The sequence below is a fragment of the Phocoena phocoena genome, chromosome 20 (assembly GCF_963924675.1).
Source record: "Phocoena phocoena chromosome 20, mPhoPho1.1, whole genome shotgun sequence".
Taxonomy (NCBI): domain Eukaryota; kingdom Metazoa; phylum Chordata; class Mammalia; order Artiodactyla; family Phocoenidae; genus Phocoena; species Phocoena phocoena.
The window spans coordinates 30,604,169-30,659,100 of NC_089238.1; the positions used below are offsets into that span (position 1 = coordinate 30,604,169).

The window sequence follows — 54,932 nt, forward strand, 5'->3', positions numbered from 1 at the left end:
TCAAGAGGTTTTTTTTTTTTATTTTTTGGTATAACGTATTTCAGAAGATCACTGAAAAGAAAATGGTAAGGAAATCCTGATGCAGGTGACAGCAGAAGTGGCAGGATCCTTCTGTGTCTGTGAGGAGGGCACGGACTGTGTCCCTCACGGCTTTCTCTCTGTAGTGTCAACGGCTCTTTGCGTGAAGGCAGGATAACCCTCTCGGGGGAACTGGTCCCACGCTCACAGGGTTGATGGGGACGGCCCAGAGCACAGAGCTAAACACACCGTCCTTGCTTGCGTGTCTGGAAGGAGAACAATGTCTCCTAGGCTGATGATAGCAAATAAGTAAATAGATAAATAAATGAATGGGCAGTGTGGTAGATTACTCACTGAGTGCCCAGTGTATTCTGACCTTCTTTGCATGTATTCAGTTCTTTAATCCCGAGAGCCAGACACTATTACTTTGCCCTTTAGGGCACAGGAGACTGAGCCACAGACAGGTTATGTCACGTGGCTATATGTGACACAGATGGGACTGGCCCTCCTGCAGGCTGACTGCAGCCCCGCGCCCAACCGGACACCACGTCATCCCATGAAGGGTGAGAACACTGAGCACCTGGCACAGAGGCAGCAGTGGGAAAGCCCTGAGCCGGCACTCAGAACCCTCCGCACAGCTCTGTGACCTCTCTGGGCTCCAGCCGCCCACCTCTGCAGCCAGGAGCACAGCTGGACTGTCTGCGAAGACCCTTGCAGCCCTGAAAAAGGAGAGGCCGGATTCAGCCTCCCGTGATGTCGTAACCGGCACCGTGTGGCCGGGAGGTGAGACAGCTGCAGTGTAGGTTTAGTCCTCTGAGTATAGGCTGTGTGCCCTCGGGTAAGTTGCTTAACCTCTCTGGAGTTGGCACCATCACTCCAGACCACGCAGGTTCACCGAGTCTGTCCAAACGCTGTGGCGGTGACTCGTTGCACGGGGCTTGTTGGAGGACATCCCCACGCCCTCTGGCACTGGATAAGCAAGGTTCCTATCCATCTCTGCCCTCACCGTGAGCTTGCTCGCAAACCAGGGAGCCTTTCTCCAGGAGCTTGTGGGGAGCTCAAGGATTCTCTGTGCACAACTGTCAGTGTGGAGAGAGCGATCGTACAGGACACCGTTCGGGAAGCCCGAGCTAGGAGCCAGGCCACTATCTCGCTTATTGCCCCTCCTTGAAATGAATCTTTTGTATGGAAAGGAGGAAATGAAATCTCAGAGAGTATCAGTGACTTGCCAGGTCAGGAAGTGGCATGGCGGCTGTGAACCTGAGTGCCTGACACCAACGCCCACGCACGCAGCACGGGCCGGCTCCCGAAATGCCCTCTGCACTCGGAGCACCTGTGGCCGATCTTGGTCCTGACTTCTGAGCCACGTGTCTCCTCTTTCTCTCGGAGTGCCCATCAAATAGGAGTTCCCTCCCCAGACCGCCAGGGGGCCCAACACCTGAAATACGCTACCTGTTCCCTCAGCACACACTTGTTGCTAATAAACCCCAGCAGGCACCCCACCCCCCCCCGCCCCGCACTGCAGCACCACCGTCACTCTGCAGAGGAACACATGAAGTCCTTCTTCTGAAACCAAGTCTCAGGGAAACAGCTGGGAAATTCCCACCAAATCCAAATCACTTTCTTTCGGGATGTCAGGTAGCCACGGGCTGGGTTTTGAGGGAAGGGAAGATGTCAGCCTGACCTAGGGAGGAACTTGCGAAGATTCAGAGCCAAGCCCCCGCAGGGAGCTGTCACGGGTGCCCGTAGCCCTGGGCAAGCCAAGACTGATGTTCCCTGTGGGGAGGCAGGGGGCAGAGCTGCTCCAGGCGTGTGTGGTCCACACAGTGGGGCATCTGTGAAGTGTTCCCAGGACTCGGGCGCACTTTCAATGTATGAGCAGCATAGGAGAGCGCCCGGTTTTCAGAATTGCTCCTCCACGTGTGAAGGTGGTTTTACGTGTTGCAGGGAGAACTGGGTGTCACATATCGTGTCCTTTGACACGTTTTCTTGGCGATCCTTTTTACTGACCAGGGTTAAAGCTGTGGCAGAAAATACAGAGAGGTCTTTCCAGCGTGTTTTAGACGCAAGCCCCGTGCAGAAGTCACACAAGAGGGGTGTGGGATTCCATCCCCTCTGGGTACTTTCCAGGCTCTCGTCACGGAGGACTGAGTTTGGCAGGGGCCCCCAGAGAAGGAAAACGAGAAATGGACAACTTTCTCTGCAACCCCTACTCCTAAGGGCAGTAGAGGGAGTGTGTCCCGTGTGTCCAATGCCCTATGTCATCTGGCGAGGGTATCCTCTGGAGCTGAGAAACGGGAGCTCCAATTAACCTAAGCGGCTAAGAGGCTCAGTGTGTGTGTGTGTGTGTGTGTGTGTGTGTGTGTGTGTGTTGGGGGTGTGGGGTGTGCGGGGGTACTCTCTGGTCCAGAGCCGAGGTCTCCGCACGTCCAGCCCAGTTCCCCACGCCAGCCCTGATGGGCACGGAGTCTCTTTGTCCAAGACAGACCAAGGAAGACAGAGCCAGAATAAAGTCAACAGCTTTTATTAGAACTCACATATTTCATAGAAAAAGGAATGTAGCGTCAGGTCCGGTTGTGTGGAAAACGGTCCAATGCAGGTTTGTCCTGCTTGCTCTGTTGACACCCGGGGCAGGCTCTCCGCGACATCAGGCACAGCAGCTGCACTTGTCCGAGGCCCCTTTGCAGACGCAGCCCTGGGCACACTTGGCGCAGCCCACGGGGCAGCAGGAGCAGCGGCCTGGGGAGGCAAGGGCAGCGTGCAGTCGGACCACGCGTTGTCCGGAACCACCCTTCCCAGCAGCAGGCCTGGCCCCAGCCGCCCTCAGGCCCAGACCCTGAGTTTACGATGGTGTCCTCTGTCCTGAGGTAATTGCTCTCACACACTAGGTTCAGGTTGCCCGGCCCATCTGCGCCCAGGACAGGGCACACGGCGCCTTTGGAGAGGCAGTGAGCAGGGCCTCTGGGGACAAGAGAAAGCCAGCCCCCAGCACCACCAGTGATGTGAGCCAAGTCCTCAGGATCAAAGTGGAGGCAAAGCCCTCACAGAGCAGCTCCCGCTCGGGATAGGGAAGCTCTGGGCTGCTTCGACAGGAAGGGGCTGCACCAGGTCCGAGAAGCCACGCACGGCCACTGGTTCATGTCCCTAAAGTGCTTCGGTCCCTGAGAGGATTCAGAAGCGTGACTCAGGAGGCAGGAGGACTAGTTCTAGTGACAGGTCTGAGGTGGTTTGTTGGTGACCCGTCTGGGCCTCAGTCTCCCTGTTCTCTAGTGCGCGCCTGGGTCTCGGTCATGCCGAAGGTGATTCCAGCTCTGATTGTGAATCCCTTCCTGGTGAGGGGGGGTGCCGGGAAGTTTGGTCACTGTCCTGCTCCTGCCTGCCCGCTGAGCTCTGGGCTCCCTCCTCGCACTCAGCCCAGACCCCGCATTCCCAGAGAAGGCCCCGCACACTCACTCTTCTTGCAGGAGGTGCATCTGCAGGCTTTGCAGGTGCAGGAGCCAGCGCAGCCGCAGGAGCCGCCTGCCGGGAAGGGAAAGGCCAGCAGTGAGCGGGGACAGGGATGCAGGAGCTACAGCAGACGGTCAGCGATGCCTCCCTGAGCCCTCCTCCTCTGTCAGGACTCAGCCCTGGGAGCTCGTGTCCACTCAGGCGGATAGAGAAGCCCCAGCTCCTCTCTTCTGGTCCAAGGAGAGTAGGTCCCCTCCTGATGGGACTCCACAGGGAAGGTCCCGGGCTCCAGACCCAGCCCAGGCCGACTGGGGCTGGGGGCTGGAGGCCGGGGCCCATGGCCTGAACCCCAAAGAGGCAGCGTCCGCTCCTCCCATCAAGTCCTGGCAGCTCCGAGGCCTCCTCCAGACACTGGGTCCCGGTCTAGCAATCCCCTGGCCTGCTGGGTGACCTCAAGAAGGACAGCCTGGAGCCTCCGTGCCCTCAGTGTCAACAGAGAGGCAAAGGGAGACTGACGTGCCCTCAGGAGCCTGGCTACCAAGAAAGCCCTGGACCCGTGACAGGAGTCCTCCCGAGCTCAAACTCAAAGCCCTCCCTTCTCGTCCTGTGCCTGGGAAGGGGGCATCCTAAGGCTCCAAGCCAGGGAGGGCTCCCTTACCAGTGGGGCAGGAGCACTTGGGGTCCATCTGGAGGAGCAGTGAGGCCCGAGGTCCAAAGCAAGGGGCGAAGCCGCTTCAGGGGTCCGGTGGGGGCCGTGTGGGAGCGAGGAGCCCAGGGGCTCAGTTATAGGCCGAGGAGGCGGCCCGGGCGCAGAGGCCCCGCCCCCGCCTTGCGCCCGCCCCGCGGATCCGCGCCGGCGCCGCCCTCCGCGCCCTGGGCCGGGCCGTGAGCAACAGGCGGGGCGGAGCGCACGATTCCACCTCGGTGCCGGCCGGAGCGGAGGGACCGGGTGCCGTGCGGTAAGCGGTGTCCCAGCCCCCTGGCCGCCCCTTCCCAATGTGCCCGACGGGAGCAGCCACCGTGTTGGCGGGTTGTGCAGGAATCCGGCTCCCGCGTCCTCCGGCCTTCCCCGCCCCAGGCCCCGCCGCCGCCGGCCTCCGGGTCGCCGTTTCCTGCAGCCTGAGAACAGCCCCCGCCTCCCTCTCGTGTCCCCTGGCTTGGCTGGAGCCGGGGAGCGCTGACAGAGAGCGCAGGCGGATGTGACCCTCACCACCGTTTCGCCGACCCCATGTGTCCCCAGGCGTTGCCACCACGGTCCTTTGGAAGCATTTTTCCGGTACCGCCTCCTGTAACCGCAGCGCGGTGAACATTGGCTTCAGCCGCGAGTCGCCACTTGTGTTTTCCTTTCCTGGAGGGGTCCTGGCTCATTTCTCCGGGGGCTTCTTTGCCTAAACTTTCCAGGGGCGCTCCTCACTGTAGCCGGCCCACCCCCACGCCAGGGTGGAGGTTCCCTAGCCATGGGACGCTTCCCCAGGGGCGGCATCATTGTAGGTGACAGGCAGACCTGGCGTTGAATAACAAAGCGAGACGAGTGCATAGTTCCCTTTGAGTAGTCCTGACAGTTACTCACCGTGGAGTCCATGCCAAGCCTTGTTAGTCACTGTTGCTCTTTGAGTTGTCACACCAACCGGGAAGGGAGACGGCAGTCAGGAGCCCGTTTCCCAAAGGCCAGAGTACCTACGGTACAAGGAGGCTACTGAGGCAGGCACACAGTGCTGGGGAGTGGTGCCCTGCTTCTGTGTTTTTGTCGCTTCGCAGCTGAAAGAGGGAGTCAGTGAGAAAGCTCCCCTTTGGCCCAGAGCTGTGTCCTCAGCCCGTCTCCACCACGTCCAGCTCAATCCTGGGGGCGACCAAGGTGACCCAGTAGGAGCGTATTTATGATTCTGTGGCTACCTTCTGATTCTCTCCTTCAGTAGTGTTCAAGAGGTTTTTTTTTTTTATTTTTTGGTATAACGTATTTCAGAAGATCACTGAAAAGAAAATGGTAAGGAAATCCTGATGCAGGTGACAGCAGAAGTGGCAGGATCCTTCTGTGTCTGTGAGGAGGGCACGGACTGTGTCCCTCACGGCTTTCTCTCTGTAGTGTCAACGGCTCTTTGCGTGAAGGCAGGATAACCCTCTCGGGGGAACTGGTCCCACGCTCACAGGGTTGATGGGGACGGCCCAGAGCACAGAGCTAAACACACCGTCCTTGCTTGCGTGTCTGGAAGGAGAACAATGTCTCCTAGGCTGATGATAGCAAATAAGTAAATAGATAAATAAATGAATGGGCAGTGTGGTAGATTACTCACTGAGTGCCCAGTGTATTCTGACCTTCTTTGCATGTATTCAGTTCTTTAATCCCGAGAGCCAGACACTATTACTTTGCCCTTTAGGGCACAGGAGACTGAGCCACAGACAGGTTATGTCACGTGGCTATATGTGACACAGATGGGACTGGCCCTCCTGCAGGCTGACTGCAGCCCCGCGCCCAACCGGACACCACGTCATCCCATGAAGGGTGAGAACACTGAGCACCTGGCACAGAGGCAGCAGTGGGAAAGCCCTGAGCCGGCACTCAGAACCCTCCGCACAGCTCTGTGACCTCTCTGGGCTCCAGCCGCCCACCTCTGCAGCCAGGAGCACAGCTGGACTGTCTGCGAAGACCCTTGCAGCCCTGAAAAAGGAGAGGCCGGATTCAGCCTCCCGTGATGTCGTAACCGGCACCGTGTGGCCGGGAGGTGAGACAGCTGCAGTGTAGGTTTAGTCCTCTGAGTATAGGCTGTGTGCCCTCGGGTAAGTTGCTTAACCTCTCTGGAGTTGGCACCATCACTCCAGACCACGCAGGTTCACCGAGTCTGTCCAAACGCTGTGGCGGTGACTCGTTGCACGGGGCTTGTTGGAGGACATCCCCACGCCCTCTGGCACTGGATAAGCAAGGTTCCTATCCATCTCTGCCCTCACCGTGAGCTTGCTCGCAAACCAGGGAGCCTTTCTCCAGGAGCTTGTGGGGAGCTCAAGGATTCTCTGTGCACAACTGTCAGTGTGGAGAGAGCGATCGTACAGGACACCGTTCGGGAAGCCCGAGCTAGGAGCCAGGCCACTATCTCGCTTATTGCCCCTCCTTGAAATGAATCTTTTGTATGGAAAGGAGGAAATGAAATCTCAGAGAGTATCAGTGACTTGCCAGGTCAGGAAGTGGCATGGCGGCTGTGAACCTGAGTGCCTGACACCAACGCCCACGCACGCAGCACGGGCCGGCTCCCGAAATGCCCTCTGCACTCGGAGCACCTGTGGCCGATCTTGGTCCTGACTTCTGAGCCACGTGTCTCCTCTTTCTCTCGGAGTGCCCATCAAATAGGAGTTCCCTCCCCAGACCGCCAGGGGGCCCAACACCTGAAATACGCTACCTGTTCCCTCAGCACACACTTGTTGCTAATAAACCCCAGCAGGCACCCCACCCCCCCCCTCCCCGCACTGCAGCACCACCGTCACTCTGCAGAGGAACACATGAAGTCCTTCTTCTGAAACCAAGTCTCAGGGAAACAGCTGGGAAATTCCCACCAAATCCAAATCACTTTCTTTCGGGATGTCAGGTAGCCACGGGCTGGGTTTTGAGGGAAGGGAAGATGTCAGCCTGACCTAGGGAGGAACTTGCGAAGATTCAGAGCCAAGCCCCCGCAGGGAGCTGTCACGGGTGCCCGTAGCCCTGGGCAAGCCAAGACTGATGTTCCCTGTGGGGAGGCAGGGGGCAGAGCTGCTCCAGGCGTGTGTGGTCCACACAGTGGGGCATCTGTGAAGTGTTCCCAGGACTCGGGCGCACTTTCAATGTATGAGCAGCATAGGAGAGCGCCCGGTTTTCAGAATTGCTCCTCCACGTGTGAAGGTGGTTTTACGTGTTGCAGGGAGAACTGGGTGTCACATATCGTGTCCTTTGACACGTTTTCTTGGCGATCCTTTTTACTGACCAGGGTTAAAGCTGTGGCAGAAAATACAGAGAGGTCTTTCCAGCGTGTTTTAGACGCAAGCCCCGTGCAGAAGTCACACAAGAGGGGTGTGGGATTCCATCCCCTCTGGGTACTTTCCAGGCTCTCGTCACCGAGGACTGAGTTTGGCAGGGGCCCCCAGAGAAGGAAAACGAGAAATGGACAACTTTCTCTGCAACCCCTACTCCTAAGGGCAGTAGAGGGAGTGTGTCCCCTGTGTGTCCAATGCCCTATGTCATCTGGCGAGGGTATCCTCTGGAGCTGAGAAACGGGAGCTCCAATTAACCTAAGCGGCTAAGAGGCTCAGTGTGTGTGTGTGTGTGTGTGTGTGTGTGTTGGGGGTGTGGGGTGTGCGGGGGTACTCTCTGGTCCAGAGCCGAGGTCTCCACACGTCCAGCCCAGTTCCCCACGCCAGCCCTGATGGGCACGGAGTCTCTTTGTCCAAGACAGACCAAGGAAGACAGAGCCAGAATAAAGTCAACAGCTTTTATTAGAACTCACATATTTCATAGAAAAAGGAATGTAGCGTCAGGTCCGGTTGTGTGGAAAACGGTCCAATGCAGGTTTGTCCTGCTTGCTCTGTTGACACCCGGGGCAGGCTCTCCGCGACATCAGGCACAGCAGCTGCACTTGTCCGAGGCCCCTTTGCAGACGCAGCCCTGGGCACACTTGGCGCAGCCCACGGGGCAGCAGGAGCAGCGGCCTGGGGAGGCAAGGGCAGCGTGCAGTCGGACCACGCGTTGTCCGGAACCACCCTTCCCAGCAGCAGGCCTGGCCCCAGCCGCCCTCAGGCCCAGACCCTGAGTTTACGATGGTGTCCTCTGTCCTGAGGTAATTGCTCTCACACACTAGGTTCAGGTTGCCCGGCCCATCTGCGCCCAGGACAGGGCACACGGCGCCTTTGGAGAGGCAGTGAGCAGGGCCTCTGGGGACAAGAGAAAGCCAGCCCCCAGCACCACCAGTGATGTGAGCCAAGTCCTCAGGATCAAAGTGGAGGCAAAGCCCTCACAGAGCAGCTCCCGCTCGGGATAGGGAAGCTCTGGGCTGCTTCGACAGGAAGGGGCTGCACCAGGTCCGAGAAGCCACGCACGGCCACTGGTTCATGTCCCTAAAGTGCTTCGGTCCCTGAGAGGATTCAGAAGCGTGACTCAGGAGGCAGGAGGACTAGTTCTAGTGACAGGTCTGAGGTGGTTTGTTGGTGACCCGTCTGGGCCTCAGTCTCCCTGTTCTCTAGTGCGCGCCTGGGTCTCGGTCATGCCGAAGGTGATTCCAGCTCTGATTGTGAATCCCTTCCTGGTGAGGGGGGGTGCCGGGAAGTTTGGTCACTGTCCTGCTCCTGCCTGCCCGCTGAGCTCTGGGCTCCCTCCTCGCACTCAGCCCAGACCCCGCATTCCCAGAGAAGGCCCCGCACACTCACTCTTCTTGCAGGAGGTGCATCTGCAGGCTTTGCAGGTGCAGGAGCCAGCGCAGCCGCAGGAGCCGCCTGCCGGGAAGGGAAAGGCCAGCAGTGAGCGGGGACAGGGATGCAGGAGCTACAGCAGACGGTCAGCGATGCCTCCCTGAGCCCTCCTCCTCTGTCAGGACTCAGCCCTGGGAGCTCGTGTCCACTCAGGCGGATAGAGAAGCCCCAGCTCCTCTCTTCTGGTCCAAGGAGAGTAGGTCCCCTCCTGATGGGACTCCACAGGGAAGGTCCCGGGCTCCAGACCCAGCCCAGGCCGACTGGGGCTGGGGGCTGGAGGCCGGGGCCCATGGCCTGAACCCCAAAGAGGCAGCGTCCGCTCCTCCCATCAAGTCCTGGCAGCTCCGAGGCCTCCTCCAGACACTGGGTCCCGGTCTAGCAATCCCCTGGCCTGCTGGGTGACCTCAAGAAGGACAGCCTGGAGCCTCCGTGCCCTCAGTGTCAACAGAGAGGCAAAGGGAGACTGACGTGCCCTCAGGAGCCTGGCTACCAAGAAAGCCCTGGACCCGTGACAGGAGTCCTCCCGAGCTCAAACTCAAAGCCCTCCCTTCTCGTCCTGTGCCTGGGAAGGGGGCATCCTAAGGCTCCAAGCCAGGGAGGGCTCCCTTACCAGTGGGGCAGGAGCACTTGGGGTCCATCTGGAGGAGCAGTGAGGCCCGAGGTCCAAAGCAAGGGGCGAAGCCGCTTCAGGGGTCCGGTGGGGGCCGTGTGGGAGCGAGGAGCCCGGGGGCTCAGTTGTAGGCCGAGGAGGCGGCCCGGGCGCAGAGGCCCCGCCCCCGCCTTGCGCCCGCCCCGCGGATCCGCGCCGGCGCCGCCCTCCGCGCCCTGGGCCGGGCCGTGAGCAACAGGCGGGGCGGAGCGCACGATTCCACCTCGGTGCCGGCCGGAGCGGAGGGACCGGGTGCCGTGCGGTAAGCGGTGTCCCAGCCCCCTGGCCGCCCCTTCCCAATGTGCCCGACGGGAGCAGCCACCGTGTTGGCGGGTTGTGCAGGAATCCGGCTCCCGCGTCCTCCGGCCTTCCCCGCCCCAGGCCCCGCCGCCGCCGGCCTCCGGGTCGCCGTTTCCTGCAGCCTGAGAACAGCCCCCGCCTCCCTCTCGTGTCCCCTGGCTTGGCTGGAGCCGGGGAGCGCTGTCAGAGAGCGCAGGCGGATGTGACCCTCACCACCGTTTCGCCGACCCCATGTGTCCCCAGGCGTTGCCACCACGGTCCTTTGGAAGCATTTTTCCGGTACCGCCTCCTGTAACCGCAGCGCGGTGAACATTGGCTTCAGCCGCGAGTCGCCACTTGTGTTTTCCTTTCCTGGAGGGGTCCTGGCTCATTTCTCCGGGGGCTTCTTTGCCTAAACTTTCCAGGGGCGCTCCTCACTGTAGCCGGCCCACCCCCACGCCAGGGTGGAGGTTCCCTAGCCATGGGACGCTTCCCCAGGGGCGGCATCATTGTAGGTGACAGGCAGACCTGGCGTTGAATAACAAAGCGAGACGAGTGCATAGTTCCCTTTGAGTAGTCCTGACAGTTACTCACCGTGGAGTCCATGCCAAGCCTTGTTAGTCACTTTTGCTCTTTGAGTTGTCACACCAACCGGGAAGGGAGACGGCAGTCAGGAGCCCGTTTCCCAAAGGCCAGAGTACCTACGGTACAAGGAGGCTACTGAGGCAGGCACACAGTGCTGGGGAGTGGTGCCCTGCTTCTGTGTTTTTGTCGCTTCGCAGCTGAAAGAGGGAGTCAGTGAGAAAGCTCCCCTTTGGCCCAGAGCTGTGTCCTCAGCCCGTCTCCACCACGTCCAGCTCAATCCTGGGGGCGACCAAGGTGACCCAGTAGGAGCGTATTTATGATTCTGTGGCTACCTTCTGATTCTCTCCTTCAGTAGTGTTCAAGAGGTTTTTTTTTTTTATTTTTTGGTATAACGTATTTCAGAAGATCACTGAAAAGAAAATGGTAAGGAAATCCTGATGCAGGTGACAGCAGAAGTGGCAGGATCCTTCTGTGTCTGTGAGGAGGGCACGGACTGTGTCCCTCACGGCTTTCTCTCTGTAGTGTCAACGGCTCTTTGCGTGAAGGCAGGATAACCCTCTCGGGGGAACTGGTCCCACGCTCACAGGGTTGATGGGGACGGCCCAGAGCACAGAGCTAAACACACCGTCCTTGCTTGCGTGTCTGGAAGGAGAACAATGTCTCCTAGGCTGATGATAGCAAATAAGTAAATAGATAAATAAATGAATGGGCAGTGTGGTAGATTACTCACTGAGTGCCCAGTGTATTCTGACCTTCTTTGCATGTATTCAGTTCTTTAATCCCGAGAGCCAGACACTATTACTTTGCCCTTTAGGGCACAGGAGACTGAGCCACAGACAGGTTATGTCACGTGGCTATATGTGACACAGATGGGACTGGCCCTCCTGCAGGCTGACTGCAGCCCCGCGCCCAACCGGACACCACGTCATCCCATGAAGGGTGAGAACACTGAGCACCTGGCACAGAGGCAGCAGTGGGAAAGCCCTGAGCCGGCACTCAGAACCCTCCGCACAGCTCTGTGACCTCTCTGGGCTCCAGCCGCCCACCTCTGCAGCCAGGAGCACAGCTGGACTGTCTGCGAAGACCCTTGCAGCCCTGAAAAAGGAGAGGCCGGATTCAGCCTCCCGTGATGTCGTAACCGGCACCGTGTGGCCGGGAGGTGAGACAGCTGCAGTGTAGGTTTAGTCCTCTGAGTATAGGCTGTGTGCCCTCGGGTAAGTTGCTTAACCTCTCTGGAGTTGGCACCATCACTCCAGACCACGCAGGTTCACCGAGTCTGTCCAAACGCTGTGGCGGTGACTCGTTGCACGGGGCTTGTTGGAGGACATCCCCACGCCCTCTGGCACTGGATAAGCAAGGTTCCTATCCATCTCTGCCCTCACCGTGAGCTTGCTCGCAAACCAGGGAGCCTTTCTCCAGGAGCTTGTGGGGAGCTCAAGGATTCTCTGTGCACAACTGTCAGTGTGGAGAGAGCGATCGTACAGGACACCGTTCGGGAAGCCCGAGCTAGGAGCCAGGCCACTATCTCGCTTATTGCCCCTCCTTGAAATGAATCTTTTGTATGGAAAGGAGGAAATGAAATCTCAGAGAGTATCAGTGACTTGCCAGGTCAGGAAGTGGCATGGCGGCTGTGAACCTGAGTGCCTGACACCAACGCCCACGCACGCAGCACGGGCCGGCTCCCGAAATGCCCTCTGCACTCGGAGCACCTGTGGCCGATCTTGGTCCTGACTTCTGAGCCACGTGTCTCCTCTTTCTCTCGGAGTGCCCATCAAATAGGAGTTCCCTCCCCAGACCGCCAGGGGGCCCAACACCTGAAATACACTACCTGTTCCCTCAGCACACACTTGTTGCTAATAAACCCCAGCAGGCACCCCACCCCCCCCCACCCCGCCCCGCACTGCAGCACCACCGTCACTCTGCAGAGGAACACATGAAGTCCTTCTTCTGAAACCAAGTCTCAGGGAAACAGCTGGGAAATTCCCACCAAATCCAAATCACTTTCTTTCGGGATGTCAGGTAGCCACGGGCTGGGTTTTGAGGGAAGGGAAGATGTCAGCCTGACCTAGGGAGGAACTTGCGAAGATTCAGAGCCAAGCCCCCGCAGGGAGCTGTCACGGGTGCCCGTAGCCCTGGGCAAGCCAAGACTGATGTTCCCTGTGGGGAGGCAGGGGGCAGAGCTGCTCCAGGCGTGTGTGGTCCACACAGTGGGGCATCTGTGAAGTGTTCCCAGGACTCGGGCGCACTTTCAATGTATGAGCAGCATAGGAGAGCGCCCGGTTTTCAGAATTGCTCCTCCACGTGTGAAGGTGGTTTTACGTGTTGCAGGGAGAACTGGGTGTCACATATCGTGTCCTTTGACACGTTTTCTTGGCGATCCTTTTTACTGACCAGGGTTAAAGCTGTGGCAGAAAATACAGAGAGGTCTTTCCAGCGTGTTTTAGACGCAAGCCCCGTGCAGAAGTCACACAAGAGGGGTGTGGGATTCCATCCCCTCTGGGTACTTTCCAGGCTCTCGTCACCGAGGACTGAGTTTGGCAGGGGCCCCCAGAGAAGGAAAACGAGAAATGGACAACTTTCTCTGCAACCCCTACTCCTAAGGGCAGTAGAGGGAGTGTGTCCCCTGTGTGTCCAATGCCCTATGTCATCTGGCGAGGGTATCCTCTGGAGCTGAGAAACGGGAGCTCCAATTAACCTAAGCGGCTAAGAGGCTCAGTGTGTGTGTGTGTGTGTGTGTGTGTGTGTTGGGGGTGTGGGGTGTGCGGGGGTACTCTCTGGTCCAGAGCCGAGGTCTCCACACGTCCAGCCCAGTTCCCCACGCCAGCCCTGATGGGCACGGAGTCTCTTTGTCCAAGACAGACCAAGGAAGACAGAGCCAGAATAAAGTCAACAGCTTTTATTAGAACTCACATATTTCATAGAAAAAGGAATGTAGCGTCAGGTCCGGTTGTGTGGAAAACGGTCCAATGCAGGTTTGTCCTGCTTGCTCTGTTGACACCCGGGGCAGGCTCTCCGCGACATCAGGCACAGCAGCTGCACTTGTCCGAGGCCCCTTTGCAGACGCAGCCCTGGGCACACTTGGCGCAGCCCACGGGGCAGCAGGAGCAGCGGCCTGGGGAGGCAAGGGCAGCGTGCAGTCGGACCACGCGTTGTCCGGAACCACCCTTCCCAGCAGCAGGCCTGGCCCCAGCCGCCCTCAGGCCCAGACCCTGAGTTTACGATGGTGTCCTCTGTCCTGAGGTAATTGCTCTCACACACTAGGTTCAGGTTGCCCGGCCCATCTGCGCCCAGGACAGGGCACACGGCGCCTTTGGAGAGGCAGTGAGCAGGGCCTCTGGGGACAAGAGAAAGCCAGCCCCCAGCACCACCAGTGATGTGAGCCAAGTCCTCAGGATCAAAGTGGAGGCAAAGCCCTCACAGAGCAGCTCCCGCTCGGGATAGGGAAGCTCTGGGCTGCTTCGACAGGAAGGGGCTGCACCAGGTCCGAGAAGCCACGCACGGCCACTGGTTCATGTCCCTAAAGTGCTTCGGTCCCTGAGAGGATTCAGAAGCGTGACTCAGGAGGCAGGAGGACTAGTTCTAGTGACAGGTCTGAGGTGGTTTGTTGGTGACCCGTCTGGGCCTCAGTCTCCCTGTTCTCTAGTGCGCGCCTGGGTCTCGGTCATGCCGAAGGTGATTCCAGCTCTGATTGTGAATCCCTTCCTGGTGAGGGGGGGTGCCGGGAAGTTTGGTCACTGTCCTGCTCCTGCCTGCCCGCTGAGCTCTGGGCTCCCTCCTCGCACTCAGCCCAGACCCCGCATTCCCAGAGAAGGCCCCGCACACTCACTCTTCTTGCAGGAGGTGCATCTGCAGGCTTTGCAGGTGCAGGAGCCAGCGCAGCCGCAGGAGCCGCCTGCCGGGAAGGGAAAGGCCAGCAGTGAGCGGGGACAGGGATGCAGGAGCTACAGCAGACGGTCAGCGATGCCTCCCTGAGCCCTCCTCCTCTGTCAGGACTCAGCCCTGGGAGCTCGTGTCCACTCAGGCGGATAGAGAAGCCCCAGCTCCTCTCTTCTGGTCCAAGGAGAGTAGGTCCCCTCCTGATGGGACTCCACAGGGAAGGTCCCGGGCTCCAGACCCAGCCCAGGCCGACTGGGGCTGGGGGCTGGAGGCCGGGGCCCATGGCCTGAACCCCAAAGAGGCAGCGTCCGCTCCTCCCATCAAGTCCTGGCAGCTCCGAGGCCTCCTCCAGACACTGGGTCCCGGTCTAGCAATCCCCTGGCCTGCTGGGTGACCTCAAGAAGGACAGCCTGGAGCCTCCGTGCCCTCAGTGTCAACAGAGAGGCAAAGGGAGACTGACGTGCCCTCAGGAGCCTGGCTACCAAGAAAGCCCTGGACCCGTGACAGGAGTCCTCCCGAGCTCAAACTCAAAGCCCTCCCTTCTCGTCCTGTGCCTGGGAAGGGGGCATCCTAAGGCTCCAAGCCAGGGAGGGCTCCCTTACCAGTGGGGCAGGAGCACTTGGGGTCCATCTGGAGGAGCAGTGAGGCCCGAGGTCCAAAGCAAGGGGCGAAGCCGCTTCAGGGGTCCGGTGGGGGCCGTGTGGGAGCGAGGAGCCCGGGGGCTCAGTTGTAGGCCGAGGAGGCGGCCCGGGCGCAGAGGCCCCGCCCCCGCCTTGCGCCCGCCCCGCGGATCCGCGCCGGCGCCGCCCTCCGCGCCCTGGGCCGGGCCGTGAGCAACAGGCGGGGCGGAGCGCACGATTCCACCTCGGTGCCGGCCGGAGCGGAGGGACCGGGTGCCGTGCGGTAAGCGGTGTCCCAGCCCCCTGGCCGCCCCTTCCCAATGTGCCCGACGGGAGCAGCCACCGTGTTGGCGGGTTGTGCAGGAATCCGGCTCCCGCGTCCTCCGGCCTTCCCCGCCCCAGGCCCCGCCGCCGCCGGCCTCCGGGTCGCCGTTTCCTGCAGCCTGAGAACAGCCCCCGCCTCCCTCTCGTGTCCCCTGGCTTGGCTGGAGCCGGGGAGCGCTGTCAGAGAGCGCAGGCGGATGTGACCCTCACCACCGTTTCGCCGACCCCATGTGTCCCCAGGCGTTGCCACCACGGTCCTTTGGAAGCATTTTTCCGGTACCGCCTCCTGTAACCGCAGCGCGGTGAACATTGGCTTCAGCCGCGAGTCGCCACTTGTGTTTTCCTTTCCTGGAGGGGTCCTGGCTCATTTCTCCGGGGGCTTCTTTGCCTAAACTTTCCAGGGGCGCTCCTCACTGTAGCCGGCCCACCCCCACGCCAGGGTGGAGGTTCCCTAGCCATGGGACGCTTCCCCAGGGGCGGCATCATTGTAGGTGACAGGCAGACCTGGCGTTGAATAACAAAGCGAGACGAGTGCATAGTTCCCTTTGAGTAGTCCTGACAGTTACTCACCGTGGAGTCCATGCCAAGCCTTGTTAGTCACTTTTGCTCTTTGAGTTGTCACACCAACCGGGAAGGGAGACGGCAGTCAGGAGCCCGTTTCCCAAAGGCCAGAGTACCTACGGTACAAGGAGGCTACTGAGGCAGGCACACAGTGCTGGGGAGTGGTGCCCTGCTTCTGTGTTTTTGTCGCTTCGCAGCTGAAAGAGGGAGTCAGTGAGAAAGCTCCCCTTTGGCCCAGAGCTGTGTCCTCAGCCCGTCTCCACCACGTCCAGCTCAATCCTGGGGGCGACCAAGGTGACCCAGTAGGAGCGTATTTATGATTCTGTGGCTACCTTCTGATTCTCTCCTTCAGTAGTGTTCAAGAGGTTTTTTTTTTTTATTTTTTGGTATAACGTATTTCAGAAGATCACTGAAAAGAAAATGGTAAGGAAATCCTGATGCAGGTGACAGCAGAAGTGGCAGGATCCTTCTGTGTCTGTGAGGAGGGCACGGACTGTGTCCCTCACGGCTTTCTCTCTGTAGTGTCAACGGCTCTTTGCGTGAAGGCAGGATAACCCTCTCGGGGGAACTGGTCCCACGCTCACAGGGTTGATGGGGACGGCCCAGAGCACAGAGCTAAACACACCGTCCTTGCTTGCGTGTCTGGAAGGAGAACAATGTCTCCTAGGCTGATGATAGCAAATAAGTAAATAGATAAATAAATGAATGGGCAGTGTGGTAGATTACTCACTGAGTGCCCAGTGTATTCTGACCTTCTTTGCATGTATTCAGTTCTTTAATCCCGAGAGCCAGACACTATTACTTTGCCCTTTAGGGCACAGGAGACTGAGCCACAGACAGGTTATGTCACGTGGCTATATGTGACACAGATGGGACTGGCCCTCCTGCAGGCTGACTGCAGCCCCGCGCCCAACCGGACACCACGTCATCCCATGAAGGGTGAGAACACTGAGCACCTGGCACAGAGGCAGCAGTGGGAAAGCCCTGAGCCGGCACTCAGAACCCTCCGCACAGCTCTGTGACCTCTCTGGGCTCCAGCCGCCCACCTCTGCAGCCAGGAGCACAGCTGGACTGTCTGCGAAGACCCTTGCAGCCCTGAAAAAGGAGAGGCCGGATTCAGCCTCCCGTGATGTCGTAACCGGCACCGTGTGGCCGGGAGGTGAGACAGCTGCAGTGTAGGTTTAGTCCTCTGAGTATAGGCTGTGTGCCCTCGGGTAAGTTGCTTAACCTCTCTGGAGTTGGCACCATCACTCCAGACCACGCAGGTTCACCGAGTCTGTCCAAACGCTGTGGCGGTGACTCGTTGCACGGGGCTTGTTGGAGGACATCCCCACGCCCTCTGGCACTGGATAAGCAAGGTTCCTATCCATCTCTGCCCTCACCGTGAGCTTGCTCGCAAACCAGGGAGCCTTTCTCCAGGAGCTTGTGGGGAGCTCAAGGATTCTCTGTGCACAACTGTCAGTGTGGAGAGAGCGATCGTACAGGACACCGTTCGGGAAGCCCGAGCTAGGAGCCAGGCCACTATCTCGCTTATTGCCCCTCCTTGAAATGAATCTTTTGTATGGAAAGGAGGAAATGAAATCTCAGAGAGTATCAGTGACTTGCCAGGTCAGGAAGTGGCATGGCGGCTGTGAACCTGAGTGCCTGACACCAACGCCCACGCACGCAGCACGGGCCGGCTCCCGAAATGCCCTCTGCACTCGGAGCACCTGTGGCCGATCTTGGTCCTGACTTCTGAGCCACGTGTCTCCTCTTTCTCTCGGAGTGCCCATCAAATAGGAGTTCCCTCCCCAGACCGCCAGGGGGCCCAACACCTGAAATACACTACCTGTTCCCTCAGCACACACTTGTTGCTAATAAACCCCAGCAGGCACCCCACCCCCCCCCCCCCCCGCCCCGCACTGCAGCACCACCGTCACTCTGCAGAGGAACACATGAAGTCCTTCTTCTGAAACCAAGTCTCAGGGAAACAGCTGGGAAATTCCCACCAAATCCAAATCACTTTCTTTCGGGATGTCAGGTAGCCACGGGCTGGGTTTTGAGGGAAGGGAAGATGTCAGCCTGACCTAGGGAGGAACTTGCGAAGATTCAGAGCCAAGCCCCCGCAGGGAGCTGTCACGGGTGCCCGTAGCCCTGGGCAAGCCAAGACTGATGTTCCCTGTGGGGAGGCAGGGGGCAGAGCTGCTCCAGGCGTGTGTGGTCCCCACAGTGGGGCATCTGTGAAGTGTTCCCAGGACTCGGGCGCACTTTCAATGTATGAGCAGCATAGGAGAGCGCCCGGTTTTCAGAATTGCTCCTCCACGTGTGAAGGTGGTTTTACGTGTTGCAGGGAGAACTGGGTGTCACATATCGTGTCCTTTGACACGTTTTCTTGGCGATCCTTTTTACTGACCAGGGTTAAAGCTGTGGCAGAAAATACAGAGAGGTCTTTCCAGCGTGTTTTAGACGCAAGCCCCGTGCAGAAGTCACACAAGAGGGGTGTGGGATTCCATCCCCTCTGGGTACTTTCCAGGCTCTCGTCACCGAGGACTGAGTTTGGCAGGGGCCCCCAGAGAAGGAAAACGAGAAATGGACAACTTTCTCTGCAACCCCTACTCCTAAGGGCAGTAGAGGGAGTGTGTCCCCTGTGTGTCCAATGCCCTATGTCATCTGGCGAGGGTATCCTGTGGAGCTGAGAAACGGGAGCTCCAATTAACCTAAGCGGCTAAGAGGCTCAGTGTGTGTGTGTGTGTGTGTGTGTGTGTGTGTGTGTGTGTTGGGGGTGTGGGGTGTGCGGGGGTACTCTCTGGTCCAGAGCCGAGGTCTCCGCACGTCCAGCCCAGTTCCCCACGCCAGCCCTGATGGGCACGGAGTCTCTTTGTCCAAGACAGACCAAGGAAGACAGAGCCAGAATAAAGTCAACAGCTTTTATTAGAACTCACATATTTCATAGAAAAAGGAATGTAGCGTCAGGTCCGGTTGTGTGGAAAACGGTCCAATGCAGGTTTGTCCTGCTTGCTCTGTTGACACCCGGGGCAGGCTCTCCGCGACATCAGGCACAGCAGCTGCACTTGTCCGAGGCCCCTTTGCAGACGCAGCCCTGGGCACACTTGGCGCAGCCCACGGGGCAGCAGGAGCAGCGGCCTGGGGAGGCAAGGGCAGCGTGCAGTCGGACCACGCGTTGTCCGGAACCACCCTTCCCAGCAGCAGGCCTGGCCCCAGCCGCCCTCAGGCCCAGACCCTGAGTTTACGATGGTGTCCTCTGTCCTGAGGTAATTGCTCTCACACACTAGGTTCAGGTTGCCCGGCCCATCTGCGCCCAGGACAGGGCACACGGCGCCTTTGGAGAGGCAGTGAGCAGGGCCTCTGGGGACAAGAGAAAGCCAGCCCCCAGCACCACCAGTGATGTGAGCCAAGTCCTCAGGATCAAAGTGGAGGCAAAGCCCTCACAGAGCAGCTCCCGCTCGGGATAGGGAAGCTCTGGGCTGCTTCGACAGGAAAGGGCTGCACCAGGTCCGAGAAGCCACGCACGGCCACTGGTTCATGTCCCTAAAGTGCTTCGGTCCCTGAGAGGATTCAGAAGCGTGACTCAGGAGGCAGGAGGACTAGTTCTAGTGACAGGTCTGAGGTGGTTTGTTGGTGACCCGTCTGGGCCTCAGTCTCCCTGTTCTCTAGTGCGCGCCTGGGTCTCGGTCATGCCGAAGGTGATTCCAGCTCTGATTGTGAATCCCTTCCTGGTGAGGGGGGGTGCCGGGAAGTTTGGTCACTGTCCTGCTCCTGCCTGCCCGCTGAGCTCTGGGCTCCCTCCTCGCACTCAGCCCAGACCCCGCATTCCCAGAGAAGGCCCCGCACACTCACTCTTCTTGCAGGAGGTGCATCTGCAGGCTTTGCAGGTGCAGGAGCCAGCGCAGCCGCAGGAGCCGCCTGCCGGGAAGGGAAAGGCCAGCAGTGAGCGGGGACAGGGATGCAGGAGCTACAGCAGACGGTCAGCGATGCCTCCCTGAGCCCTCCTCCTCTGTCAGGACTCAGCCCTGGGAGCTCGTGTCCACTCAGGCGGATAGAGAAGCCCCAGCTCCTCTCTTCTGGTCCAAGGAGAGTAGGTCCCCTCCTGATGGGACTCCACAGGGAAGGTCCCGGGCTCCAGACCCAGCCCAGGCCGACTGGGGCTGGGGGCTGGAGGCCGGGGCCCATGGCCTGAACCCCAAAGAGGCAGCGTCCGCTCCTCCCATCAAGTCCTGGCAGCTCCGAGGCCTCCTCCAGACACTGGGTCCCGGTCTAGCAATCCCCTGGCCTGCTGGGTGACCTCAAGAAGGACAGCCTGGAGCCTCCGTGCCCTCAGTGTCAACAGAGAGGCAAAGGGAGACTGACGTGCCCTCAGGAGCCTGGCTACCAAGAAAGCCCTGGACCCGTGACAGGAGTCCTCCCGAGCTCAAACTCAAAGCCCTCCCTTCTCGTCCTGTGCCTGGGAAGGGGGCATCCTAAGGCTCCAAGCCACGGAGGGCTCCCTTACCAGTGGGGCAGGAGCACTTGGGGTCCATCTGGAGGAGCAGTGAGGCCCGAGGTCCAAAGCAAGGGGCGAAGCCGCTTCAGGGGTCCGGTGGGGGCCGTGTGGGAGCGAGGAGCCCGGGGGCTCAGTTATAGGCCGAGGAGGCGGCCCGGGCGCAGAGGCCCCGCCCCCGCCTTGCGCCCGCCCCGCGGATCCGCGCCGGCGCCGCCCTCCGCGCCCTGGGCCGGGCCGTGAGCAACAGGCGGGGCGGAGCGCACGATTCCACCTCGGTGCCGGCCGGAGCGGAGGGACCGGGTGCCGTGCGGTAAGCGGTGTCCCAGCCCCCTGGCCGCCCCTTCCCAATGTGCCCGACGGGAGCAGCCACCGTGTTGGCGGGTTGTGCAGGAATCCGGCTCCCGCGTCCTCCGGCCTTCCCCGCCCCAGGCCCCGCCGCCGCCGGCCTCCGGGTCGCCGTTTCCTGCAGCCTGAGAACAGCCCCCGCCTCCCTCTCGTGTCCCCTGGCTTGGCTGGAGCCGGGGAGCGCTGTCAGAGAGCGCAGGCGGATGTGACCCTCACCACCGTTTCGCCGACCCCATGTGTCCCCAGGCGTTGCCACCACGGTCCTTTGGAAGCATTTTTCCGGTACCGCCTCCTGTAACCGCAGCGCGGTGAACATTGGCTTCAGCCGCGAGTCGCCACTTGTGTTTTCCTTTCCTGGAGGGGTCCTGGCTCATTTCTCCGGGGGCTTCTTTGCCTAAACTTTCCAGGGGCGCTCCTCACTGTAGCCGGCCCACCCCCACGCCAGGGTGGAGGTTCCCTAGCCATGGGACGCTTCCCCAGGGGCGGCATCATTGTAGGTGACAGGCAGACCTGGCGTTGAATAACAAAGCGAGACGAGTGCATAGTTCCCTTTGAGTAGTCCTGACAGTTATTCACCGTGGAGTCCATGCCAAGCCTTGTTAGTCACTTTTGCTCTTTGAGTTGTCACACCAACCGGGAAGGGAGACGGCAGTCAGGAGCCCGTTTCCCAAAGGCCAAAGTACCTACGGTACAAGGAGGCTGCTGAGGCAGGCACACAGTGCTGGGGAGTGGTGCCCTGCTTCTGTGTTTTTGTCGCTTCGCAGCTGAAAGAGGGAGTCAGTGAGAAAGCTCCCCTTTGGCCCAGAGCTGTGTCCTCAGCCCGTCTCCACCACGTCCAGCTCAATCCTGGGGGCGACCAAGGTGACCCAGTAGGAGCGTATTTATGATTCTGTGGCTACCTTCTGACTCTCTCCTTCAGTAGTGTTCAAGAGGTTTTTTTTTTTATTTTTTGGTATAACGTATTTCACAAAATCACTGAAAAGAAAATGGTAAGGAAATCCTGATGCAGGTGACAGCAGAAGTGACAGGATCCTTCTGTGTCTGTGAGGAGGGCACGGACTGTGTCCCTCACGGCTTTCTATCTGTAGTGTGTCAACGGCTCTTTGCGTGAAGGCAGGATAACCCTCTCGGGGGAACTGGTCCCACGCTCACAGGGTTGATGGGGACGGCCCAGAGCACAGAGCTAAACACACCGTCCTTGCTTGCGTGTCTGGAAGGAGAACAATGTCTCCTAGGCTGATGATAGCAAATAAATAAATAGATAAATAAATGAATGGGCGATGTGGTAGATTACTCACTGAGTGCCCAGTGTATTCTGACCTTCTTTGCATGTATTCAGTTCTTTAATCCCGAGAGCCAGACACTATTACTTTGCCCTTTAGGGCACAGGAGACTGAGCCACAGACAGGTTATGTCACGTGGCTATATGTGACACAGATGGGACTGGCCCTCCTGCAGGCTGACTGCAGCCCTGCGCCCAACCGGACACCACGTCATCCCATGAAGGGTGAGAACACTGAGCACCTGGCACAGAGGCAGCAGTGGGAAAGCCCTGAGCCGGCACTCAGAACCCTCCGCACAGCTCTGTGACCTCTTTGGGCTCCAGCCGCCCACCTCTGCAGCCAGGAGCACAGCTGGACTGTCTGCGAAGACCCTTGCAGCCCTGAAAAAGGAGAGGCCGGATTCAGCCTCCCGTGATGTCATAACCGGCACCGTGTGGCCGGGAGGTGAGACAGCTGCAGTGTAGGTTTAGTCCTCTGAGTATAGGCTGTGTGCCCTCGGGTAAGTTGCTTAACCTCTCTGGAGTTGGCACCATCACTCCAGACCACGCAGGTTCACCGAGTCTGTCCAAACGCTGTGGCGGTGACTCGTTGCACGGGGCTTGTTGGAGGACATCCCCACGCCCTCTGGCACTGGATAAGCAAGGTTCCTATCCATCTCTGCCCTCACCGTGAGCTTGCTCGCAAACCAGGGAGCCTTTCTCCAGGAGCTTGTGGGGAGCTCAAGGATTCTCTGTGCACAAATGTCAGTGTGGAGAGGGCGATCGTACAGGACACCGTTCGGGAAGCCCGAGCTAGGAGCCAGGCCACTATCTCGCTTATTGCCCCTCCTTGAAATGAATCTTTTGTATGGAAAGGAGGAAATGAAATCTCAGAGAGTATCAGTGACTTGCCAGGTCAGGAAGTGGCATGGCGGCTGTGAACCTGAGTGCCTGACACCAACGCCCACGCACGCAGCACGGGCCGGCTCCCGAAATGCCCTCTGCACTCGGAGCACCTGTGGCCGATCTTGGTCCTGACTTCTGAGCCACGTGTCTCCTCTTTCTCTCGGAGTGCCCATCAAATAGGAGTTCCCTCCCCAGACCGCCAGGGGGCCCAACACCTGAAATACACTACCTGTTCCCTCAGCACACACTTGTTGCTAATAAACCCCAGCAGGCACCCCACCCCCCCCCGCCCCGCACTGCAGCACCACCGTCACTCTGCAGAGGAACACATGAAGTCCTTCTTCTGAAACCAAGTCTCAGGGAAACAGCTGGGAAATTCCCACCAAATCCAAATCACTTTCTTTCGGGATGTCAGGTAGCCACGGGCTGGGTTTTGAGGGAAGGGAAGATGTCAGCCTGACCTAGGGAGGAACTTGCGAAGATTCAGAGCCAAGCCCCCGCAGGGAGCTGTCACGGGTGCCCGTAGCCCTGGGCAAGCCAAGACTGATGTTCCCTGTGGGGAGGCAGGGGGCAGAGCTGCTCCAGGCGTGTGTGGTCCACACAGTGGGGCATCTGTGAAGTGTTCCCAGGACTCGGGCGCACTTTCAATGTATGAGCAGCATAGGAGAGCGCCCAGTTTTCAGAATTGCTCCTCCACGTGTGAAGGTGGTTTTACGTGTTGCAGGGAGAACTGGGTGTCACATATCGTGTCCTTTGACACGTTTTCTTGGCGATCCTTTTTACTGACCAGGGTTAAAGCTGTGGCAGAAAATACAGAGAGGTCTTTCCAGCGTGTTTTAGACGCAAGCCCCGTGCAGAAGTCACACAAGAGGGGTGTGGGATTCCATCCCCTCTGGGTACTTTCCAGGCTCTCGTCACCGAGGACTGAGTTTGGCAGGGGCCCCCAGAGAAGGAAAACGAGAAATGGACAACTTTCTCTGCAACCCCTACTCCTAAGGGCAGTAGAGGGAGTGTGTCCCCTGTGTGTCCAATGCCCTATGTCATCTGGCGAGGGTATCCTGTGGAGCTGAGAAACGGGAGCTCCAATTAACCTAAGCGGCTAAGAGGCTCAGTGTGTGTGTGTGTGTGTGTGTGTGTGTGTGTGTGTGTGTTGGGGGTGTGGGGTGTGCGGGGGTACTCTCTGGTCCAGAGCCGAGGTCTCCGCACGTCCAGCCCAGTTCCCCACGCCAGCCCTGATGGGCACGGAGTCTCTTTGTCCAAGACAGACCAAGGAAGACAGAGCCAGAATAAAGTCAACAGCTTTTATTAGAACTCACATATTTCATAGAAAAAGGAATGTAGCGTCAGGTCCGGTTGTGTGGAAAACGGTCCAATGCAGGTTTGTCCTGCTTGCTCTGTTGACACCCGGGGCAGGCTCTCCGCGACATCAGGCACAGCAGCTGCACTTGTCCGAGGCCCCTTTGCAGACGCAGCCCTGGGCACACTTGGCGCAGCCCACGGGGCAGCAGGAGCAGCGGCCTGGGGAGGCAAGGGCAGCGTGCAGTCGGACCACGCGTTGTCCGGAACCACCCTTCCCAGCAGCAGGCCTGGCCCCAGCCGCCCTCAGGCCCAGACCCTGAGTTTACGATGGTGTCCTCTGTCCTGAGGTAATTGCTCTCACACACTAGGTTCAGGTTGCCCGGCCCATCTGCGCCCAGGACAGGGCACACGGCGCCTTTGGAGAGGCAGTGAGCAGGGCCTCTGGGGACAAGAGAAAGCCAGCCCCCAGCACCACCAGTGATGTGAGCCAAGTCCTCAGGATCAAAGTGGAGGCAAAGCCCTCACAGAGCAGCTCCCGCTCGGGATAGGGAAGCTCTGGGCTGCTTCGACAGGAAAGGGCTGCACCAGGTCCGAGAAGCCACGCACGGCCACTGGTTCATGTCCCTAAAGTGCTTCGGTCCCTGAGAGGATTCAGAAGCGTGACTCAGGAGGCAGGAGGACTAGTTCTAGTGACAGGTCTGAGGTGGTTTGTTGGTGACCCGTCTGGGCCTCAGTCTCCCTGTTCTCTAGTGCGCGCCTGGGTCTCGGTCATGCCGAAGGTGATTCCAGCTCTGATTGTGAATCCCTTCCTGGTGAGGGGGGGTGCCGGGAAGTTTGGTCACTGTCCTGCTCCTGCCTGCCCGCTGAGCTCTGGGCTCCCTCCTCGCACTCAGCCCAGACCCCGCATTCCCAGAGAAGGCCCCGCACACTCACTCTTCTTGCAGGAGGTGCATCTGCAGGCTTTGCAGGTGCAGGAGCCAGCGCAGCCGCAGGAGCCGCCTGCCGGGAAGGGAAAGGCCAGCAGTGAGCGGGGACAGGGATGCAGGAGCTACAGCAGACGGTCAGCGATGCCTCCCTGAGCCCTCCTCCTCTGTCAGGACTCAGCCCTGGGAGCTCGTGTCCACTCAGGCGGATAGAGAAGCCCCAGCTCCTCTCTTCTGGTCCAAGGAGAGTAGGTCCCCTCCTGATGGGACTCCACAGGGAAGGTCCCGGGCTCCAGACCCAGCCCAGGCCGACTGGGGCTGGGGGCTGGAGGCCGGGGCCCATGGCCTGAACCCCAAAGAGGCAGCGTCCGCTCCTCCCATCAAGTCCTGGCAGCTCCGAGGCCTCCTCCAGACACTGGGTCCCGGTCTAGCAATCCCCTGGCCTGCTGGGTGACCTCAAGAAGGACAGCCTGGAGCCTCCGTGCCCTCAGTGTCAACAGAGAGGCAAAGGGAGACTGACGTGCCCTCAGGAGCCTGGCTACCAAGAAAGCCCTGGACCCGTGACAGGAGTCCTCCCGAGCTCAAACTCAAAGCCCTCCCTTCTCGTCCTGTGCCTGGGAAGGGGGCATCCTAAGGCTCCAAGCCACGGAGGGCTCCCTTACCAGTGGGGCAGGAGCACTTGGGGTCCATCTGGAGGAGCAGTGAGGCCCGAGGTCCAAAGCAAGGGGCGAAGCCGCTTCAGGGGTCCGGTGGGGGCCGTGTGGGAGCGAGGAGCCCGGGGGCTCAGTTATAGGCCGAGGAGGCGGCCCGGGCGCAGAGGCCCCGCCCCCGCCTTGCGCCCGCCCCGCGGATCCGCGCCGGCGCCGCCCTCCGCGCCCTGGGCCGGGCCGTGAGCAACAGGCGGGGCGGAGCGCACGATTCCACCTCGGTGCCGGCCGGAGCGGAGGGACCGGGTGCCGTGCGGTAAGCGGTGTCCCAGCCCCCTGGCCGCCCCTTCCCAATGTGCCCGACGGGAGCAGCCACCGTGTTGGCGGGTTGTGCAGGAATCCGGCTCCCGCGTCCTCCGGCCTTCCCCGCCCCAGGCCCCGCCGCCGCCGGCCTCCGGGTCGCCGTTTCCTGCAGCCTGAGAACAGCCCCCGCCTCCCTCTCGTGTCCCCTGGCTTGGCTGGAGCCGGGGAGCGCTGTCAGAGAGCGCAGGCGGATGTGACCCTCACCACCGTTTCGCCGACCCCATGTGTCCCCAGGCGTTGCCACCACGGTCCTTTGGAAGCATTTTTCCGGTACCGCCTCCTGTAACCGCAGCGCGGTGAACATTGGCTTCAGCCGCGAGTCGCCACTTGTGTTTTCCTTTCCTGGAGGGGTCCTGGCTCATTTCTCCGGGGGCTTCTTTGCCTAAACTTTCCAGGGGCGCTCCTCACTGTAGCCGGCCCACCCCCACGCCAGGGTGGAGGTTCCCTAGCCATGGGACGCTTCCCCAGGGGCGGCATCATTGTAGGTGACAGGCAGACCTGGCGTTGAATAACAAAGCGAGACGAGTGCATAGTTCCCTTTGAGTAGTCCTGACAGTTATTCACCGTGGAGTCCATGCCAAGCCTTGTTAGTCACTTTTGCTCTTTGAGTTGTCACACCAACCGGGAAGGGAGACGGCAGTCAGGAGCCCGTTTCCCAAAGGCCAAAGTACCTACGGTACAAGGAGGCTGCTGAGGCAGGCACACAGTGCTGGGGAGTGGTGCCCTGCTTCTGTGTTTTTGTCGCTTCGCAGCTGAAAGAGGGAGTCAGTGAGAAAGCTCCCCTTTGGCCCAGAGCTGTGTCCTCAGCCCGTCTCCACCACGTCCAGCTCAATCCTGGGGGCGACCAAGGTGACCCAGTAGGAGCGTATTTATGATTCTGTGGCTACCTTCTGACTCTCTCCTTCAGTAGTGTTCAAGAGGTTTTTTTTTTTATTTTTTGGTATAACGTATTTCACAAAATCACTGAAAAGAAAATGGTAAGGAAATCCTGATGCAGGTGACAGCAGAAGTGACAGGATCCTTCTGTGTCTGTGAGGAGGGCACGGACTGTGTCCCTCACGGCTTTCTATCTGTAGTGTGTCAACGGCTCTTTGCGTGAAGGCAGGATAACCCTCTCGGGGGAACTGGTCCCACGCTCACAGGGTTGATGGGGACGGCCCAGAGCACAGAGCTAAACACACCGTCCTTGCTTGCGTGTCTGGAAGGAGAACAATGTCTCCTAGGCTGATGATAGCAAATAAATAAATAGATAAATAAATGAATGGGCGATGTGGTAGATTACTCACTGAGTGCCCAGTGTATTCTGACCTTCTTTGCATGTATTCAGTTCTTTAATCCCGAGAGCCAGACACTATTACTTTGCCCTTTAGGGCACAGGAGACTGAGCCACAGACAGGTTATGTCACGTGGCTATATGTGACACAGATGGGACTGGCCCTCCTGCAGGCTGACTGCAGCCCTGCGCCCAACCGGACACCACGTCATCCCATGAAGGGTGAGAACACTGAGCACCTGGCACAGAGGCAGCAGTGGGAAAGCCCTGAGCCGGCACTCAGAACCCTCCGCACAGCTCTGTGACCTCTTTGGGCTCCAGCCGCCCACCTCTGCAGCCAGGAGCACAGCTGGACTGTCTGCGAAGACCCTTGCAGCCCTGAAAAAGGAGAGGCCGGATTCAGCCTCCCGTGATGTCATAACCGGCACCGTGTGGCCGGGAGGTGAGACAGCTGCAGTGTAGGTTTAGTCCTCTGAGTATAGGCTGTGTGCCCTCGGGTAAGTTGCTTAACCTCTCTGGAGTTGGCACCATCACTCCAGACCACGCAGGTTCACCGAGTCTGTCCAAACGCTGTGGCGGTGACTCGTTGCACGGGGCTTGTTGGAGGACATCCCCACGCCCTCTGGCACTGGATAAGCAAGGTTCCTATCCATCTCTGCCCTCACCGTGAGCTTGCTCGCAAACCAGGGAGCCTTTCTCCAGGAGCTTGTGGGGAGCTCAAGGATTCTCTGTGCACAAATGTCAGTGTGGAGAGGGCGATCGTACAGGACACCGTTCGGGAAGCCCGAGCTAGGAGCCAGGCCACTATCTCGCTTATTGCCCCTCCTTGAAATGAATCTTTTGTATGGAAAGGAGGAAATGAAATCTCAGAGAGTATCAGTGACTTGCCAGGTCAGGAAGTGGCATGGCGGCTGTGAACCTGAGTGCCTGACACCAACGCCCACGCACGCAGCACGGGCCGGCTCCCGAAATGCCCTCTGCACTCGGAGCACCTGTGGCCGATCTTGGTCCTGACTTCTGAGCCACGTGTCTCCTCTTTCTCTCGGAGTGCCCATCAAATAGGAGTTCCCTCCCCAGACCGCCAGGGGGCCCAACACCTGAAATACACTACCTGTTCCCTCAGCACACACTTGTTGCTAATAAACCCCAGCAGGCACCCCACCCCCCCCCGCCCCGCACTGCAGCACCACCGTCACTCTGCAGAGGAACACATGAAGTCCTTCTTCTGAAACCAAGTCTCAGGGAAACAGCTGGGAAATTCCCACCAAATCCAAATCACTTTCTTTCGGGATGTCAGGTAGCCACGGGCTGGGTTTTGAGGGAAGGGAAGATGTCAGCCTGACCTAGGGAGGAACTTGCGAAGATTCAGAGCCAAGCCCCCGCAGGGAGCTGTCACGGGTGCCCGTAGCCCTGGGCAAGCCAAGACTGATGTTCCCTGTGGGGAGGCAGGGGGCAGAGCTGCTCCAGGCGTGTGTGGTCCACACAGTGGGGCATCTGTGAAGTGTTCCCAGGACTCGGGCGCACTTTCAATGTATGAGCAGCATAGGAGAGCGCCCAGTTTTCAGAATTGCTCCTCCACGTGTGAAGGTGGTTTTACGTGTTGCAGGGAGAACTGGGTGTCACATATCGTGTCCTTTGACACGTTTTCTTGGCGATCCTTTTTACTGACCAGGGTTAAAGCTGTGGCAGAAAATACAGAGAGGTCTTTCCAGCGTGTTTTAGACGCAAGCCCCGTGCAGAAGTCACACAAGAGGGGTGTGGGATTCCATCCCCTCTGGGTACTTTCCAGGCTCTCGTCACCGAGGACTGAGTTTGGCAGGGGCCCCCAGAGAAGGAAAACGAGAAATGGACAACTTTCTCTGCAACCCCTACTCCTAAGGGCAGTAGAGGGAGTGTGTCCCCTGTGTGTCCAATGCCCTATGTCATCTGGCGAGGGTATCCTGTGGAGCTGAGAAACGGGAGCTCCAATTAACCTAAGCGGCTAAGGGGCTCAGTGTGTGTGTGTGTGTGTGTGTGTGTGTGTGTGTGTGTGTGTGTGTGTGTGTGTGTGTGTGTGTGTGTGTGTGTGTTGGGGGTGTGGGGTGTGCCGGGGTACTCTCTGGTCCAGAGCCGAGGTCTCCGCACGTCCAGCCCAGTTCCCCACGCCAGCCCTGATGGGCACGGAGTCTCTTTGTCCAAGACAGACCAAGGAAGACAGAGCCAGAATAAAGTCAACAGCTTTTATTACAACTCACATATTTCATAGAAAAAGGAATGTAGCGTCAGGTCCGGTTGTGTGAAAAACGGTCCAATGCAGGTTTGTCCTGCTTGCTCTGTTGACACCCGGGGCAGGCTCTCCGCGACATCAGGCACAGCAGCTGCACTTGTCCGAGGCCCCTTTGCAGACGCAGCCCTGGGCACACTTGGCGCAGCCCACGGGGCAGCAGGAGCAGCGGCCTGGGGAGGCAAGGGCAGCGTGCAGTCGGACCACGCGTTGTCCGGAACCACCCTTCCCAGCAGCAGGCCTGGCCCCAGCCGCCCTCAGGCCCAGACCCTGAGTTTACGATGGTGTCCTCTGTCCTGAGGTAATTGCTCTCACACACTAGGTTCAGGTTGCCCGGCCCATCTGCGCCCAGGACAGGGCACACGGCGCCTTTGGAGAGGCAGTGAGCAGGGCCTCTGGGGACAAGAGAAAGCCAGCCCCCAGCACCACCAGTGATGTGAGCCAAGTCCTCAGGATCAAAGTGGAGGCAAAGCCCTCACAGAGCAGCTCCCGCTCGGGATAGGGAAGCTCTGGGCTGCTTCGACAGGAAAGGGCTGCACCAGGTCCGAGAAGCCACGCACGGCCACTGGTTCATGTCCCTAAAGTGCTTCGGTCCCTGAGAGGATTCAGAAGCGTGACTCAGGAGGCAGGAGGACTAGTTCTAGTGACAGGTCTGAGGTGGTTTGTTGGTGACCCGTCTGGGCCTCAGTCTCCCTGTTCTCTAGTGCGCGCCTGGGTCTCGGTCATGCCGAAGGTGATTCCAGCTCTGATTGTGAATCCCTTCCTGGTGAGGGGGGGTGCCGGGAAGTTTGGTCACTGTCCTGCTCCTGCCTGCCCGCTGAGCTCTGGGCTCCCTCCTCGCACTCAGCCCAGACCCCGCATTCCCAGAGAAGGCCCCGCACACTCACTCTTCTTGCAGGAGGTGCATCTGCAGGCTTTGCAGGTGCAGGAGCCAGCGCAGCCGCAGGAGCCGCCTGCCGGGAAGGGAAAGGCCAGCAGTGAGCGGGGACAGGGATGCAGGAGCTACAGCAGACGGTCAGCGATGCCTCCCTGAGCCCTCCTCCTCTGTCAGGACTCAGCCCTGGGAGCTCGTGTCCACTCAGGCGGATAGAGAAGCCCCACGTCCTCTCTTCTGGTCCAAGGAGAGTAGGTCCCCTCCTGATGGGACTCCACAGGGAAGGTCCCGGGCTCCAGACCCAGCCCAGGCCGACTGGGGCTGGGGGCTGGAGGCCGGGGCCCATGGCCTGAACCCCAAAGAGGCAGCGTCCGCTCCTCCCATCAAGTCCTGGCAGCTCCGAGGCCTCCTCCAGACACTGGGTCCCGGTCTAGCAATCCCCTGGCCTGCTGGGTGACCTCAAGAAGGACAGCCTGGAGCCTCCGTGCCCTCAGTGTCAACAGAGAGGCAAAGGGAGACTGACGTGCCCTCAGGAGCCTGGCTACCAAGAAAGCCCTGGACCCGTGACAGGAGTCCTCCCGAGCTCAAACTCAAAGCCCTCCCTTCTCGTCCTGTGCCTGGGAAGGGGGCATCCTAAGGCTCCAAGCCAGGGAGGGCTCCCTTACCAGTGGGGCAGGAGCACTTGGGGTCCATCTGGAGGAGCAGTGAGGCCCGAGGTCCAAAGCAAGGGGCGAAGCCGCTTCAGGGGTCCGGTGGGGGCCGTGTGGGAGCGAGGAGCCCGGGGGCTCAGTTATAGGCCGAGGAGGCGGCCCGGGCGCAGAGGCCCCGCCCCCGCCTTGCGCCCGCCCCGCGGATCCGCGCCGGCGCCGCCCTCCGCGCCCTGGGCCGGGCCGTGAGCAACAGGCGGGGCGGAGCGCACGATTCCACCTCGGTGCCGGCCGGAGCGGAGGGACCGGGTGCCGTGCGGTAAGCGGTGTCCCAGCCCCCTGGCCGCCCCTTCCCAATGTGCCCGACGGGAGCAGCCACCGTGTTGGCGGGTTGTGCAGGAATCCGGCTCCCGCGTCCTCCGGCCTTCCCCGCCCCAGGCCCCGCCGCCGCCGGCCTCCGGGTCGCCGTTTCCTGCAGCCTGAGAACAGCCCCCGCCTCCCTCTCGTGTCCCCTGGCTTGGCTGGAGCCGGGGAGCGCTGTCAGAGAGCGCAGGCGGATGTGACCCTCACCACCGTTTCGCCGACCCCATGTGTCCCCAGGCGTTGCCACCACGGTCCTTTGGAAGCATTTTTCCGGTACCGCCTCCTGTAACCGCAGCGCGGTGAACATTGGCTTCAGCCGCGAGTCGCCACTTGTGTTTTCCTTTCCTGGAGGGGTCCTGGCTCATTTCTCCGGGGGCTTCTTTGCCTAAACTTTCCAGGGGCGCTCCTCACTGTAGCCGGCCCACCCCCACGCCAGGGTGGAGGTTCCCTAGCCATGGGACGCTTCCCCAGGGGCGGCATCATTGTAGGTGACAGGCAGACCTGGCGTTGAATAACAAAGCGAGACGAGTGCATAGTTCCCTTTGAGTAGTCCTGACAGTTATTCACCGTGGAGTCCATGCCAAGCCTTGTTAGTCACTTTTGCTCTTTGAGTTGTCACACCAACCGGGAAGGGAGACGGCAGTCAGGAGCCCGTTTCCCAAAGGCCAAAGTACCTACGGTACAAGGAGGCTACTGAGGCAGGCACACAGTGCTGGGGAGTGGTGCCCTGCTTCTGTGTTTTTGTCGCTTCGCAGCTGAAAGAGGGAGTCAGTGAGAAAGCTCCCCTTTGGCCCAGAGCTGTGTCCTCAGCCCGTCTCCACCACGTCCAGCTCAATCCTGGGGGCGACCAAGGTGACCCAGTAGGAGCGTATTTATGATTCTGTGGCTACCTTCTGACTCTCTCCTTCAGTAGTGTTCAAGAGGTTTTTTTTTTTATTTTTTGGTATAACGTATTTCACAAAATCACTGAAAAGAAAATGGTAAGGAAATCCTGATGCAGGTGACAGCAGAAGTGACAGGATCCTTCTGTGTCTGTGAGGAGGGCACGGACTGTGTCCCTCACGGCTTTCTATCTGTAGTGTGTCAACGGCTCTTTGCGTGAAGGCAGGATAACCCTCTCGGGGGAACTGGTCCCACGCTCACAGGGTTGATGGGGACGGCCCAGAGCACAGAGCTAAACACACCGTCCTTGCTTGCGTGTCTGGAAGGAGAACAATGTCTCCTAGGCTGATGATAGCAAATAAATAAATAGATAAATAAATGAATGGGCGATGTGGTAGATTACTCACTGAGTGCCCAGTGTATTCTGACCTTCTTTGCATGTATTCAGTTCTTTAATCCCGAGAGCCAGACACTATTACTTTGCCCTTTAGGGCACAGGAGACTGAGCCACAGACAGGTTATGTCACGTGGCTATATGTGACACAGATGGGACTGGCCCTCCTGCAGGCTGACTGCAGCCCTGCGCCCAACCGGACACCACGTCATCCCATGAAGGGTGAGAACACTGAGCACCTGGCACAGAGGCAGCAGTGGGAAAGCCCTGAGCCGGCACTCAGAACCCTCCGCACAGCTCTGTGACCTCTTTGGGCTCCAGCCGCCCACCTCTGCAGCCAGGAGCACAGCTGGACTGTCTGCGAAGACCCTTGCAGCCCTGAAAAAGGAGAGGCCGGATTCAGCCTCCCGTGATGTCATAACCGGCACCGTGTGGCCGGGAGGTGAGACAGCTGCAGTGTAGGTTTAGTCCTCTGAGTATAGGCTGTGTGCCCTCGGGTAAGTTGCTTAACCTCTCTGGAGTTGGCACCATCACTCCAGACCACGCAGGTTCACCGAGTCTGTCCAAACGCTGTGGCGGTGACTCGTTGCACGGGGCTTGTTGGAGGACATCCCCACGCCCTCTGGCACTGGATAAGCAAGGTTCCTATCCATCTCTGCCCTCACCGTGAGCTTGCTCGCAAACCAGGGAGCCTTTCTCCAGGAGCTTGTGGGGAGCTCAAGGATTCTCTGTGCACAAATGTCAGTGTGGAGAGGGCGATCGTACAGGACACCGTTCGGGAAGCCCGAGCTAGGAGCCAGGCCACTATCTCGCTTATTGCCCCTCCTTGAAATGAATCTTTTGTATGGAAAGGAGGAAATGAAATCTCAGAGAGTATCAGTGACTTGCCAGGTCAGGAAGTGGCATGGCGGCTGTGAACCTGAGTGCCTGACACCAACGCCCACGCACGCAGCACGGGCCGGCTCCCGAAATGCCCTCTGCACTCGGAGCACCTGTGGCCGATCTTGGTCCTGACTTCTGAGCCACGTGTCTCCTCTTTCTCTCGGAGTGCCCATCAAATAGGAGTTCCCTCCCCAGACCGCCAGGGGGCCCAACACCTGAAATACACTACCTGTTCCCTCAGCACACACTTGTTGCTAATAAACCCCAGCAGGCACCCCACCCCCCCCCGCCCCGCACTGCAGCACCACCGTCACTCTGCAGAGGAACACATGAAGTCCTTCTTCTGAAACCAAGTCTCAGGGAAACAGCTGGGAAATCCCCACCAAATCCAAATCACTTTCTTTCGGGATGTCAGGTAGCCACGGGCTGGGTTTTGAGGGAAGGGAAGATGTCAGCCTGACCTAGGGAGGAACTTGCGAAGATTCAGAGCCAAGCCCCCGCAGGGAGCTGTCACGGGTGCCCGTAGCCCTGGGCAAGCCAAGACTGATGTTCCCTGTGGGGAGGCAGGGGGCAGAGCTGCTCCAGGCGTGTGTGGTCCACACAGTGGGGCATCTGTGAAGTGTTCCCAGGACTCGGGCGCACTTTCAATGTATGAGCAGCATAGGAGAGCGCCCAGTTTTCAGAATTGCTCCTCCACGTGTGAAGGTGGTTTTACGTGTTGCAGGGAGAACTGGGTGTCACATATCGTGTCCTTTGACACGTTTTCTTGGCGATCCTTTTTACTGACCAGGGTTAAAGCTGTGGCAGAAAATACAGAGAGGTCTTTCCAGCGTGTTTTAGACGCAAGCCCCGTGCAGAAGTCACACAAGAGGGGTGTGGGATTCCATCCCCTCTGGGTACTTTCCAGGCTCTCGTCACCGAGGACTGAGTTTGGCAGGGGCCCCCAGAGAAGGAAAACGAGAAATGGACAACTTTCTCTGCAACCCCTACTCCTAAGGGCAGTAGAGGGAGTGTGTCCCCTGTGTGTCCAATGCCCTATGTCATCGGGCGAGGGTATCCTGTGGAGCTGAGAAACGGGAGCTCCAATTAACCTAAGCGGCTAAGGGGCTCAGTGTGTGTGTGTGTGTGTGTGTGTGTGTGTGTGTGTGTGTGTGTGTGTGTGTTGGGGGTGTGGGGTGTGCCGGGGTACTCTCTGGTCCAGAGCCGAGGTCTCCGCACGTCCAGCCCAGTTCCCCACGCCAGCCCTGATGGGCACGGAGTCTCTTTGTCCAAGACAGACCAAGGAAGACAGAGCCAGAATAAAGTCAACAGCTTTTATTACAACTCACATATTTCATAGAAAAAGGAATGTAGCGTCAGGTCCGGTTGTGTGAAAAACGGTCCAATGCAGGTTTGTCCTGCTTGCTCTGTTGACACCCGGGGCAGGCTCTCCGCGACATCAGGCACAGCAGCTGCACTTGTCCGAGGCCCCTTTGCAGACGCAGCCCTGGGCACACTTGGCGCAGCCCACGGGGCAGCAGGAGCAGCGGCCTGGGGAGGCAAGGGCAGCGTGCAGTCGGACCACGCGTTGTCCGGAACCACCCTTCCCAGCAGCAGGCCTGGCCCCAGCCGCCCTCAGGCCCAGACCCTGAGTTTACGATGGTGTCCTCTGTCCTGAGGTAATTGCTCTCACACACTAGGTTCAGGTTGCCCGGCCCATCTGCGCCCAGGACAGGGCACACGGCGCCTTTGGAGAGGCAGTGAGCAGGGCCTCTGGGGACAAGAGAAAGCCAGCCCCCAGCACCACCAGTGATGTGAGCCAAGTCCTCAGGATCAAAGTGGAGGCAAAGCCCTCACAGAGCAGCTCCCGCTCGGGATAGGGAAGCTCTGGGCTGCTCCGACAGGAAGGGGCTGCACCAGGTCCGAGAAGCCACGCACGGCCACTGGTTCATGTCCCTAAAGTGCTTCGGTCCCTGAGAGGATTCAGAAGCGTGACTCAGGAGGCAGGAGGACTAGTTCTAGTGACAGGTCTGAGGTGGTTTGTTGGTGACCCGTCTGGGCCTCAGTCTCCCTGTTCTCTAGTGCGCGCCTGGGTCTCGGTCATGCCGAAGGTGATTCCAGCTCTGATTGTGAATCCCTTCCTGGTGAGGGGGGGTGCCGGGAAGTTTGGTCACTGTCCTGCTCCTGCCTGCCCGCTGAGCTCTGGGCTCCCTCCTCGCACTCAGCCCAGACCCCGCATTCCCAGAGAAGGCCCCGCACACTCACTCTTCTTGCAGGAGGTGCATCTGCAGGCTTTGCAGGTGCAGGAGCCAGCGCAGCCGCAGGAGCCGCCTGCCGGGAAGGGAAAGGCCAGCAGTGAGCGGGGACAGGGATGCAGGAGCTACAGCAGACGGTCAGCGATGCCTCCCTGAGCCCTCCTCCTCTGTCAGGACTCAGCCCTGGGAGCTCGTGTCCACTCAGGCGGATAGAGAAGCCCCACGTCCTCTCTTCTGGTCCAAGGAGAGTAGGTCCCCTCCTGATGGGACTCCACAGGGAAGGTCCCGGGCTCCAGACCCAGCCCAGGCCGACTGGGGCTGGGGGCTGGAGGCCGGGGCCCATGGCCTGAACCCCAAAGAGGCAGCGTCCGCTCCTCCCATCAAGTCCTGGCAGCTCCGAGGCCTCCTCCAGACACTGGGTCCCGGTCTAGCAATCCCCTGGCCTGCTGGGTGACCTCAAGAAGGACAGCCTGGAGCCTCCGTGCCCTCAGTGTCAACAGAGAGGCAAAGGGAGACTGACGTGCCCTCAGGAGCCTGGCTACCAAGAAAGCCCTGGACCCGTGACAGGAGTCCTCCCGAGCTCAAACTCAAAGCCCTCCCTTCTCGTCCTGTGCCTGGGAAGGGGGCATCCTAAGGCTCCAAGCCAGGGAGGGCTCCCTTACCAGTGGGGCAGGAGCACTTGGGGTCCATCTGGAGGAGCAGTGAGGCCCGAGGTCCAAAGCAAGGGGCGAAGCCGCTTCAGGGGTCCGGTGGGGGCCGTGTGGGAGCGAGGAGCCCGGGGGCTCAGTTATAGGCCGAGGAGGCGGCCCGGGCGCAGAGGCCCCGCCCCCGCCTTGCGCCCGCCCCGCGGATCCGCGCCGGCGCCGCCCTCCGCGCCCTGGGCCGGGCCGTGAGCAACAGGCGGGGCGGAGCGCACGATTCCACCTCGGTGCCGGCCGGAGCGGAGGGACCGGGTGCCGTGCGGTAAGCGGTGTCCCAGCCCCCTGGCCGCCCCTTCCCAATGTGCCCGACGGGAGCAGCCACCGTGTTGGCGGGTTGTGCAGGAATCCGGCTCCCGCGTCCTCCGGCCTTCCCCGCCCCAGGCCCCGCCGCCGCCGGCCTCCGGGTCGCCGTTTCCTGCAGCCTGAGAACAGCCCCCGCCTCCCTCTCGTGTCCCCTGGCTTGGCTGGAGCCGGGGAGCGCTGTCAGAGAGCGCAGGCGGATGTGACCCTCACCACCGTTTCGCCGACCCCATGTGTCCCCAGGCGTTGCCACCACGGTCCTTTGGAAGCATTTTTCCGGTACCGCCTCCTGTAACCGCAGCGCGGTGAACATTGGCTTCAGCCGCGAGTCGCCACTTGTGTTTTCCTTTCCTGGAGGGGTCCTGGCTCATTTCTCCGGGGGCTTCTTTGCCTAAACTTTCCAGGGGCGCTCCTCACTGTAGCCGGCCCACCCCCACGCCAGGGTGGAGGTTCCCTAGCCATGGGACGCTTCCCCAGGGGCGGCATCATTGTAGGTGACAGGCAGACCTGGCGTTGAATAACAAAGCGAGACGAGTGCATAGTTCCCTTTGAGTAGTCCTGACAGTTATTCACCGTGGAGTCCATGCCAAGCCTTGTTAGTCACTTTTGCTCTTTGAGTTGTCACACCAACCGGGAAGGGAGACGGCAGTCAGGAGCCCGTTTCCCAAAGGCCAAAGTACCTACGGTACAAGGAGGCTGCTGAGGCAGGCACACAGTGCTGGGGAGTGGTGCCCTGCTTCTGTGTTTTTGTCGCTTCGCAGCTGAAAGAGGGAGTCAGTGAGAAAGCTCCCCTTTGGCCCAGAGCTGTGTCCTCAGCCCGTCTCCACCACGTCCAGCTCAATCCTGGGGGCGACCAAGGTGACCCAGTAGGAGCGTATTTATGATTCTGTGGCTACCTTCTGACTCTCTCCTTCAGTAGTGTTCAAGAGGTTTTTTTTTTTATTTTTTGGTATAACGTATTTCACAAAATCACTGAAAAGAAAATGGTAAGGAAATCCTGATGCAGGTGACAGCAGAAGTGACAGGATCCTTCTGTGTCTGTGAGGAGGGCACGGACTGTGTCCCTCACGGCTTTCTATCTGTAGTGTGTCAACGGCTCTTTGCGTGAAGGCAGGATAACCCTCTCGGGGGAACTGGTCCCACGCTCACAGGGTTGATGGGGACGGCCCAGAGCACAGAGCTAAACACACCGTCCTTGCTTGCGTGTCTGGAAGGAGAACAATGTCTCCTAGGCTGATGATAGCAAATAAATAAATAGATAAATAAATGAATGGGCGATGTGGTAGATTACTCACTGAGTGCCCAGTGTATTCTGACCTTCTTTGCATGTATTCAGTTCTTTAATCCCGAGAGCCAGACACTATTACTTTGCCCTTTAGGGCACAGGAGACTGAGCCACAGACAGGTTATGTCACGTGGCTATATGTGACACAGATGGGACTGGCCCTCCTGCAGGCTGACTGCAGCCCTGCGCCCAACCGGACACCACGTCATCCCATGAAGGGTGAGAACACTGAGCACCTGGCACAGAGGCAGCAGTGGGAAAGCCCTGAGCCGGCACTCAGAACCCTCCGCACAGCTCTGTGACCTCTTTGGGCTCCAGCCGCCCACCTCTGCAGCCAGGAGCACAGCTGGACTGTCTGCGAAGACCCTTGCAGCCCTGAAAAAGGAGAGGCCGGATTCAGCCTCCCGTGATGTCATAACCGGCACCGTGTGGCCGGGAGGTGAGACAGCTGCAGTGTAGGTTTAGTCCTCTGAGTATAGGCTGTGTGCCCTCGGGTAAGTTGCTTAACCTCTCTGGAGTTGGCACCATCACTCCAGACCACGCAGGTTCACCGAGTCTGTCCAAACGCTGTGGCGGTGACTCGTTGCACGGGGCTTGTTGGAGGACATCCCCACGCCCTCTGGCACTGGATAAGCAAGGTTCCTATCCATCTCTGCCCTCACCGTGAGCTTGCTCGCAAACCAGGGAGCCTTTCTCCAGGAGCTTGTGGGGAGCTCAAGGATTCTCTGTGCACAAATGTCAGTGTGGAGAGGGCGATCGTACAGGACACCGTTCGGGAAGCCCGAGCTAGGAGCCAGGCCACTATCTCGCTTATTGCCCCTCCTTGAAATGAATCTTTTGTATGGAAAGGAGGAAATGAAATCTCAGAGAGTATCAGTGACTTGCCAGGTCAGGAAGTGGCATGGCGGCTGTGAACCTGAGTGCCTGACACCAACGCCCACGCACGCAGCACGGGCCGGCTCCCGAAATGCCCTCTGCACTCGGAGCACCTGTGGCCGATCTTGGTCCTGACTTCTGAGCCACGTGTCTCCTCTTTCTCTCGGAGTGCCCATCAAATAGGAGTTCCCTCCCCAGACCGCCAGGGGGCCCAACACCTGAAATACACTACCTGTTCCCTCAGCACACACTTGTTGCTAATAAACCCCAGCAGGCACCCCACCCCCCCCCGCCCCGCACTGCAGCACCACCGTCACTCTGCAGAGGAACACATGAAGTCCTTCTTCTGAAACCAAGTCTCAGGGAAACAGCTGGGAAATCCCCACCAAATCCAAATCACTTTCTTTCGGGATGTCAGGTAGCCACGGGCTGGGTTTTGAGGGAAGGGAAGATGTCAGCCTGACCTAGGGAGGAACTTGCGAAGATTCAGAGCCAAGCCCCCGCAGGGAGCTGTCACGGGTGCCCGTAGCCCTGGGCAAGCCAAGACTGATGTTCCCTGTGGGGAGGCAGGGGGCAGAGCTGCTCCAGGCGTGTGTGGTCCCCACAGTGGGGCATCTGTGAAGTGTTCCCAGGACTCGGGCGCACTTTCAATGTATGAGCAGCATAGGAGAGCGCCCGGTTTTCAGAATTGCTCCTCCACGTGTGAAGGTGGTTTTACGTGTTGCAGGGAGAACTGGGTGTCACATATCGTGTCCTTTGACACGTTTTCTTGGCGATCCTTTTTACTGACCAGGGTTAAAGCTGTGGCAGAAAATACAGAGAGGTCTTTCCAGCGTGTTTTAGACGCAAGCCCCGTGCAGAAGTCACACAAGAGGGGTGTGGGATTCCATCCCCTCTGGGTACTTTCCAGGCTCTCGTCACCGAGGACTGAGTTTGGCAGGGGCCCCCAGAGAAGGAAAACGAGAAATGGACAACTTTCTCTGCAACCCCTACTCCTAAGGGCAGTAGAGGGAGTGTGTCCCCTGTGTGTCCAATGCCCTATGTCATCGGGCGAGGGTATCCTGTGGAGCTGAGAAACGGGAGCTCCAATTAACCTAAGCGGCTAAGGGGCTCAGTGTGTGTGTGTGTGTGTGTGTGTGTGTGTGTGTGTGTGTGTGTGTGTGTTGGGGGTGTGGGGTGTGCCGGGGTACTCTCTGGTCCAGAGCCGAGGTCTCCGCACGTCCAGCCCAGTTCCCCACGCCAGCCCTGATGGGCACGGAGTCTCTTTGTCCAAGACAGACCAAGGAAGACAGAGCCAGAATAAAGTCAACAGCTTTTATTACAACTCACATATTTCATAGAAAAAGGAATGTAGCGTCAGGTCCGGTTGTGTGAAAAACGGTCCAATGCAGGTTTGTCCTGCTTGCTCTGTTGACACCCGGGGCAGGCTCTCCGCGACATCAGGCACAGCAGCTGCACTTGTCCGAGGCCCCTTTGCAGACGCAGCCCTGGGCACACTTGGCGCAGCCCACGGGGCAGCAGGAGCAGCGGCCTGGGGAGGCAAGGGCAGCGTGCAGTCGGACCACGCGTTGTCCGGAACCACCCTTCCCAGCAGCAGGCCTGGCCCCAGCCGCCCTCAGGCCCAGACCCTGAGTTTACGATGGTGTCCTCTGTCCTGAGGTAATTGCTCTCACACACTAGGTTCAGGTTGCCCGGCCCATCTGCGCCCAGGACAGGGCACACGGCGCCTTTGGAGAGGCAGTGAGCAGGGCCTCTGGGGACAAGAGAAAGCCAGCCCCCAGCACCACCAGTGATGTGAGCCAAGTCCTCAGGATCAAAGTGGAGGCAAAGCCCTCACAGAGCAGCTCCCGCTCGGGATAGGGAAGCTCTGGGCTGCTTCGACAGGAAAGGGCTGCACCAGGTCCGAGAAGCCACGCACGGCCACTGGTTCATGTCCCTAAAGTGCTTCGGTCCCTGAGAGGATTCAGAAGCGTGACTCAGGAGGCAGGAGGACTAGTTCTAGTGACAGGTCTGAGGTGGTTTGTTGGTGACCCGTCTGGGCCTCAGTCTCCCTGTTCTCTAGTGCGCGCCTGGGTCTCGGTCATGCCGAAGGTGATTCCAGCTCTGATTGTGAATCCCTTCCTGGTGAGGGGGGGTGCCGGGAAGTTTGGTCACTGTCCTGCTCCTGCCTGCCCGCTGAGCTCTGGGCTCCCTCCTCGCACTCAGCCCAGACCCCGCATTCCCAGAGAAGGCCCCGCACACTCACTCTTCTTGCAGGAGGTGCATCTGCAGGCTTTGCAGGTGCAGGAGCCAGCGCAGCCGCAGGAGCCGCCTGCCGGGAAGGGAAAGGCCAGCAGTGAGCGGGGACAGGGATGCAGGAGCTACAGCAGACGGTCAGCGATGCCTCCCTGAGCCCTCCTCCTCTGTCAGGACCCAGCCCTGGGAGCTCGTGTCCACTCAGGCGGATAGAGAAGCCCCAGCTCCTCTCTTCTGGTCCAAGGAGAGTAGGTCCCCTCCTGATGGGACTCCACAGGGAAGGTCCCGGGCTCCAGACCCAGCCCAGGCCGACTGGGGCTGGGGGCTGGAGGCCGGGGCCCATGGCCTGAACCCCAAAGAGGCAGCGTCCGCTCCTCCCATCAAGTCCTGGCAGCTCCGAGGCCTCCTCCAGACACTGGGTCCCGGTCTAGCAATCCCCTGGCCTGCTGGGTGACCTCAAGAAGGACAGCCTGGAGCCTCCGTGCCCTCAGTGTCAACAGAGAGGCAAAGGGAGACTGACGTGCCCTCAGGAGCCTGGCTACCAAGAAAGCCCTGGACCCGTGACAGGAGTCCTCCCGAGCTCAAACTCAAAGCCCTCCCTTCTCGTCCTGTGCCTGGGAAGGGGGCATCCTAAGGCTCCAAGCCAGGGAGGGCTCCCTTACCAGTGGGGCAGGAGCACTTGGGGTCCATCTGGAGGAGCAGTGAGGCCCGAGGTCCAAAGCAAGGGGCGAAGCCGCTTCAGGGGTCCGGTGGGGGCCGTGTGGGAGCGAGGAGCCCGGGGGCTCAGTTATAGGCCGAGGAGGCGGCCCGGGCGCAGAGGCCCCGCCCCCGCCTTGCGCCCGCCCCGCGGATCCGCGCCGGCGCCGCCCTCCGCGCCCTGGGCCGGGCCGTGAGCAACAGGCGGGGCGGAGCGCACGATTCCACCTCGGTGCCGGCCGGAGCGGAGGGACCGGGTGCCGTGCGGTAAGCGGTGTCCCAGCCCCCTGGCCGCCCCTTCCCAATGTGCCCGACGGGAGCAGCCACCGTGTTGGCGGGTTGTGCAGGAATCCGGCTCCCGCGTCCTCCGGCCTTCCCCGCCCCAGGCCCCGCCGCCGCCGGCCTCCGGGTCGCCGTTTCCTGCAGCCTGAGAACAGCCCCCGCCTCCCTCTCGTGTCCCCTGGCTTGGCTGGAGCCGGGGAGCGCTGTCAGAGAGCGCAGGCGGATGTGACCCTCACCACCGTTTCGCCGACCCCATGTGTCCCCAGGCGTTGCCACCACGGTCCTTTGGAAGCATTTTTCCGGTACCGCCTCCTGTAACCGCAGCGCGGTGAACATTGGCTTCAGCCGCGAGTCGCCACTTGTGTTTTCCTTTCCTGGAGGGGTCCTGGCTCATTTCTCCGGGGGCTTCTTTGCCTAAACTTTCCAGGGGCGCTCCTCACTGTAGCCGGCCCACCCCCACGCCAGGGTGGAGGTTCCCTAGCCATGGGACGCTTCCCCAGGGGCGGCATCATTGTAGGTGACAGGCAGACCTGGCGTTGAATAACAAAGCGAGACGAGTGCATAGTTCCCTTTGAGTAGTCCTGACAGTTATTCACCGTGGAGTCCATGCCAAGCCTTGTTAGTCACTTTTGCTCTTTGAGTTGTCACACCAACCGGGAAGGGAGACGGCAGTCAGGAGCCCGTTTCCCAAAGGCCAAAGTACCTACGGTACAAGGAGGCTGCTGAGGCAGGCACACAGTGCTGGGGAGTGGTGCCCTGCTTCTGTGTTTTTGTCGCTTCGCAGCTGAAAGAGGGAGTCAGTGAGAAAGCTCCCCTTTGGCCCAGAGCTGTGTCCTCAGCCCGTCTCCACCACGTCCAGCTCAATCCTGGGGGCGACCAAGGTGACCCAGTAGGAGCGTATTTATGATTCTGTGGCTACCTTCTGACTCTCTCCTTCAGTAGTGTTCAAGAGGTTTTTTTTTTTATTTTTTGGTATAACGTATTTCACAAAATCACTGAAAAGAAAATGGTAAGGAAATCCTGATGCAGGTGACAGCAGAAGTGACAGGATCCTTCTGTGTCTGTGAGGAGGGCACGGACTGTGTCCCTCACGGCTTTCTATCTGTAGTGTGTCAACGGCTCTTTGCGTGAAGGCAGGATAACCCTCTCGGGGGAACTGGTCCCACGCTCACAGGGTTGATGGGGACGGCCCAGAGCACAGAGCTAAACACACCGTCCTTGCTTGCGTGTCTGGAAGGAGAACAATGTCTCCTAGGCTGATGATAGCAAATAAATAAATAGATAAATAAATGAATGGGCGATGTGGTAGATTACTCACTGAGTGCCCAGTGTATTCTGACCTTCTTTGCATGTATTCAGTTCTTTAATCCCGAGAGCCAGACACTATTACTTTGCCCTTTAGGGCACAGGAGACTGAGCCACAGACAGGTTATGTCACGTGGCTATATGTGACACAGATGGGACTGGCCCTCCTGCAGGCTGACTGCAGCCCCGCGCCCAACCGGACACCACGTCATCCCATGAAGGGTGAGAACACTGAGCACCTGGCACAGAGGCAGCAGTGGGAAAGCCCTGAGCCGGCACTCAGAACCCTCCGCACAGCTCTGTGACCTCTTTGGGCTCCAGCCGCCCACCTCTGCAGCCAGGAGCACAGCTGGACTGTCTGCGAAGACCCTTGCAGCCCTGAAAAAGGAGAGGCCGGATTCAGCCTCCCGTGATGTCATAACCGGCACCGTGTGGCCGGGAGGTGAGACAGCTGCAGTGTAGGTTTAGTCCTCTGAGTATAGGCTGTGTGCCCTCGGGTAAGTTGCTTAACCTCTCTGGAGTTGGCACCATCACTCCAGACCACGCAGGTTCACCGAGTCTGTCCAAACGCTGTGGCGGTGACTCGTTGCACGGGGCTTGTTGGAGGACATCCCCACGCCCTCTGGCACTGGATAAGCAAGGTTCCTATCCATCTCTGCCCTCACCGTGAGCTTGCTCGCAAACCAGGGAGCCTTTCTCCAGGAGCTTGTGGGGAGCTCAAGGATTCTCTGTGCACAAATGTCAGTGTGGAGAGGGCGATCGTACAGGACACCGTTCGGGAAGCCCGAGCTAGGAGCCAGGCCACTATCTCGCTTATTGCCCCTCCTTGAAATGAATCTTTTGTATGGAAAGGAGGAAATGAAATCTCAGAGAGTATCAGTGACTTGCCAGGTCAGGAAGTGGCATGGCGGCTGTGAACCTGAGTGCCTGACACCAACGCCCACGCACGCAGCACGGGCCGGCTCCCGAAATGCCCTCTGCACTCGGAGCACCTGTGGCCGATCTTGGTCCTGACTTCTGAGCCACGTGTCTCCTCTTTCTCTCGGAGTGCCCATCAAATAGGAGTTCCCTCCCCAGACCGCCAGGGGGCCCAACACCTGAAATACACTACCTGTTCCCTCAGCACACACTTGTTGCTAATAAACCCCAGCAGGCACCCCACCCCCCCCCCCCCCTCCCCGCACTGCAGCACCACCGTCACTCTGCAGAGGAACACATGAAGTCCTTCTTCTGAAACCAAGTCTCAGGGAAACAGCTGGGAAATTCCCACCAAATCCAAATCACTTTCTTTCGGGATGTCAGGTAGCCACGGGCTGGGTTTTGAGGGAAGGGAAGATGTCAGCCTGACCTAGGGAGGAACTTGCGAAGATTCAGAGCCAAGCCCCCGCAGGGAGCTGTCACGGGTGCCCGTAGCCCTGGGCAAGCCAAGACTGATGTTCCCTGTGGGGAGGCAGGGGGCAGAGCTGCTCCAGGCGTGTGTGGTCCACACAGTGGGGCATCTGTGAAGTGTTCCCAGGACTCGGGCGCACTTTCAATGTATGAGCAGCATAGGAGAGCGCCCAGTTTTCAGAATTGCTCCTCCACGTGTGAAGGTGGTTTTACGTGTTGCAGGGAGAACTGGGTGTCACATATCGTGTCCTTTGACACGTTTTCTTGGCGATCCTTTTTACTGACCAGGGTTAAAGCTGTGGCAGAAAATACAGAGAGGTCTTTCCAGCGTGTTTTAGACGCAAGCCCCGTGCAGAAGTCACACAAGAGGGGTGTGGGATTCCATCCCCTCTGGGTACTTTCCAGGCTCTCGTCACCGAGGACTGAGTTTGGCAGGGGCCCCCAGAGAAGGAAAACGAGAAATGGACAACTTTCTCTGCAACCCCTACTCCTAAGGGCAGTAGAGGGAGTGTGTCCCCTGTGTGTCCAATGCCCTATGTCATCGGGCGAGGGTATCCTGTGGAGCTGAGAAACGGGAGCTCCAATTAACCTAAGCGGCTAAGGGGCTCAGTGTGTGTGTGTGTGTGTGTGTGTGTGTGTGTGTGTGTGTGTGTTGGGGGTGTGGGGTGTGCCGGGGTACTCTCTGGTCCAGAGCCGAGGTCTCCGCACGTCCAGCCCAGTTCCCCACGCCAGCCCTGATGGGCACGGAGTCTCTTTGTCCAAGACAGACCAAGGAAGACAGAGCCAGAATAAAGTCAACAGCTTTTATTACAACTCACATATTTCATAGAAAAAGGAATGTAGCGTCAGGTCCGGTTGTGTGAAAAACGGTCCAATGCAGGTTTGTCCTGCTTGCTCTGTTGACACCCGGGGCAGGCTCTCCGCGACATCAGGCACAGCAGCTGCACTTGTCCGAGGCCCCTTTGCAGACGCAGCCCTGGGCACACTTGGCGCAGCCCACGGGGCAGCAGGAGCAGCGGCCTGGGGAGGCAAGGGCAGCGTGCAGTCGGACCACGCGTTGTCCGGAACCACCCTTCCCAGCAGCAGGCCTGGCCCCAGCCGCCCTCAGGCCCAGACCCTGAGTTTACGATGGTGTCCTCTGTCCTGAGGTAATTGCTCTCACACACTAGGTTCAGGTTGCCCGGCCCATCTGCGCCCAGGACAGGGCACACGGCGCCTTTGGAGAGGCAGTGAGCAGGGCCTCTGGGGACAAGAGAAAGCCAGCCCCCAGCACCACCAGTGATGTGAGCCAAGTCCTCAGGATCAAAGTGGAGGCAAAGCCCTCACAGAGCAGCTCCCGCTCGGGATAGGGAAGCTCTGGGCTGCTTCGACAGGAAGGGGCTGCACCAGGTCCGAGAAGCCACGCACGGCCACTGGTTCATGTCCCTAAAGTGCTTCGGTCCCTGAGAGGATTCAGAAGCGTGACTCAGGAGGCAGGAGGACTAGTTCTAGTGACAGGTCTGAGGTGGTTTGTTGGTGACCCGTCTGGGCCTCAGTCTCCCTGTTCTCTAGTGCGCGCCTGGGTCTCGGTCATGCCGAAGGTGATTCCAGCTCTGATTGTGAATCCCTTCCTGGTGAGGGGGGGTGCCGGGAAGTTTGGTCACTGTCCTGCTCCTGCCTGCCCGCTGAGCTCTGGGCTCCCTCCTCGCACTCAGCCCAGACCCCGCATTCCCAGAGAAGGCCCCGCACACTCACTCTTCTTGCAGGAGGTGCATCTGCAGGCTTTGCAGGTGCAGGAGCCAGCGCAGCCGCAGGAGCCGCCTGCCGGGAAGGGAAAGGCCAGCAGTGAGCGGGGACAGGGATGCAGGAGCTACAGCAGACGGTCAGCGATGCCTCCCTGAGCCCTCCTCCTCTGTCAGGACCCAGCCCTGGGAGCTCGTGTCCACTCAGGCGGATAGAGAAGCCCCACGTCCTCTCTTCTGGTCCAAGGAGAGTAGGTCCCCTCCTGATGGGACTCCACAGGGAAGGTCCCGGGCTCCAGACCCAGCCCAGGCCGAATGGGGCTGGGGGCTGGAGGCCGGGGCCCATGGCCTGAACCCCAAAGAGGCAGCGTCCGCTCCTCCCATCAAGTCCTGGCAGCTCCGAGGCCTCCTCCAGACACTGGGTCCCGGTCTAGCAATCCCCTGGCCTGCTGGGTGACCTCAAGAAGGACAGCCTGGAGCCTCCGTGCCCTCAGTGTCAACAGAGAGGCAAAGGGAGACTGACGTGCCCTCAGGAGCCTGGCTACCAAGAAAGCCCTGGACCCGTGACAGGAGTCCTCCCGAGCTCAAACTCAAAGCCCTCCCTTCTCGTCCTGTGCCTGGGAAGGGGGCATCCTAAGGCTCCAAGCCAGGGAGGGCTCCCTTACCAGTGGGGCAGGAGCACTTGGGGTCCATCTGGAGGAGCAGTGAGGCCCGAGGTCCAAAGCAAGGGGCGAAGCCGCTTCAGGGGTCCGGTGGGGGCCGTGTGGGAGCGAGGAGCCCGGGGGCTCAGTTATAGGCCGAGGAGGCGGCCCGGGCGCAGAGGCCCCGCCCCCGCCTTGCGCCCGCCCCGCGGATCCGCGCCGGCGCCGCCCTCCGCGCCCTGGGCCGGGCCGTGAGCAACAGGCGGGGCGGAGCGCACGATTCCACCTCGGTGCCGGCCGGAGCGGAGGGACCGGGTGCCGTGCGGTAAGCGGTGTCCCAGCCCCCTGGCCGCCCCTTCCCAATGTGCCCGACGGGAGCAGCCACCGTGTTGGCGGGTTGTGCAGGAATCCGGCTCCCGCGTCCTCCGGCCTTCCCCGCCCCAGGCCCCGCCGCCGCCGGCCTCCGGGTCGCCGTTTCCTGCAGCCTGAGAACAGCCCCCGCCTCCCTCTCGTGTCCCCTGGCTTGGCTGGAGCCGGGGAGCGCTGTCAGAGAGCGCAGGCGGATGTGACCCTCACCACCGTTTCGCCGACCCCATGTGTCCCCAGGCGTTGCCACCACGGTCCTTTGGAAGCATTTTTCCGGTACCGCCTCCTGTAACCGCAGCGCGGTGAACATTGGCTTCAGCCGCGAGTCGCCACTTGTGTTTTCCTTTCCTGGAGGGGTCCTGGCTCATTTCTCCGGGGGCTTCTTTGCCTAAACTTTCCAGGGGCGCTCCTCACTGTAGCCGGCCCACCCCCACGCCAGGGTGGAGGTTCCCTAGCCATGGGACGCTTCCCCAGGGGCGGCATCATTGTAGGTGACAGGCAGACCTGGCGTTGAATAACAAAGCGAGACGAGTGCATAGTTCCCTTTGAGTAGTCCTGACAGTTATTCACCGTGGAGTCCATGCCAAGCCTTGTTAGTCACTTTTGCTCTTTGAGTTGTCACACCAACCGGGAAGGGAGACGGCAGTCAGGAGCCCGTTTCCCAAAGGCCAAAGTACCTACGGTACAAGGAGGCTGCTGAGGCAGGCACACAGTGCTGGGGAGTGGTGCCCTGCTTCTGTGTTTTTGTCGCTTCGCAGCTGAAAGAGGGAGTCAGTGAGAAAGCTCCCCTTTGGCCCAGAGCTGTGTCCTCAGCCCGTCTCCACCACGTCCAGCTCAATCCTGGGGGCGACCAAGGTGACCCAGTAGGAGCGTATTTATGATTCTGTGGCTACCTTCTGACTCTCTCCTTCAGTAGTGTTCAAGAGGTTTTTTTTTTTATTTTTTGGTATAACGTATTTCACAAAATCACTGAAAAGAAAATGGTAAGGAAATCCTGATGCAGGTGACAGCAGAAGTGACAGGATCCTTCTGTGTCTGTGAGGAGGGCACGGACTGTGTCCCTCACGGCTTTCTATCTGTAGTGTGTCAACGGCTCTTTGCGTGAAGGCAGGATAACCCTCTCGGGGGAACTGGTCCCACGCTCACAGGGTTGATGGGGACGGCCCAGAGCACAGAGCTAAACACACCGTCCTTGCTTGCGTGTCTGGAAGGAGAACAATGTCTCCTAGGCTGATGATAGCAAATAAATAAATAGATAAATAAATGAATGGGCGATGTGGTAGATTACTCACTGAGTGCCCAGTGTATTCTGACCTTCTTTGCATGTATTCAGTTCTTTAATCCCGAGAGCCAGACACTATTACTTTGCCCTTTAGGGCACAGGAGACTGAGCCACAGACAGGTTATGTCACGTGGCTATATGTGACACAGATGGGACTGGCCCTCCTGCAGGCTGACTGCAGCCCCGCGCCCAACCGGACACCACGTCATCCCATGAAGGGTGAGAACACTGAGCACCTGGCACAGAGGCAGCAGTGGGAAAGCCCTGAGCCGGCACTCAGAACCCTCCGCACAGCTCTGTGACCTCTTTGGGCTCCAGCCGCCCACCTCTGCAGCCAGGAGCACAGCTGGACTGTCTGCGAAGACCCTTGCAGCCCTGAAAAAGGAGAGGCCGGATTCAGCCTCCCGTGATGTCATAACCGGCACCGTGTGGCCGGGAGGTGAGACAGCTGCAGTGTAGGTTTAGTCCTCTGAGTATAGGCTGTGTGCCCTCGGGTAAGTTGCTTAACCTCTCTGGAGTTGGCACCATCACTCCAGACCACGCAGGTTCACCGAGTCTGTCCAAACGCTGTGGCGGTGACTCGTTGCACGGGGCTTGTTGGAGGACATCCCCACGCCCTCTGGCACTGGATAAGCAAGGTTCCTATCCATCTCTGCCCTCACCGTGAGCTTGCTCGCAAACCAGGGAGCCTTTCTCCAGGAGCTTGTGGGGAGCTCAAGGATTCTCTGTGCACAAATGTCAGTGTGGAGAGGGCGATCGTACAGGACACCGTTCGGGAAGCCCGAGCTAGGAGCCAGGCCACTATCTCGCTTATTGCCCCTCCTTGAAATGAATCTTTTGTATGGAAAGGAGGAAATGAAATCTCAGAGAGTATCAGTGACTTGCCAGGTCAGGAAGTGGCATGGCGGCTGTGAACCTGAGTGCCTGACACCAACGCCCACGCACGCAGCACGGGCCGGCTCCCGAAATGCCCTCTGCACTCGGAGCACCTGTGGCCGATCTTGGTCCTGACTTCTGAGCCACGTGTCTCCTCTTTCTCTCGGAGTGCCCATCAAATAGGAGTTCCCTCCCCAGACCGCCAGGGGGCCCAACACCTGAAATACACTACCTGTTCCCTCAGCACACACTTGTTGCTAATAAACCCCAGCAGGCACCCCACCCCCCCCCCCCCCGCCCCGCACTGCAGCACCACCGTCACTCTGCAGAGGAACACATGAAGTCCTTCTTCTGAAACCAAGTCTCAGGGAAACAGCTGCGAAATTCCCACCAAATCCAAATCACTTTCTTTCGGGATGTCAGGTAGCCACGGGCTGGGTTTTGAGGGAAGGGAAGATGTCAGCCTGACCTAGGGAGGAACTTGCGAAGATTCAGAGCCAAGCCCCCGCAGGGAGCTGTCACGGGTGCCCGTAGCCCTGGGCAAGCCAAGACTGATGTTCCCTGTGGGGAGGCAGGGGGCAGAGCTGCTCCAGGCGTGTGTGGTCCCCACAGTGGGGCATCTGTGAAGTGTTCCCAGGACTCGGGCGCACTTTCAATGTATGAGCAGCATAGGAGAGCGCCCAGTTTTCAGAATTGCTCCTCCACGTGTGAAGGTGGTTTTACGTGTTGCAGGGAGAACTGGGTGTCACATATCGTGTCCTTTGACACGTTTTCTTGGCGATCCTTTTTACTGACCAGGGTTAAAGCTGTGGCAGAAAATACAGAGAGGTCTTTCCAGCGTGTTTTAGACGCAAGCCCCGTGCAGAAGTCACACAAGAGGGGTGTGGGATTCCATCCCCTCTGGGTACTTTCCAGGCTCTCGTCACCGAGGACTGAGTTTGGCAGGGGCCCCCAGAGAAGGAAAACGAGAAATGGACAACTTTCTCTGCAACCCCTACTCCTAAGGGCAGTAGAGGGAGTGTGTCCCCTGTGTGTCCAATGCCCTATGTCATCGGGCGAGGGTATCCTGTGGAGCTGAGAAACGGGAGCTCCAATTAACCTAAGCGGCTAAGGGGCTCAGTGTGTGTGTGTGTGTGTGTGTGTGTGTGTGTGTGTGTGTGTGTTGGGGGTGTGGGGTGTGCCGGGGTACTCTCTGGTCCAGAGCCGAGGTCTCCGCACGTCCAGCCCAGTTCCCCACGCCAGCCCTGATGGGCACGGAGTCTCTTTGTCCAAGACAGACCAAGGAAGACAGAGCCAGAATAAAGTCAACAGCTTTTATTACAACTCACATATTTCATAGAAAAAGGAATGTAGCGTCAGGTCCGGTTGTGTGAAAAACGGTCCAATGCAGGTTTGTCCTGCTTGCTCTGTTGACACCCGGGGCAGGCTCTCCGCGACATCAGGCACAGCAGCTGCACTTGTCCGAGGCCCCTTTGCAGACGCAGCCCTGGGCACACTTGGCGCAGCCCACGGGGCAGCAGGAGCAGCGGCCTGGGGAGGCAAGGGCAGCGTGCAGTCGGACCACGCGTTGTCCGGAACCACCCTTCCCAGCAGCAGGCCTGGCCCCAGCCGCCCTCAGGCCCAGACCCTGAGTTTACGATGGTGTCCTCTGTCCTGAGGTAATTGCTCTCACACACTAGGTTCAGGTTGCCCGGCCCATCTGCGCCCAGGACAGGGCACACGGCGCCTTTGGAGAGGCAGTGAGCAGGGCCTCTGGGGACAAGAGAAAGCCAGCCCCCAGCACCACCAGTGATGTGAGCCAAGTCCTCAGGATCAAAGTGGAGGCAAAGCCCTCACAGAGCAGCTCCCGCTCGGGATAGGGAAGCTCTGGGCTGCTTCGACAGGAAGGGGCTGCACCAGGTCCGAGAAGCCACGCACGGCCACTGGTTCATGTCCCTAAAGTGCTTCGGTCCCTGAGAGGATTCAGAAGCGTGACTCAGGAGGCAGGAGGACTAGTTCTAGTGACAGGTCTGAGGTGGTTTGTTGGTGACCCGTCTGGGCCTCAGTCTCCCTGTTCTCTAGTGCGCGCCTGGGTCTCGGTCATGCCGAAGGTGATTCCAGCTCTGATTGTGAATCCCTTCCTGGTGAGGGGGGGTGCCGGGAAGTTTGGTCACTGTCCTGCTCCTGCCTGCCCGCTGAGCTCTGGGCTCCCTCCTCGCACTCAGCCCAGACCCCGCATTCCCAGAGAAGGCCCCGCACACTCACTCTTCTTGCAGGAGGTGCATCTGCAGGCTTTGCAGGTGCAGGAGCCAGCGCAGCCGCAGGAGCCGCCTGCCGGGAAGGGAAAGGCCAGCAGTGAGCGGGGACAGGGATGCAGGAGCTACAGCAGACGGTCAGCGATGCCTCCCTGAGCCCTCCTCCTCTGTCAGGACCCAGCCCTGGGAGCTCGTGTCCACTCAGGCGGATAGAGAAGCCCCACGTCCTCTCTTCTGGTCCAAGGAGAGTAGGTCCCCTCCTGATGGGACTCCACAGGGAAGGTCCCGGGCTCCAGACCCAGCCCAGGCCGAATGGGGCTGGGGGCTGGAGGCCGGGGCCCATGGCCTGAACCCCAAAGAGGCAGCGTCCGCTCCTCCCATCAAGTCCTGGCAGCTCCGAGGCCTCCTCCAGACACTGGGTCCCGGTCTAGCAATCCCCTGGCCTGCTGGGTGACCTCAAGAAGGACAGCCTGGAGCCTCCGTGCCCTCAGTGTCAACAGAGAGGCAAAGGGAGACTGACGTGCCCTCAGGAGCCTGGCTACCAAGAAAGCCCTGGACCCGTGACAGGAGTCCTCCCGAGCTCAAACTCAAAGCCCTCCCTTCTCGTCCTGTGCCTGGGAAGGGGGCATCCTAAGGCTCCAAGCCAGGGAGGGCTCCCTTACCAGTGGGGCAGGAGCACTTGGGGTCCATCTGGAGGAGCAGTGAGGCCCGAGGTCCAAAGCAAGGGGCGAAGCCGCTTCAGGGGTCCGGTGGGGGCCGTGTGGGAGCGAGGAGCCCGGGGGCTCAGTTATAGGCCGAGGAGGCGGCCCGGGCGCAGAGGCCCCGTCCCCGCCTTGCGCCCGCCCCGCGGATCCGCGCCGGCGCCGCCCTCCGCGCCCTGGGCCGGGCCGTGAGCAACAGGCGGGGCGGAGCGCACGATTCCACCTCGGTGCCGGCCGGAGCGGAGGGACCGGGTGCCGTGCGGTAAGCGGTGTCCCAGCCCCCTGGCCGCCCCTTCCCAATGTGCCCGACGGGAGCAGCCACCGTGTTGGCGGGTTGTGCAGGAATCCGGCTCCCGCGTCCTCCGGCCTTCCCCGCCCCAGGCCCCGCCGCCGCCGGCCTCCGGGTCGCCGTTTCCTGCAGCCTGAGAACAGCCCCCGCCTCCCTCTCGTGTCCCCTGGCTTGGCTGGAGCCGGGGAGCGCTGTCAGAGAGCGCAGGCGGATGTGACCCTCACCACCGTTTCGCCGACCCCATGTGTCCCCAGGCGTTGCCACCACGGTCCTTTGGAAGCATTTTTCCGGTACCGCCTCCTGTAACCGCAGCGCGGTGAACATTGGCTTCAGCCGCGAGTCGCCACTTGTGTTTTCCTTTCCTGGAGGGGTCCTGGCTCATTTCTCCGGGGGCTTCTTTGCCTAAACTTTCCAGGGGCGCTCCTCACTGTAGCCGGCCCACCCCCACGCCAGGGTGGAGGTTCCCTAGCCATGGGACGCTTCCCCAGGGGCGGCATCATTGTAGGTGACAGGCAGACCTGGCGTTGAATAACAAAGCGAGACGAGTGCATAGTTCCCTTTGAGTAGTCCTGACAGTTATTCACCGTGGAGTCCATGCCAAGCCTTGTTAGTCACTTTTGCTCTTTGAGTTGTCACACCAACCGGGAAGGGAGACGGCAGTCAGGAGCCCGTTTCCCAAAGGCCAAAGTACCTACGGTACAAGGAGGCTGCTGAGGCAGGCACACAGTGCTGGGGAGTGGTGCCCTGCTTCTGTGTTTTTGTCGCTTCGCAGCTGAAAGAGGGAGTCAGTGAGAAAGCTCCCCTTTGGCCCAGAGCTGTGTCCTCAGCCCGTCTCCACCACGTCCAGCTCAATCCTGGGGGCGACCAAGGTGACCCAGTAGGAGCGTATTTATGATTCTGTGGCTACCTTCTGACTCTCTCCTTCAGTAGTGTTCAAGAGGTTTTTTTTTTTATTTTTTGGTATAACGTATTTCACAAAATCACTGAAAAGAAAATGGTAAGGAAATCCTGATGCAGGTGACAGCAGAAGTGACAGGATCCTTCTGTGTCTGTGAGGAGGGCACGGACTGTGTCCCTCACGGCTTTCTATCTGTAGTGTGTCAACGGCTCTTTGCGTGAAGGCAGGATAACCCTCTCGGGGGAACTGGTCCCACGCTCACAGGGTTGATGGGGACGGCCCAGAGCACAGAGCTAAACACACCGTCCTTGCTTGCGTGTCTGGAAGGAGAACAATGTCTCCTAGGCTGATGATAGCAAATAAATAAATAGATAAATAAATGAATGGGCGATGTGGTAGATTACTCACTGAGTGCCCAGTGTATTCTGACCTTCTTTGCATGTATTCAGTTCTTTAATCCCGAGAGCCAGACACTATTACTTTGCCCTTTAGGGCACAGGAGACTGAGCCACAGACAGGTTATGTCACGTGGCTATATGTGACACAGATGGGACTGGCCCTCCTGCAGGCTGACTGCAGCCCTGCGCCCAACCGGACACCACGTCATCCCATGAAGGGTGAGAACACTGAGCACCTGGCACAGAGGCAGCAGTGGGAAAGCCCTGAGCCGGCACTCAGAACCCTCCGCACAGCTCTGTGACCTCTTTGGGCTCCAGCCGCCCACCTCTGCAGCCAGGAGCACAGCTGGACTGTCTGCGAAGACCCTTGCAGCCCTGAAAAAGGAGAGGCCGGATTCAGCCTCCCGTGATGTCATAACCGGCACCGTGTGGCCGGGAGGTGAGACAGCTGCAGTGTAGGTTTAGTCCTCTGAGTATAGGCTGTGTGCCCTCGGGTAAGTTGCTTAACCTCTCTGGAGTTGGCACCATCACTCCAGACCACGCAGGTTCACCGAGTCTGTCCAAACGCTGTGGCGGTGACTCGTTGCACGGGGCTTGTTGGAGGACATCCCCACGCCCTCTGGCACTGGATAAGCAAG

The 54,932-nt window shown here is 59.5% G+C and overlaps 10 protein-coding genes across 10 annotated transcripts; all 10 read right to left on the reverse strand.

Moving 5' to 3' along the window:
* Positions 1–2,665: 2,665 nt before the first annotated feature.
* LOC136140460 (metallothionein-1E-like) lies at positions 2,666–4,151 on the reverse strand. Its single transcript, XM_065898583.1, has 3 exons — positions 4,124–4,151; positions 3,472–3,537; positions 2,666–2,757 (listed from the first exon to the last, which is right to left on the reverse strand). The coding sequence occupies exons 1-3, from the start codon at positions 4,149–4,151 to the stop codon at positions 2,666–2,668; spliced, it is 186 nt and encodes a 61-aa protein (XP_065754655.1).
* A 3,890-nt stretch (positions 4,152–8,041) lies between these two features.
* LOC136140461 (metallothionein-1E-like) lies at positions 8,042–9,527 on the reverse strand. The gene is made up of 3 exons (XM_065898584.1): positions 9,500–9,527; positions 8,848–8,913; positions 8,042–8,133 (listed from the first exon to the last, which is right to left on the reverse strand). Exons 1-3 carry the CDS (start codon positions 9,525–9,527, stop codon positions 8,042–8,044), a joined length of 186 nt encoding a protein of 61 aa, XP_065754656.1.
* A 3,895-nt stretch (positions 9,528–13,422) lies between these two features.
* LOC136140459 (metallothionein-1E-like) lies at positions 13,423–14,908 on the reverse strand. Its single transcript, XM_065898582.1, has 3 exons — positions 14,881–14,908; positions 14,229–14,294; positions 13,423–13,514 (listed from the first exon to the last, which is right to left on the reverse strand). Exons 1-3 carry the CDS (start codon positions 14,906–14,908, stop codon positions 13,423–13,425), a joined length of 186 nt encoding a protein of 61 aa, XP_065754654.1.
* A 3,906-nt stretch (positions 14,909–18,814) lies between these two features.
* On the reverse strand, positions 18,815–20,300 carry LOC136140457 (metallothionein-1E-like). Its single transcript, XM_065898581.1, has 3 exons — positions 20,273–20,300; positions 19,621–19,686; positions 18,815–18,906 (listed from the first exon to the last, which is right to left on the reverse strand). Exons 1-3 carry the CDS (start codon positions 20,298–20,300, stop codon positions 18,815–18,817), a joined length of 186 nt encoding a protein of 61 aa, XP_065754653.1.
* Positions 20,301–24,201: 3,901 nt separating this feature from the next.
* Positions 24,202–25,687, reverse strand: LOC136140456 (metallothionein-1E-like). The gene is made up of 3 exons (XM_065898580.1): positions 25,660–25,687; positions 25,008–25,073; positions 24,202–24,293 (listed from the first exon to the last, which is right to left on the reverse strand). The coding sequence occupies exons 1-3, from the start codon at positions 25,685–25,687 to the stop codon at positions 24,202–24,204; spliced, it is 186 nt and encodes a 61-aa protein (XP_065754652.1).
* A 3,937-nt stretch (positions 25,688–29,624) lies between these two features.
* On the reverse strand, positions 29,625–31,110 carry LOC136140455 (metallothionein-1E-like). Its single transcript, XM_065898579.1, has 3 exons — positions 31,083–31,110; positions 30,431–30,496; positions 29,625–29,716 (listed from the first exon to the last, which is right to left on the reverse strand). Exons 1-3 carry the CDS (start codon positions 31,108–31,110, stop codon positions 29,625–29,627), a joined length of 186 nt encoding a protein of 61 aa, XP_065754651.1.
* A 3,913-nt stretch (positions 31,111–35,023) lies between these two features.
* Positions 35,024–36,509, reverse strand: LOC136140454 (metallothionein-1E-like). The gene is made up of 3 exons (XM_065898578.1): positions 36,482–36,509; positions 35,830–35,895; positions 35,024–35,115 (listed from the first exon to the last, which is right to left on the reverse strand). Exons 1-3 carry the CDS (start codon positions 36,507–36,509, stop codon positions 35,024–35,026), a joined length of 186 nt encoding a protein of 61 aa, XP_065754650.1.
* Positions 36,510–40,420: 3,911 nt separating this feature from the next.
* LOC136140453 (metallothionein-1E-like) lies at positions 40,421–41,906 on the reverse strand. The gene is made up of 3 exons (XM_065898577.1): positions 41,879–41,906; positions 41,227–41,292; positions 40,421–40,512 (listed from the first exon to the last, which is right to left on the reverse strand). The coding sequence occupies exons 1-3, from the start codon at positions 41,904–41,906 to the stop codon at positions 40,421–40,423; spliced, it is 186 nt and encodes a 61-aa protein (XP_065754649.1).
* Positions 41,907–45,816: 3,910 nt separating this feature from the next.
* LOC136140420 (metallothionein-1E-like) lies at positions 45,817–47,302 on the reverse strand. Its single transcript, XM_065898519.1, has 3 exons — positions 47,275–47,302; positions 46,623–46,688; positions 45,817–45,908 (listed from the first exon to the last, which is right to left on the reverse strand). Exons 1-3 carry the CDS (start codon positions 47,300–47,302, stop codon positions 45,817–45,819), a joined length of 186 nt encoding a protein of 61 aa, XP_065754591.1.
* A 3,910-nt stretch (positions 47,303–51,212) lies between these two features.
* Positions 51,213–52,698, reverse strand: LOC136140452 (metallothionein-1E-like). Its single transcript, XM_065898576.1, has 3 exons — positions 52,671–52,698; positions 52,019–52,084; positions 51,213–51,304 (listed from the first exon to the last, which is right to left on the reverse strand). The coding sequence occupies exons 1-3, from the start codon at positions 52,696–52,698 to the stop codon at positions 51,213–51,215; spliced, it is 186 nt and encodes a 61-aa protein (XP_065754648.1).
* Between the last annotated feature and the right edge of the window lie 2,234 nt (positions 52,699–54,932).

What these genes read in the sequence shown, in the direction of transcription:
- LOC136140456 (XM_065898580.1), bottom strand. Translation starts at nt 25,687, where the DNA reads ATGGACCCCAAGTGCTCCTGCCCCACTG. An exon ending in CAAGTGCTCCTGCCCCACTG is followed by an intron (nt 25,074 to 25,659) that starts GTAAGGGAGCCC and finishes CCTTCCCGGCAG; the next exon opens with GCGGCTCCTGCGGCTGCGCT. An exon ending in ATGCACCTCCTGCAAGAAGA is followed by an intron (nt 24,294 to 25,007) that starts GTGAGTGTGCGG and finishes TTGCCTCCCCAG; the next exon opens with GCCGCTGCTCCTGCTGCCCC.
- LOC136140452 (XM_065898576.1), bottom strand. Translation starts at nt 52,698, where the DNA reads ATGGACCCCAAGTGCTCCTGCCCCACTG. An exon ending in CAAGTGCTCCTGCCCCACTG is followed by an intron (nt 52,085 to 52,670) that starts GTAAGGGAGCCC and finishes CCTTCCCGGCAG; the next exon opens with GCGGCTCCTGCGGCTGCGCT. An exon ending in ATGCACCTCCTGCAAGAAGA is followed by an intron (nt 51,305 to 52,018) that starts GTGAGTGTGCGG and finishes TTGCCTCCCCAG; the next exon opens with GCCGCTGCTCCTGCTGCCCC.
- LOC136140453 (XM_065898577.1), bottom strand. Translation starts at nt 41,906, where the DNA reads ATGGACCCCAAGTGCTCCTGCCCCACTG. An exon ending in CAAGTGCTCCTGCCCCACTG is followed by an intron (nt 41,293 to 41,878) that starts GTAAGGGAGCCC and finishes CCTTCCCGGCAG; the next exon opens with GCGGCTCCTGCGGCTGCGCT. An exon ending in ATGCACCTCCTGCAAGAAGA is followed by an intron (nt 40,513 to 41,226) that starts GTGAGTGTGCGG and finishes TTGCCTCCCCAG; the next exon opens with GCCGCTGCTCCTGCTGCCCC.
- LOC136140460 (XM_065898583.1), bottom strand. Translation starts at nt 4,151, where the DNA reads ATGGACCCCAAGTGCTCCTGCCCCACTG. An exon ending in CAAGTGCTCCTGCCCCACTG is followed by an intron (nt 3,538 to 4,123) that starts GTAAGGGAGCCC and finishes CCTTCCCGGCAG; the next exon opens with GCGGCTCCTGCGGCTGCGCT. An exon ending in ATGCACCTCCTGCAAGAAGA is followed by an intron (nt 2,758 to 3,471) that starts GTGAGTGTGCGG and finishes TTGCCTCCCCAG; the next exon opens with GCCGCTGCTCCTGCTGCCCC.
- LOC136140454 (XM_065898578.1), bottom strand. Translation starts at nt 36,509, where the DNA reads ATGGACCCCAAGTGCTCCTGCCCCACTG. An exon ending in CAAGTGCTCCTGCCCCACTG is followed by an intron (nt 35,896 to 36,481) that starts GTAAGGGAGCCC and finishes CCTTCCCGGCAG; the next exon opens with GCGGCTCCTGCGGCTGCGCT. An exon ending in ATGCACCTCCTGCAAGAAGA is followed by an intron (nt 35,116 to 35,829) that starts GTGAGTGTGCGG and finishes TTGCCTCCCCAG; the next exon opens with GCCGCTGCTCCTGCTGCCCC.
- LOC136140459 (XM_065898582.1), bottom strand. Translation starts at nt 14,908, where the DNA reads ATGGACCCCAAGTGCTCCTGCCCCACTG. An exon ending in CAAGTGCTCCTGCCCCACTG is followed by an intron (nt 14,295 to 14,880) that starts GTAAGGGAGCCC and finishes CCTTCCCGGCAG; the next exon opens with GCGGCTCCTGCGGCTGCGCT. An exon ending in ATGCACCTCCTGCAAGAAGA is followed by an intron (nt 13,515 to 14,228) that starts GTGAGTGTGCGG and finishes TTGCCTCCCCAG; the next exon opens with GCCGCTGCTCCTGCTGCCCC.
- LOC136140455 (XM_065898579.1), bottom strand. Translation starts at nt 31,110, where the DNA reads ATGGACCCCAAGTGCTCCTGCCCCACTG. An exon ending in CAAGTGCTCCTGCCCCACTG is followed by an intron (nt 30,497 to 31,082) that starts GTAAGGGAGCCC and finishes CCTTCCCGGCAG; the next exon opens with GCGGCTCCTGCGGCTGCGCT. An exon ending in ATGCACCTCCTGCAAGAAGA is followed by an intron (nt 29,717 to 30,430) that starts GTGAGTGTGCGG and finishes TTGCCTCCCCAG; the next exon opens with GCCGCTGCTCCTGCTGCCCC.
- LOC136140420 (XM_065898519.1), bottom strand. Translation starts at nt 47,302, where the DNA reads ATGGACCCCAAGTGCTCCTGCCCCACTG. An exon ending in CAAGTGCTCCTGCCCCACTG is followed by an intron (nt 46,689 to 47,274) that starts GTAAGGGAGCCC and finishes CCTTCCCGGCAG; the next exon opens with GCGGCTCCTGCGGCTGCGCT. An exon ending in ATGCACCTCCTGCAAGAAGA is followed by an intron (nt 45,909 to 46,622) that starts GTGAGTGTGCGG and finishes TTGCCTCCCCAG; the next exon opens with GCCGCTGCTCCTGCTGCCCC.
- LOC136140457 (XM_065898581.1), bottom strand. Translation starts at nt 20,300, where the DNA reads ATGGACCCCAAGTGCTCCTGCCCCACTG. An exon ending in CAAGTGCTCCTGCCCCACTG is followed by an intron (nt 19,687 to 20,272) that starts GTAAGGGAGCCC and finishes CCTTCCCGGCAG; the next exon opens with GCGGCTCCTGCGGCTGCGCT. An exon ending in ATGCACCTCCTGCAAGAAGA is followed by an intron (nt 18,907 to 19,620) that starts GTGAGTGTGCGG and finishes TTGCCTCCCCAG; the next exon opens with GCCGCTGCTCCTGCTGCCCC.
- LOC136140461 (XM_065898584.1), bottom strand. Translation starts at nt 9,527, where the DNA reads ATGGACCCCAAGTGCTCCTGCCCCACTG. An exon ending in CAAGTGCTCCTGCCCCACTG is followed by an intron (nt 8,914 to 9,499) that starts GTAAGGGAGCCC and finishes CCTTCCCGGCAG; the next exon opens with GCGGCTCCTGCGGCTGCGCT. An exon ending in ATGCACCTCCTGCAAGAAGA is followed by an intron (nt 8,134 to 8,847) that starts GTGAGTGTGCGG and finishes TTGCCTCCCCAG; the next exon opens with GCCGCTGCTCCTGCTGCCCC.